This window comes from Phialemonium atrogriseum (genome assembly GCF_030411735.1).
Source record: "Phialemonium atrogriseum strain 8032-3 unplaced genomic scaffold QBC33scaffold_55, whole genome shotgun sequence".
Taxonomy (NCBI): domain Eukaryota; kingdom Fungi; phylum Ascomycota; class Sordariomycetes; order Cephalothecales; family Cephalothecaceae; genus Phialemonium; species Phialemonium atrogriseum.
The window spans coordinates 1-66,766 of record NW_026848192.1 but is presented as its reverse complement, the minus strand read 5'-3'; the positions used below and the strand labels follow the sequence as shown (position 1 = coordinate 66,766).

Sequence of the window (66,766 nt, the reverse complement as noted above, 5' to 3'; positions counted from 1 at the left end):
GAACACGGATCGATCTAACGGCAAAGAGGTTGACGCTGTCGTACATCGTGATTGCAGCTTAAAAAAAAACCCTTCAATGCCAGCCGTCATAGGTCCTTCCTCCTCAAACGTGGCCTGGCCGAGACAGACTGAGACAGAAGCAAGAATGACGATGAGATTAAACGACCGACCTTAATTGTGGCTTGTACTTTTCGTCACTGTCGTTGCTGTCATCGGTTGTCAGAAGACAGGCCATGACTTATGCCTGCACGACCGGATTCCGGCACCTCCGCCTTCCTGCCCATCCCCGAAACGCACGGAAAGGAAATGCAAAAGTCCCAAGGCAGAATAACAGAACAAAGTTTACAACTCTCTTTTCACGTCATGTCTTAAGCTACATGCAATTTTGCCTTTGAAGAAGGACATGAGTTTGGTAAGTTAACACATGGAAGAGGTGCTGGCACTCATAGGCCTAAAAAGAGCCAACGTAGATAGTTAATTATATGCTTCTAGCCTGTTTCCCAGTTCTCTCTTAAGCTAGCCGATACTAATCTGTGTACCCTGCCAATGTTAAGCTAAGTCCCAGCTAGAGCATGTGGGTTCCGTGGGTGGGAAGGAATACCCGATCAGAAGGAGTCGTCTAAGGGTTCCGATAAATAATTGGGTTGCACTGGAATATGGTTGCCTCAACCAAGGCACCCAAGAAGTAGGTGAAGAAGATGACAGCCGTTGCCACTGCATGTATAATTGAGCGCTAGCTGTTTAACCAGCCCCTTTTGTGTCAGCACAAGCTGCTGGAACCCAGGTTCGCCGCAAACGGTGCTCTAAATACTTGGCCAGGTTGGGTAACTTCGGCTTCCCCGCTGCCGCCATCCTTAAGCATCACCCATCACCCCTGTGTCCCGATTGCCTGCACTCCCATCCTAATCATGTGCCATAAGTCTGTTCATCACAGAGACCCGTCTCCGGACTCTGCACTGTCGCGTCTAGGCCCAAGGCTAGTTCAAAAGCTTGAACACCAGCACCTCGTGTCGCATGAATTGTCTAGTCCTGCCCACGACACCCCCACAGCAGTCCCAAACCACGACCACAACTACGGGACACATTGGTGGTAGATCGCCTGACAGGCTAGGAGCCTAAATTGCAATCTTCCCCTTGTGCAGAAGGCATGAGACAGCTAACAGTGACACACCACCAAGGATCCGTCGTCTCTGTTCCAGGTCTCGCCTTTGAACACAATAACCAAGCATAGCCTTAAAGACCCTCAAGGATTTTGACACGCTGACAAGCAAACGCCACGCCTTTCTTTGTCTAGAGCGCCATCAGTGGCAGACTAGGGCAACACGACGTTGCTCCCCGGTTTCCCATCTACTCTCGCCAAACTTTTGTCCTGTCAGACTGTTGCCTATCTGCCTCTTCCGCAGTTAGTCATTCAAGCCCAAAGTAAACAGTTTGACGTATCCACAGCTAGACGTCGTTCCCGCGAGGTGTCTGGGGTCGGGACCGTTTCGGGGAGATTATAGGGGATGGTTACGCCGTCGAGAACTGAACTCGGAACACGACCGGGAACGCTGGAGGCCCATGGACTTGCCAACTAAGAGAGTAGTTGACTCCCCCGTTTGATACCTAGTCGTCCTTTGTTACAGACAAGGGTCGCAATATCCTTGAGTGGCCATCCGCCTAGCACAACCATACAATTATCAACTCCAGCCCCTAGGTAGTCGTCTGCAACCATCCATGTCTCCGGACCTTCAGCTGCTCGTACCTCCTCTAGGAGGGTAACGAATCCGAATCGACGAGGGCACCCATCCCTGCAGACGTTGTTCGACAAGGCCGACTTGACCGTCCTGGTCGCCCTCCATCTCACCGGCAACAACTGGGCCTGTCTGCAGGTCCAAGTTGACAAAAAGGAGGCCCATTTGTTTGCCTCGATAGCATCAGACACCCACTCCGCCACAGTCCGACAACCTACCAAGAAGTTTGCCAAGACGTACGTGAAGCCTGGGTCTCAGCAGTGGTTTGACTAGACATTCCACATTCACAACTACCCGCAGCATCCCAACTCCTTTAACTTCGGCATCAACACTCTCGTCTTTGCGCTGTTCTTAACCTGTGACTAGCCAATCCCCAACGCCCTCAGCGCCAACGACATGGCCATGTGGCGCCGCATCTCCTCCTACTTAGTCCAGAGCACCAAGAGTGCCACCATCCATGCCCATGCCAGCTTCCTCCCTCTCCAGCCCCTTCACCACCCCCTCCAGCCTCCACAGCCTCAAGAACCTAGTTGCCCACGCCTGGGCAGCGGCGGATCACTCGGTCGAGACATACAAATTGACGCTGCAGCAGCATCCAGTAACGCGGTTCTCTCCTCTCCGGCCTGGCCTCCCTCCTCTCGAGTCTGATCTCAGATGGCGCTGAGCTGCGGCTTTGACTCATCGAGCAGACGGCCTTCTTCTGCAAGCAGGAGAAGTAGCTTCGGGGAATCACGGCGCGATTTGCCAAGCATCGGTCCCGGTCCCGGTTTTGAAGCATCTCGACGGCGCTATGAGGGCACTGACTTGCAGAGACAGAGTCTTGAGCTCTAAGGGGCGTTTGTTCCGGACTTGTATACCTGGTTTGCTGCGAGCACGCAGACGGCGCTAGACCAGTATGGGGTCATGATCGAGGATGTTTTGGGTAGAATTTCGAACGTATCCAGATCTAAGGGAGTCATAGCGGTGTTTGAAACTGAGTGCTGTTACCTTAACCTCCTGGAACTTTGCTTGGTGACTCTTATAACTATAATTAAGAAGCTGAAATAATAAATCCCCTGGGAGGTTTGATCATCTCCTATTTATAGTAAGTGGCAGCCTCAAAGATCTTAGTCTGTGCATAGAGACGTGGTAGCTCGGCCGTCGGGGTTGGTCCTCGGTGGACCATGTTCTAAAACGCTGCAGACTGAAGACTATCAGCCTGAGTCTAAGCTATTACCTACCGCCCCCTCGCTAGTGCTGCCCTTTTTCTTCCATTCTCTCTCAATCCTGCATTATGTACGCGATGTAAGTACAAGTATATCAAAACCCATGCCATATAGGGTTGAGGAACGCCTGACCAGTATTCACTCTTTCTAAGATCACTACGTGATTGGCAAGAACTCATAGCTCAAGCTCTGACAGAATGCTTCTCCATACGTGTTTCAAGACTGACTTGGACTTGGAGAGACCATTCCCCACCTCCCGCACCTTCACGGGTGTCCCTCTTCATCATCTCCAACAGATGGCTTCCGTAGAGCGGAGCCGCCTCCGTCATCCTCCACCCCAGGTCCCCATTGCCTGGGATCTTATCCTTCCCCGGGTTCTCAGTTCCCACTGCTAAGATACCGCGTCCCTGCGCATACCACAGGCGCGCCCCAGAGTCGCCACTTGGACCGGCGAGCTTGTCGGGTTGCCCGAATGGTGAGACGAGATCCCTCTCCTCCACAAGCCACACCCCACCGGTGGACAGAAACCCCAGCACTAGCTTCTCTGGCAGGTAGGACAGGGCACCGTGGGTATGGAAATGACATCGTGGCCTGTTCTTTCGTATTGATTCCTCTCAAAGGCTCCTCTACCATCTCGGCATCAAGCTTAAAGCGTCATGCAGGTGGTGCTTCAGGTGGCAGGTCCTCGGGGATCCAACAGAAGAAAATTACGTGTCTCGATTTCTCTTCTTTACTGCCACACTCTGCGTGCCTACCCCATGTATCTAACTTACCCTTGTCGAGCCACGAAGACCCTCACGGGCATTCGCCGAGCAGGACCAACAGCCGATGCCTGGTAACACGGATATTTCGAAATATTCGAGAAAATGGCCGTCCAGTCTCTAGTTACGTGAAAAGAAATGTCAGAGAAGGGTTATAAACGAGAGATCTTACTCAAATTCCATCCTTGAACACTTTTCAGGTCGGTATATACTCAGGCATTTTGCATAAATACCTGCACCGAGGGTGTTCAACTCTCTTACCCATTACCAGGGGTTATGCTTTTAAACACTTTCTGGCAAATAAGGCTTCATCCTCTTCCCAAAGCGTTGACCCTGCTATTGACTAGGTTGTTGGTAACCCAATGTCTACAGCCAAGGACAAGAATAAAGGGACAGGCGCTAACATCAAGGAATTCAAGCTGGTACATATTCAACCAATGCCTAAGCCGTCGACATCTCAAGTAAAATTCTAGATATCTGGTAAGATAGTTTGCAGATAGTTATTGCCTGCAACCTAGCAGGACAGCCAACCTCACCAACAGCCTCTTCCGTCTTCTCCTATAAGCTCCTCCTCTAGGGCATAATTAGCATCTTAGGCATCTAGTGGGTTGACCTGCAGCTTGGCGAGGTCAAGCGTAGCCACACTGCTCAAAGCTATCACATGGATTAACTTGATATTAGGTCATGCCCTGCAACCTCGAAGCTAACGCCCTGGTCTCGGTCGTCGTCGGCACTCTCACTGCGTTATCAGGTGCCGGGTTTGGCTTGCTCGTCATCCGCATCGTCCTCAATGTCATCCCGTAAATAGTCCCTGTCCTGGCTTTTCGGTGCCTCCTTCCCGTACGGAGACTACGCTGCAGCTGCGCCCCAGTCACACCAACACCCATCCCAAGCAGCCCCGACGGCCGCAGCGCCGCAAGCCCGGCCCGCGGGCTAATCTCTGCCATCCGCGCTGCCGACGCATTTCGCCGATGCTCATCTACACGATTATCAAGCAAGAGAAGCAGACATTGGCGCGGAGACTGGATCCGTAGAGCCGGTTATTACGGTTGTGTGACGTGCACATGCGCTTTTGCACCTCTCTCGCCCACGATAACCGGCATGCCAAGGACACAATCGCGCGCAACGACTTTGCTTGTCTGCGCCGCTGTGCGGTCCAAGCAGTGGCTTGCTATTGAGCGCAGGCTAGGCAAGGCCGCCGCCTTCTAGAAGGAGACGGTTTCCACGTGTTGCTCGTGCGGGGGGAGTGGGTTGGCCTTGCGGATCTGGTGGTTGTGTTAGCTCCGAAGTTGCAGATGGTTTGTCATTCCCATCTGTATCCCCTCTTCCTTGTCAACCTAGTAGTTACCCTATCTATTACACGCCTATGATAGCCTTAGAATCAGGCTGGGAAACTGAATGACATAAGTGTTGTATAATTGTTTCATGTCCCACCTCATTCATCGTTCTGTTTCGCAGCTCCACAACGTAGTTCCCATGAACAATGGCAAGTACTAACAACATGCACCATGGAGTGAAAATGATCATGCGTAGGCAGTAAACTAATAGTGATACAATCTTATTCCTAAAACCAAAGGTTGCCTGTCTATTGTGGTTAAACCTTGTGTTGAATCTTGAAGTATCTGGATTGGAAAACATGCAAGTTTGGTAGCGAATAGTAGGTTTAAGAAGCATGTGCCACCTTTCTTAACTATCTCTCCGATGTTATAACTTGGATGAGAGTCATTGCGACTCTACCACCCTCAACACGCTCATCACGTTCATGGAGAACACGTCTGAGTTCCTGGCTCGCGGATGGGGGTGTGTCTTCGTGGTGAATCTGGGGACGGCGGATTGTCCTGCTGATCCGGCGGATCTGGAGGCGTGAGGTGGGATGTGAGATATTCTGCTTGAGTGGATATGTGGGGATGGACAGATTGATATGTGGAGGTTTATACAAGCCGGGACATCTATTCGATAACCTATTACAACAACTAGGACGCTCTTGAGTCCAACTAGCACCTCAAACAAAAATGCATTTGTCGCGGACGACGCAGTCACCGACCCACGCAAGGTTGCGGAAGAGGCCCGAGTTCACGACCCTGTCGAGGAGGCCCGCTCGACAGAGCGGAGGCCATTGAGAATGGCGAGTTCCTCCGACGAGGTATTTGCTGGGGTCATCTTTTCGGCCACGGTAGGTGAATACTCCGCGACGTATCTCTCCTCCGTGGCTACGGTGGCGACGTGTGGTTTCCGCAGCTTGCTCCCGAGCACGTTCTCCTGTAAAAATACGGTCCTTGTGAGCTTTAACAACCAGCCGCGCCATTACGCTGTTTCCAAAGCCACGAATACAAAATGTGGCTCCAGAGATAGCCTAGTTTGGGGTTGTGCGGCCCGTCTCGTTCCCCATCTCGGGACAAAAACAGAGGCCCCTTGGACGGCATATTCCTTTCTCGAAATTGCCCTAGATGGGGCCAATAGCGGCAACCTGCTCGCTTGGCCGGGCGACAAGTCTTCCCGGCTGCTCTGGGAGTTATTTGGGTAATTGGAGGTGTGGGACTTCCAAGACTTCAGAACCACTCGGTGGCAACAATGATGACATCGTGTAGGCTCTCTCCCAGGTACCCTTACGTCAATAGGAGACATGAAGCCGCGATTTGAAGCCACACCTCCGCCTGGGACTTCTTCCCTGCCGAGTCGACGTTACCTGCACTACAAGTAGATCTGCAACTGCGGTATAGAGAGTCTGACAATGTCCATCCAACCGTCAGAATCTTGGGGGTTACTTTATCTCTACCGCGGAGCTCGCGAATGGTCGGCACAAGGTCAATGATTAGCAGATGGTCGCGGAGCTTGGGAAGGTCCTGTTGGAAGCGGATCTCCCAAGTTAGCAAGCCAACCAAGAACCTAGCTCTAGGGCCAGTCGGCTCCGTGTCGAGCAACTGCAACTTCGCCGTGTTTAACCGCGACTATGTCGACAGGTTTGAGGAGGATCGCATAACGCAAGACGAATGTGTCCGGCACCCAAGGCGTATATAAGAAGGAGAGGCATCTACCCCACGCAAATCCGGGGTTTCTAAACCTCTCTCTCCTTAAACCTAAGGCAGGGTCTCCTGTGAGAGTCTCATCCAGGACCACCGTTCCGGTAGCAGCCGAGCTCCGGGACCTCCTGGGCTCGACGCTTCGGAGTTAGCATAGGCTTTTATATATAGCCAGCCTATGCAGCTGACTAGATAGCTGCCATTTATGTATGCAGGTTCTTGACGCATGGAAATGAGTCTGTGAATAGTTTGATAGCAAGTATTTTGTCACCAAACAATTAAATAGCAAATCTTTTCGTACCAAATTGTTATTTTCTTGCGTCTCTCTTGGCAACATTTCTTCTAATCAGCTCTAGCTCATGGAGATGACGACCTGGTCATCGCCAAGGGGTTGGGCCAGAAGCGGTGTGACTACTTCGAGCCAGGTACCACACGCTCAACTCATCAACGGCAAGGCATCGCATTTCAAGGTAGAGATCAATATCCTCCGCAATCGAGGTCGCCGGCGAGCGTCGAGTTGGCAATCTCCAAGGCGACGACACGGCCGTTGTCGTTCTTCGGCACCGGCTGTGTCACACTGTGGCGCTTCTCGGGGCCATTTGACGCTCCCCATCGCACGACGAGGCTCGTTGAAGCTCCTCGCCACGTCACCCTGGTCCTGTCACAGGATTTGTAGTTCCCACCAACGATGAGGCGATCTTTGGAACAGGCCCTCCCTCGGCTGCATTCATTTCGTTTGGCTCGCTGCGGGCCTTCGTAGCCCTTGCACGTAATAGTCTCCTCCAACGGGGCTTGACCACCGCGCCGGTCCTCGTCCAGATCATCCGGCACATCTAGCTCTGGTCTCCGAGTTGGGCAATTCTCCCGTCGAGGTTTCTCCTGAGACTCTCATACCAACGCGGATATTGGATATCCTCCCTGTCCGAGAGACAGGTCTCCACCATTTTCCTAGTCTTGGATTTAACGTCCTACATCCTCTTACCTGACCCTTCGGCGAAAATAAGGTCACCAAGACATTGCATTAGTCAGGTTCCCTCAGCCTTCCAGAGGAAGTGTCCGACATAAGAGGGTATATCACGCCGCCGCACTGGTCTCTGCGACGGGATGATACACCTCGACCTCCCCATGGATTTTGAGGACTTTCAGTGTCTTCCACAACTCGCTGCCATCATTTGCCCCTCCCCTCTCGAACTTGACTGGATCAGGACCTGGCGCGCTTCGAGGTCCAGGAATCACGCTGATGCTTAAATCAACGAAACCCCTAGATTGCTGTAGGGTATGTCATGCGAGAACAGAGAAGCACTTTGCATTAGTTACCCAGAGCGTTGACTCTCTCTATGAAACCTCCCGTGTCATCCTTGTTATCTAATTCCAATCCATGTCTGAGGCATATATTCTGGGGGAATTTACTTGCCAAAGGACACTATTTAGCGCCGAGCTTTTGTGACGTTGAGCTCGATGAGTTTGCCAGGGGTTGCATTGGAGAACGTTGATAATATCACAGTCATTTGGTGCCGATTGGCGCAGCAAGGGAGAGCTGATGCCGCTAGAATTGGCGCTCTGCCGCGTCGGCGCATAAAAAGTAAGGATTTCGGCTTAAAAAGTTTTGTGTGAGTATTTCGCCTAAATGTGGCGCACATGCCTTTTTTTAGCTTTTTTAGGGGCTTGTGCGCCACGCCTGGTTTCGCCTCAGGGTGGCGCACACGGAACAGAGATACGCCGGCTGCGGTTTCGGGCCAAGCTCCGGGCACTGCATCTTTGGGGATAGCCCTGTTCGATTATGGAGATTGAGTGACCTGTCACGTTTGTCGGCCCGCTCTTTACCATGGACTCTCTTCGCAGTAGCCCACAGGGTTGCCGTCTAGGTATTCCAACGAAGTATCCATTAGGATCTTTGAGATGCACCTTCTTTCTCATCAATTGGCTGGATTACCGAGGTAGAACCTGCTGCACTATAACTGCCGAAACCGCCCCACCCTTTAACAAAGTGCGGGGTAAACAGCTCGCCATTGTGGAGAGTCTGTTTGGGGATTTAGCGACAAGAATGCGGGGAATGCAGATTCCTCGAGAGCTCCAAACGAGGAAATTAATTCGCGTGGATAATTACTCCCTCCCAAGATTCACCTCCCATCCCTTGTTATCATCTGCTCTCTTTGGATTCCTTTGCTGAATAGCCTGTATTAACAAGTTCACAAAACCAAATCAAAATATCGAAGTTCTTAACATGACCGACGGCAGCTCAAAGGTGAGCAAAAAGCCTCGCTCCAACCGGACTGCGATGAGCTGCGACCGCTGCAAGAGCAGGAAGACAAAGGTGCGTGTGCAGTCAAACGAGAACCAATGAGACCCCATCGCTAATGAAACCCCGCAGTGCAACAAGCCAAGTATACTCTTCCATGTTCCCCGACTGTCGTTTTGAGCTTGAATGGCTGACTCTTTTCCTGGAAGCCGATGGCCCTTGCGACTACTGCCGCAGAATCGATGAGCAGTGCTCGTTTGACATAACCAAACGTCGCCAGAAGCCATACTACTTCGTATCGGAGGAGGAATACCGTCTCCTATACCAAATCTGCAAGCAATTTCTGCCCGGCCAAGACTTGTCAGTTCCCAGTCTGCGGCGGTTGGCCTCTCAATCCGGTGAAGCAACTTCGCAAACCATAACCCCTACGCCCGCAGCAGCTCCTGATGCTGCGGCAGACGACTACTCTGAGGGTGTCCGGGATTCCGGGAGCGTCTCAGCAGAACGAGAGGATGTTCCACTGCCCGAGATTGTCAATCTCCATCAAGACCTAGGCTGCTTGCTGCGTGATGCACGTGGCGAACATAGTAAGCTTGTCTCTCGTCAAGTACCCCCATTGTTTGGCGCATAATTACTAATTAGCCGTCATTCCGTAGGGTATATGGGGGCCGAGTCTGGAATAACTTTCAACACTGCCGTGAGGTCTTGGCTTCTGAACTCGGCATCACGCGCAAACAAAGACATAATACCGCCAATGGTCAAGGTTGTCCACCCCGTGGCGAAATTCCAGCCGAAACCTGGGACGCAGACTTGGGAGCCGTCTGAGCTACCAGAAAAGGACGTCGTCTTGGCCTGTTCATCTCGCTTCTTCGAGGAAGTACATTCTCTGTACTGGCTCTACTCTTTAGAGGATTTTCACGCACGCCTGGAGGCCACTTACTCGGACGCCCATACGCAGCAGACAAGCTCCTGGCTCTGCTCACTGCACAGCATCGTCGCGCTTGGTGTGCTGTGTATACCCTTGGTCGACGGCTCGCCCAACGAACAGTTAGCACACTGCTCATTGGAGACAGCAAAGCTGCTTACTCTAAAAGCAATAGATGAGGCTGACCTTGACAGTGTGCGAGCTTTGATCCTGCTGGTAAGTACATGCATACATCGCATCGGCCCCTCACCCCGTCGCGGTCTCTGGTTTTGGCTTGGGGTCCTCTGCTAACGCTTTCACCCAGGCTCTAGCCCTCCAAGCAAATGGGTATACGAATTCCGCGTATCTGCACACCGGCATTGCAATCCGCATTGCATTTTCGCTCGGCCTGCATCTAGACAAGTACCCGACCAAGCACGGCCTCGTATCCAGGGAAAACGCACGTCGCCTCTGGTGGACGTTATTCCTCTTCGATCAAGACGTGTCTCTTCAAGTAGGCAAGCCTTGCATGGCTGGGTTGTCAACCGTTTGCCAATGGCAGCCATCTCTCCCATCAGAACAGGTAAGACCCCTGCATAAACTTGAACCATGTCCCAGCTTAGATCCTCACAAGCCTCCTCCTCCAGGTCGTGAGCCCCGGCTCGTACACACCCCAAGCTTATCTAGGACAATGCGTCAGCCTAGCTCGACTTACGAAAGACAATCGACACAAGCTCTACACCGGACCGATCCAAGCCGGCCAGAGATTAAGCCTATCCGATTTCGAAGACGCCATGCAGTCGCTGCAGAAGTGGCTGGACAACGTCCCGCCCCATCTCAGCACCACCGCGCCGGTGCCGCCTCTACACCGGAGACCAGTCGCCATGCTCCACCTCCGATACTGGAGCGCCGTGATTCTCGTCACGCGGCCGTTCCTCCTGTGCAGTCTCCTGCGTGCAAAGGAGTTGGACGGCACCCCGAAGCAGCGGCACTTTGACAGATTCGCCCGGATCTGCGTCTCGGCGGCCGAGGCGTCGCTGGGCATTTTCGAGGGCATGGCTCACGGGGTGCTTTCCAGCTTGGTTCTGGTTGACTTCTTCTTTGCGCTGCAGGTCCTGCAGGTGCTCATGGTGGCTTCTTCGTTGTCTTCGCCGTCGGTGAACTACCAGAACCTCGTCAGGAGGTGCGTCAACAGTTTGAAAACCATTGGGGCGTTCGGGTATCCGAAACACATGCTGCCCGAGCCGCTGTTCCAAGCGCAGAAGTTTGCTCTGTTGGATGGCGGTCGGGAAGGTGATCTGCCTTCTTCTCCGGGGCCGTTTTGTAGCCCTGCTACGACTGCGGTTGAGGGCGGGATGGAGACGGATTCGACGAGGTATTCGCTCTTATTCCTAGACCAGGCTTGGGGTCCCAGCTTTGCTTACTTATATGTGCAGGACGACTGAACTATACGATGAATACGCAAATCGGCACCCATTCTTGAGTGACTTCTATCTTTTCGATGGAGGTGATGAGTTTATGGAGCAGCTCATGGATATTTCTGTGACGTTCCCGACGGAGGCTTGACCGATCACATATGCATGTCCTGGAGTTGCATTAGCCTGATAGACCTGGGATAAGAAATCTCACATCGACTATGATAGGCCACTCGTTGCATAAGGTTTCATGCACCTATCTTACTAACCTTACAATCGAAGTCCTTAGAGTTGATTCAACGACAATCTGCTTTTCCTTTTAAGCATTTGCTGTGCCAAACCACAAGCACCTACTGATCGAATAAAAGAAGACGGATGGCATTCAAAGTGCACACATGACCCAGGATGGAAAAATGCGCAGCCAAGGTTGCATATTTGGATGGCACAACTCGACCGAGAGTAAGTCCCGATGCGAATCTATCCTGTGCTCATTGGGAGGAATGCGCACGTTAGGACCTGGGGTATTGCGGTCAGGAATGAATACAAGTACTACATCGGGAGACTATGCTGTAATTATCATACCATGTTTTCTGTGAAGCTTGGCGTTTGTCCAGGGAAACGTCCCGTAGTTCGCTTTCCTGAAGAGCCACAGCTTGGTGTACCGTGCCAAAAGGGCCGGGGATGCGTCGAAACAGAGTTCAATAGGAGATAGGGACAAAAGGTCACATATGAGCCCATTGCAAGCCCCAGATACGGTGAGTGAATCTCCGTGGTCATGTTTACTAGGACATCGGAGGAGGATGATGGTGTTGCTTGTCTTTTCGCCGATATCAGAAAGACAAGTCTCGTCCGTAACACCACGCTTAAAGGTAGGGAGGGCGCTTGCTTTACGCATCAATGGTGCCTAGACCCACAGGGATAAATGTGCCGATGCTTCGGTTTAATGACTCCGACCCTTCCTTCGCTGTGGTTTGGGACCCCAGATTTCACTATTGGTTCCCCGCATCGTTTACCGATCGATTGGGGTCGGCTCGGAGAGACGGCATTGCTGTAAGAACAAGACTAGCTAGACTACAATTTACCAACATACAAATAGTAGCTATTCAGAGCAACGAGCTTATTGTCAAGGGGGCCATTGAACAAATATCAACGAGGGCCCGGGCACTAGAAAGCGACGGAGGGGCCGCACTAATGCGAGGTCTTGCGGGGTTTGTAACCAGGGGCAGATTACTTCAACCTCACTGTTGGAGATGCGAAGAGAAGAGAGGGGTGGGGGGAGGGTACAGAAACAGCATCCCCGCCTGGAGATAGGCGAGACGGAGTTTGGGAGTAGTCGACACAGGGACAGGACAACAATACTATCATCTTATTCAAGGTTGACGTTTAACAAGGTCGAGTATCACTTGAGGATTACTTGCAAGCTGGGAATTACTTCAATTGCAATATTGTCGGCATAGTAGAAGAATACTACATGAGAATCTATCAAACGGACCAGTCAGTAATGGTCCTTGCCGGCAGTGCAGTGCTCGCCGGCTGGCGCCACTTCGGTGCCTGCATGTCCTCCTCCGCCACATGCTCCCCAGTAACAGGATGCGGGTAGTGGAAAGGCACCACCCTCGTGTCCGGCCACAGCATCTCCCCCTCGCATAGCTCATCGGGCCCCCCCTGATTCGCCGGGTAGACCTCTTCGAACAGAGGCACAAACTCCTGTGCGTGCTTCCAACCCTCCTCGAAATTGCCGTGCCAGAACGGATAATACCGAAGCCGGAAGATCTTCCAGACGCCGTCCTCCTTGATGAACTCGTTCTCGTAGACGCCTCCTTCCCACCATTGACGATGGCCACCGGGGTACTCGGCGGGCAGGCTCTTGTGGGTGCCGGCACTCATCAGGGTTCGACCGCGATATTTGACAATGTTTGTGCCGGGCTGGAAATCTACAACGTCCTGCGCGATGAGATGGTCGAGAAGCCAGCCCTCGATTGGGCCGTTTCGTCCGCCGACGAAATAATTCGACCAACGCCCAATGTAGAGTCGACGGATCGATTCCTTGCCTCGGAAGCGCCCGTTCAAGAACTGCACGTAGGCATCGGGATGGTTTGAGAAGAGATCTGTCACCTAATCAACACCGTATCTGGGTTAGCAAATTCCATTACTAGTCACGCCAAGACCGACGGAGAAGTTGATTCGTACCTCTTTATACAAGCATTTGTCCAGGTAATATCCGTATATGTTCTGTAATTTTCGCACCTCCGATTCCGCTGAGGAGAAGAACCATTATTAGTCAAGCGGCATGCTGCTGCGACACAAATCTGCTTACCTGAGAGCTTTTCAAGCGCAGCTTCCAAGGTCTCAACCCTCTTGGCAAGAATCTCAGTGGCCATGGTGCAGCTAATAAGGCGGGGAAAGACTGGATGGATGGAGGGTGATTAACTCAAATGCTTGACAGTGGCATATCGCTTTTAACGAGCCAGAAGTTTGACATGTTTTATACCTCAGAGCATCGCTGAGATCGGCCTTCGGCCTTGACCCCATGCCAAGCCGAGCATTCCGATGCATGCACCACAGAGGGGTCTCGTCGGATCCATAGCTCCGACGAACAAGCCCAAAGCAACACCTCCCCCACCCAATCTAACCCAAAACCAGAGTAGCGTTCCCCGCCAGTGGTCGGCTAGCAATGCGGCAGTTCCATCTTTGCCCCTTATTAGTGCGGGTCAAAACCTGGGGTAGTGAGGCTGAACGACGTTGGAGTCATGTCCAAGCAAACCAGCCACCACTTCCCCAACGCCCCCGAGGAAGTATAACTATTCCGTCTTCACTGCCCATCCCTTGAGGGGTCAATAATCCTCCTCGCACCTTTCCCTCTTCCCCTCCCGTCTTTCCAACGCGCCGCCTAATTACCCACCAGACGGCAACGATGGCATCGCAAGTTTCCATCAAAGCCCAACTCCGCTCCATCTGGAGCGAGAAGCGAGTCGTTGGAATCTGCTTGTTCATTGCTCTGGCTCAATTCCAATATGGATATGACTCCGCCGCGGTGTCGGGGTTCCAATCCATGCCGGGATTTCTGGCCGTCTTTGGTTATGCCGATGTAAGCAACTGCCGTCATTGCGACCGATTGTTACCCAGATTGACTAGTCCTCGAATCACTTGATGCATTGATCGATGCTGAGTTACTGACCTTTGCCACACGTCTAGCCTCTCAACCCCATCGGATACAACATCAGCACAAAAGTGCAGACCCTGATCCAGAGTTTGATCAACCTCGGCGCCCTGACAGCGTGCTTCGTAATCTTCAAGTTCGGCAGCTTTATCAGCCCACGCACCGGCCTGTGGCTGGCCTCGGCCGTGTCCGTCGTCTCCGTCGCCGTGCAGATGGGCAGCGTGCACGTCGGCGCCCTCTACGTCGGTCGCCTACTACTCGGATTCTCAAATGGCTTCTACAGCACCTACGCGGCGATCTACATGGGCGAGTCGGCGCCGGCATATCTCCGAGGCCCCGTCATCGGCATGGTCGTGTTGCAAATCTCCCTCGGGGCACTGATAGGCATCCTCGTCGACAATTACACCAAAGTCCATCTCGGCCGGATAGCATACCAGATCCCCCTCGCAGTCATGCTCGCCATCCCGGTGATGATGTCCACCGGTCTGCTCTTCCTCCCCGAGACGCCTCGCTACTACATCTCCAAAGGCCAAGACGACAAAGCCGCAGCCGCCATCCGCAAGCTACGCGGCGTAACCGACGCCGCCCAACTCAGCGAAGACGTCGCAATCATGAAGGCAGCCTGGCTGGCCGAGACGGAGACGCACGCCTCCGTCCTCCTACTCGACGCCTTCCGCGGCACCGACCTCCGACGAACCCTCCTCAGCGTCGCGGCCGGCGTCGGCCAGACCGCCACGGGCATGATCTTCATCTCGGCCTTCTCCGTGTACTTCTTCGTGCAGGCGCGCATCGGCAACCCGTTCGTGTGGGTCATGGTGTCGCTGGGCATCGCGCTGACGGGCAACATGCTTTCGTTCCCGGCGCTGCGCTTCTTCGACCGCCGACACCTGCTCGTCGGCGCGTCGGTCGTCAACTCGGCCGTCATGTTCGGTATGGCCATTGTCTACACCGTGTCCACCGTGGGGTCGCCGGGCGCGAGCAAGGCCCTGGTGGGTTTGAGCATGGTCTTTCCCTGGGTGTATGGCCTTGGCCAGGGCCCGGTGTTGTGGGCTCTTCAGACGGAGATGCCGTCGCAGAGACTGCGGTCGCATACGGTTGGTCTGTCCCAGGGGGCAAATTTCGTGTTTGCATGGCTGAGCTCGTACTGCACGCCTTATTTTATCAACCCTGAGTCTCTTAACTGGGGACCGAAGTACTGTTACATCTGGGGCGCGGGCAATTTCATCCTGGCCGTGTTTGTCTTCTTCTTTGTTCCCGAGACGAGAGGAAGAGGCTTGGAGCAGCTTGACGAGTTGTTCGAGAAGAAGGTGCCCGCTTGGAAGTTTGCTGGGTACGTTACCGACCTTCAGCAAGCCGATGCGGACGGTTATGTTGGGGGGAAGGACATGAAGGAGGACACGGAGGCATCTCACCGCGAGTAGTGTGGTAGACAGCTTAGCTGTCGTTGTTTTATTGGAAGCGCGAAGGGGCAGAGGGCTTGTCCATGGGGTCTACCTGCGGCATCTCCGGCCGTGGCGCAACCGCGTCTTCTCCTGGGAACTGAAGCGCGTATCAAACTAGCCGTCTGAGAGAAACTACACAGCTTTCTTTATCAGTTGTACGACTTATCACATGTGAATATGCATAAACGTGCATGATGCTTGTCAAAATCCCCGACGAATTTACTCATGCTTGCGGATTATTGGAGGATAAAGTCGGAGGGAATAGGGGGGTTTCAAGTAAACCATTTGAGAGGAATCGATCAGTGGTATTTTTATTTTGATACGACGCGTTGCCATGAAGTTGAACCAACTTTCTCCATGGAAAAGAGCCCAGTCGCGATAAAGGTGGCACCAATCAATTAATTGCACGCAATTGATCTAGTCAGTGGAAAGAGTATTACCAAGCTGTCAATATAGGTATCATGCTAATCCTTCCAACCTCTCTCTTCCTTTGCACCTGTCTCCAAATAACAGTCCTCCACCATGCCTGCACTACTCAAATCAGATCGTGGGGCGTCTGCACAAGATTTCCCGACATTACTGAATGAATGTCTTGATGCAACCTTGAGTAGAGAGAGGTATTTCTTCGGGTGCATATCTCCGACGCTGACACTAGGCTAGGTGCTGGCAAGTTCCCGTGCTGGGGTTGCTGTACTAGCGCGCGGAGGTCAGAGCCTAGTACAGGCGCTAGCAGGGCGGATATAGCCTACAACCCCGCATGCTACCACTATGCATGCCCAGCCACCATTTTCGGACGGGGAAAGCGACCGGAGAGCCTTTTGTCGGCGAAATGCTTCCGAAACACCGCTTTCCCCTATTCCCCTCCGTTAGCTCGGCACTTGCTCAAACAACATGGCCAGATCATTGCCAGGTATCCTAGCTTGCTTTAATTACTGAGGACTTTCATTTTCTGAGCTTTAGCTAATTAACCCCTTGCTGAATGTCAGAGGCCATAAAAAGTCAAGTTGGAGCTCGCTTCGGTGCCAACTGTCTCACCATTCGTTGCTACACTCGCTTGTGCCTGCTCCTTCATTCGCTTTGATCCCAGGATCGATCCCACCTTTGAGACGATCAACGTGGCTCACATATTTGACATCGCCCCTCTCGTTGATGGTCCCCCCCCTCGTTGATGGTCCCCCCCTCGTTGATGGTCCCCCCCCTCGTTGATGCCCCGTACGTCAATAGACTCAAAGGCTGGCGACCAGGTAAAATATCCCGACACGGGCGCTTTCCAAGTCTTCAACACGCCATGTCGCTTGGAGGGGGACATCTTTGATCTCGAAATAGATGGCAAAACCCCCCCACCCCCCCCCGAGATCAACGGAACTTTCTACCGAGTACAGCCAGACCACCACCTCCCACCAGCTTTCGAGGACGACATCCATTTCAATGGAGACGGCAACATCACTGCCATCGCATCTAAGGTAGGCACGTCAATTATAAGCAGCGTTATGTCAGGTCTTACAGGTTCCTTGCAGAGATAGCGGTGAGGAAGAGCTTGTTCGGAAGATACAGAAACCCTTTTAAAGACCCCGAAGCGGTCAAAGGGGTGATCTGAGCAGCAGCAAACATCAGCATCACCTTTTGGAGACGGGTGCTCCTGGCCTCCAAGGAAGACGGCCCCCCATACGCCATGGATCCCGTGACGCTGGAGACAATTGTCAGGTATGATTTTGAGGGCCAAGTCCGGTCCCCTACCTTTACTGCTCACCCGAAATTCGACCCCGAGACTGGCGAAATTCTTTGCTTCGGCTACGAGGCCGGTGGTGACGGGCAAGACGGGTCTTGCGGTATTGTTGTGTACACATGGTACAAAGCACTATTCTGCGGCATGGTTCATGACTGTGGCATCTCCAAGAATTATGCTGTTCTCCCCATGACTCTCCTAAAGTGCTTGCTTGACTGGCTGAAAAATGGAGGCGAGGCATGGGATCCGGATGCGCACAAGCCTCTTTTTAGAGGCTTGTGCGCCACACTCACTTGGTTGATACGTTTACGCATTGTTTACGAGTACGTTGAGCTTTCTGCTTGTAATCTTGGCGATCTCTAATATCTTTGACCTCTAGAGAACGCGTATACTTCTAATTGACGACGGCTTTGCGCACGAGGAACTTAATGGTAAAAGGGGGCTAGAGTTTCCCACGAGAGCTAGGGGGGGCCTTGCAAGTCCTGTGGATACACAAGTCAAGCCTAGCATTGTGTAGGACGCAAACGGAGAATTTTCGCGCATTAACGACCGCTGCGTCACCAAGAAAAACAAGCACTTTTGGCAAGCCACGGTCGACGGCGCCCAAGAGTACAACGCGGCAGGATGTGGCTCGCCGGCTGGGGGGCTCTTCAACTGCATCGGAAATTACACGTGGGACAAGTGAAAGGAGGACATATTCTAGGCCAGGCTGCAAGGGACATTCTAAGAGCCGACGTTCATACCCAAGGGGGATGGTGCTGCTGAGGGGGGCCTGGCTGACCGCGCTGCTGAACCACCTTGACGTCTTGCGCAACAACGTCGTAATCCTCGACGCCTTCAAGGTTGCCGCTGGGCTCGCCGCCACGATCTATCTTCCGGTGAAGCTGTGTCTCGGGCTGCATGGGAACTTTGTCTACTACGTGAAATTGACGCCTGGCAATCGCGAAGATCTCTTGGGAGGGACCTGGGTCTTATTGAGCATGCGCAGAAACCTCTGGGGTGGCAAGTGGAGGCATTGAAGGCGCAGGAAACCTCAAGGTGATGCTCTTGAGTCGTAAAAAGTAGCAGCTATCCTACTACGACTCCTGTAGTCTCAGTACTAAAAGTTGTAGCCTGCGTACACGCTCTAGTCCCCTGAAGGTCATATCCTTACTGTTTTCAGTGACTGTAAGCAAGAACCACCCAAGTATTGTCACGAAATAAACGAGTTAAGCAAGCAGGGGTTAGAAGATGTAATTTTATTGCCTCAGTATGAATTGTAATCTTCTTTCCTCCTCGCTAGGTCCTTCTATTCTTTCCACCCTCTCCACCTCCGCTTTTCCCTCTATCTTCTTGATGTTTATTTATATACGGCAAGCAAACGAACAATGGCGGCCTTTAACGAGGTATTGTCTCAAAGTAGGTCGCGTTGTTGGTTTCTGCGGTTCAATTTAATTCAAGGGACGTTGTAAGCAAGAGAGCGGCTGCTCTGTAATTACCCTCTCCTAACCTGCCATTGGTAACGCAGCCTCCTTCCATGAGTATTGCTTGTGATGAGGTTCACGTTGTGCCGGACGGCGCTTGGGGTTGTTGCTGATGTTTCTGGAATAAGTCGCATTGGAAGTTGCCCTTCTCGCATATTCCGGTCGTTGGTCGTGCTCCACCACAAGGGTATTGAGACCAATCTTGGTCCAGACGACAAGCCATCCCCTTTCACTGCGTGAGAAGATAGACAACGCCGGGCAGTTGGCTCCCCTCTGCAACATTACCACAGGCAAGATTGACTAGGCAGAGTATGTGAACACCAAGGGCGTGCACGACAGCAAGATCTGCGCGCTGCTAGAAGACATTGTTGCTGAAGTGGATGGCTCTTCCCTGTCCCGGCAGCCGTTAGCCAAGAGGACTGGCAGTCTGAAGCTGCATCTCAACAGTCTTCTTCCATGCAGGCTCTCCCTTCCCTAGTGCTGTTGCACCCTCTTGACCTGGGAGCTCCACGCGCCTCTTGCCCTCAAATACGTTCTGCGGTGTCTTCATCACCATCGGCGACTCCTCATCCGCCGCGCCCTCCATACCAACCACCACCCTCTCCACACGGTGTTTGTCGTGTTGAACCGTGCCGGTAGTCTCGTACCATCAGGCATCTGGATTTGTCCGACTTCCTAGTTGCCCTAGACTAGATGTTCAAGCTTAGACAATCCTCACTCTGCAGAGCGTTGGCGGCCGATGCGAAATAGGATATAATCCGCTGTGCCTGGGGCGTCATGTTAGGATATCCACCGGCTTCGCCATTATAGACTGTCATCTGCAGCAGACTCGGGCCCCTAGCCCTTGTAAGCAGCGTCCACGCTGTACCTGTGCTGTCGGAGGCGCAGACGACCGTCTACTTGGAGCCGACGGCCACGCCATCCGTCGTGTCGCAAGCAAATCTCACCTCACATGGGCTGTACAAGGGACCGTCGCCGACAACAGCTGGCGGTCTCTCGGACACCGCCTTCACTTCCTCCATCCCGGTCCGGATGCTGCACTGTGACTAGCGGGCACCGTATACGCCGAGCCGTGGTATTGGAACCAACGGATCGGCCTCCATTTACCGCGTCCAGAACGACTTTATCTGGCAGTTGCTGGCCCTGGCCCTCTCAGAGCAGTGGGTCGAGTTGGACTTAGGGAAGTAGCGAGCTCTACGACTAATATGTTGACAGACTGGATATAATTACATTCACTAGAGGAATTGGAAGTTCACGGCTTTTTCTATAAGCACCTTATGGCTAAAGGAGTTTAAGAGCAAACAATCCCTCGATCCGCTGGCGCTTGCAAAGGACAGCCAGATCATGCAGCAGATGATTGGGGTGACAGATACGTAAATAGAACGTGTGTCTTGCTTGAGAACTGTGAATGCAGAGTTTCTGGGTGCTTATACTAATTTGGATGCCGCACTAGCCCTTATTCCATTCGTACATATCCATTCGGTTCAACAATTTTTCCACTTACAGTGTACGGATCTGTACTGGTCTATCGGACAGGGGGGTGGGGCGAAAGCCACAGCGTAAGCTCGGCGTATGGATTGAGCCGAGTCCCTTCGAAGCACTGACCTGCACGACAATCCGCAGAAAGCGATCCCGTAGATTCATCCCTCTACATCCCTCACAGCGACAACCCCAACCAAGAGTCGCCTACCTCAATTAGATCCCCACATCTTCCCACAAAGCGAACCCCAACAAGCCACATCCCACACCATGTCCACTCCAGCAACACTCCCAGGCGGCAAAGTCCACTCACTGCCCTCCGACCTCGCCGCGGCACTCACCGCCGACGAGACGGCCAAGGCGGCCTGGCTCGACATCACGGTGCTGGCACGCAACGAGTTCATCTGCTGGGTCGACGCGGCCAAGCAGCAGCAGACCCGCGAGCGCAGGATCCGCCGCGCCGTCGAGGAGCTCAACGACGGCTTGCGCCGGCCGTGCTGCTGGCCTGGGTGTCCGCACCGCGAGCGGGATGGGAAATAGGCACATCGTGATATCGGCATTGCGGTAACTGCGCTCTGGCATGGCGGCACCGCGCCTTAACCAACCCCGTTTCGGAAACCAGAAGAGCTTGTCGACGGCCGAGATGGTTTGCAGGGTCCAGATTAACCGACATGCCCCGGGGCTCGTCAGTCAGCAGATGGATGGGCTAGACGTGGTGGTTGTGTTAGCATGGCATCTCGGAGCCCTTGAGGAATGATACAATCTGTCTAGTACAGCATAACACCAGCAAGTATTCCTTCGCATACACGTTTATCCCTAGCACTAGCGACATAAATCATCAACGTCATGATTACCTATGCTGCAAAATTGCACTATAATGAGACCAACATAGGCTACATATGCCTTCCTTCCCAGCAAGTATCCCATGTCCTTTCTTATTGTTACCTCTGTCTGCCGCTTTCTTCCATCTGTCATCTTGTTGTTGTCTACCACAAACAGTCTACCAATTTCCACTAGCCATCGCAGAGTCAGTCGTATGCAATGTGTTCCTCGTAGAGAGGCCCTAATGTGTGAAGCTCCTTGCATGTTTGGAACAGCGCGAAGAAATCAGCTGCGCCCAAGTAAATGCAGCTTTTTCTTCCTCCTTGATATCAATCAAGCAAATAGGCATACATCTATATGCTCTAAATATCACATAAACCAGCAGACTTTCTCACTGCTTACAACCCTCCCTCCCTTTTATACGCCAGGCCCTAGGGTTATGTCTTAAAAGCTTGGTCATCACCCCAAACTTATGACTTGAGAACTTAGTCATCAACCTCAACTTGCACCCTCGACTTATATCTTGAGAGCTTATGTCACAACCCCTAACTAGAGATGCCGCTGATAATTAGGTTTTCAAGCTATAGCTCACACCATTTTATTCCTCAGTGCTGCCGTATTGTGGCAATCCAACGTTGTAGTCTTAGTGTCCTAGAGAGATAATTCATTAACCATGGGACATTAGTGAATTGCTACGAATGGAATGGCTTACAAGCTTTGGGCTAACTTCCAGGTCTTGCAGGTCCTCCTCATTGGCAACACCGTCAAGGGACTACTAGAGTTCAACCGGAAGTAGGAACAGGCAAGGATACTGCTCGGTTCCATTAAAAGGTAAGCAACAAGAAGTTTCTCTTTCTTTAGCTTCAAACAGAGGTAGGCAGGTTGACAGGAAATACTACCCCAATCTGCTAATTTTCAATTTCTTATCTCTTTCCACTTCGTCCACCAAACAATATCGTCCATCATCATGCAGTCAAACTGCGCAAGACTAGCGCTGCACCTCGGAAGCGATGGACCTAACAAGGCCAGGTTGAAATGGTAGCAGCCAGCTGCAGCATTGGTCTTACTTACACCTGCTCTTGAGCAATTTCTCTGTCGCGTCAGTCCTACGCAGAAGTACAGTAACGGGCTGTCGCCTCTGCTATTAACAAATCCAACTTGAGTCCTCCGAGTGGTTGATTTGATATGCCGGCTAGTTCTTACCAGTATAGTCTTAGACAATGGTCCTCCTAGCCAGCATTGAGATCTCCAACACAATGATGCGCTCCTGTCACACCTTTAACGCCTGTGCCCAAAGCAGTCGTGAACATGGGGGTGATCCTCGACGAGGACTCGTCTGTGTCGTAGGCGTTGATCAAGTGTCTGCTGCTGCTGCTGCTCCTGCCTCTATTTAACAAGAGGATGTTTCGCATGAGATTTGCTCAGGCGAAGATTTTTCAACCAGTCTTCCCCGCCAGTTGCTCATAACAATAGGCCGTTCCGCAAGTAGGCGTCTGCGCTGGTTTATATTAGCGGGACAGGTGATTGTACCAAAGATTATGATGCACAAAGCACTTGTAATTACATCCCAGAGTAGTATTTCCCCGCTGCCAGCGTATGCCCCTTCTTTATCGTGAGCTTCGTCCACTCTTCCTTCTTAGGCGTGTCCTGGTAGATGTCTAGGTACCTCTACTAGACTGTGATTAAAGCCCCTAACTCAGTGTCCGCTATTCTAGGCGGATATTCCAGGCCATAATGTGGTTAAATTCTAGGCCTGGTGCGCGGCTGTCGGCGTCTTACCCGGCCGTGACCGTTTTCCAACAGCGCTCGCTCTGGTTTTTTGTTATTTCATTCAGGCTGATGACTACGCCTAGTTGTGCTTGTATTCGTCGGATAGCTCGACGAATTCCTGTCATTCAGGTCTACTGGCACATACTGTAACATCCTACTACTTAATTAGTTGGCCTGCCTGTTAAGCCCGAAGGCTCTGGGCTTGCGATGCCGCGCGTTAAGGATATCGGCGTGTGAACCGCTTTCGTAGTAGGCATTCGCCACGTTCCACCTCCGCAATCAAACCACGTCGTCTCACATGGCTGGCCATGGTTTCTTTGGGTTGAAGAAGGGGTCTAGCGATGGAGAAACTCCACCCAACTGCCCTCTCGTCCCCTAATTAGAACAACCTGCCTTGATAATATCATTCCCATCGCTGTCCTGCGTCGCATCATGTTCGCAGAGACAGCTAGTGACCGTCAGCATGGAGAACTAAAAGACCTACCACCGCCTACCTTGTCGGGCCTGAGACTTCGCACGGAATGGGCATCATCACACACTATAAACCAGACTCGGCTTTGGTTTTCATGTCACTGAGAGTTGATGGTTTATATTTTATCTGTCTTCAAACCACGACAAGATACTTCAAGTCCTATATATATATATATGGACCCAGTCTAAGACGAGGACCAGACGTACTCCAAAGAAGTAAACCTCTAATCAATTGACTGCTAATCTCCCCTTAAACTCCTTTTGACCTTGGACTATCGACCAGCCGTCCTTTCTGCACAAGGCCATCACCCCCTCTTCTCTAGTTCTTCCTCAAGCTCCAGGAGTCTGGCTTAGATCGTTGCAAGTCGGGCAGGTCGACCCATAGCGGTGGAATTTGACACGCTCGAGACAGGTGTAGCAGCGCCACCATGTGGCCCCGTTGCGATCCTTGGGCCCCTCAGGCGATGCCGATTTGGTGCCCTTCTTGGGAAGCTCCTCCTTGTGGAAGTCGCGAAGGTGATCCCGCAGGTGGTCGAACCTGTTGAGAGGCTCCTCATGGCGAAGGCACTTCTTGTAGTCGCAGAAGAAAGTCTCCTTCTCCTCGTCACGGTTGTGCACTGACTTGTAGTGCCGGTCGAGGTCTGCCACACGCGAGAAGGGCTTGGAGGGGCAGTCTGGCGCCAGGCACACATACTTTCGGCTGTCGCTAGAACCGCTGCCGGACTTGGAGGTGGACATGTCCCGGCAGAGAACGCTTTAGTCAGAGTTGTTAGCCTAGTGTTGGGTATGTTTGGTAAACGGGAAGGGGTTGGACAACACCAAAGAGAAACTTGCTTGGTAACGTCTTGGAGTTGGTAAAGTCGCTGCTAGTCTCGCTGGTTACCTTAAGGCAAGTTGGAATTGTCGAGTTCTTCTCAGTGAAGGAGAAAAGGGGTTAAGTATTGGGGAAAGCATGTCCCCTATATTAGAAGGGTAGGAGATTTTATAAGACTGAAATGCAAAGAGCCGCCTTTTTGTGAAGGCTTTTTACCATCAACATCTTAGACAACATGCATGTTCATAAGGCTCTGCAAAGTTGTAGTACAGCTAACTTAAATTTGCTGTATTTTGCTAATTTTAGTTGGTAGTTCTTACACGTGAAAAGGGCGGCAAGGCGGTAAGGATGCACATTGGCGACATGTACTCAAACTTAACGCTGCGCGGGGTATAAACAGTGCGAATCTGATGGCTGATCTATCACATCTCTCTTCTGTCACCATGCTTGAAGAGAACTCTCTAGTGATCCATCCGGCTCTCTCCCCGACGCCCCTGCACAAGGAACACATCCCTGCACGAGGGACTCACACAGGAATGCTCACACATTTGGACAAACCTCGGACTGATTAGCGTGTAGCTAAATCTAGCTTCCGCGACAGCTGCTTTGGAAAGCCCCTGGTTCAAGCAGGGGATCTACACCTCCACTAGGGTAATAAACGTCAGCTCGAAACCTGAACGTCACAAGACCCGCTCGCGAACAAGCAGGATCTATTGGCTGGATCCGAAGAACAAGCTTTGGTAATTTAGTCGTGACTTCATTGACTGTGAGGATCTCTCTGTATTGAAAGTCCTAGCGCTAGTTTCCAATTTAGTTAGGGGTGGCGTCACAGGTCTCGAGCTAACGTTTATCACCCTGGTACATATAAGGCTAGTTCCATCTCTGGAACCCACCCCCTCTGCCTTATATACCGGGGCGTAAAGTGGACACCTTCGCCAAATCTCGTACATTAGCGTAAACCATCTTGCCCACATCAACCAAAACTAGCCAGAGGCTCCTGCGTGCGTGCATCACGCTGGTCGACATTTCGCTACGTGGGGCAATCTCCGCGGACCATCGTGAACCCTCGACCACACCGCTTCAACGGCATCAGCCATTAAATCCCATGCAGCCTTGGGCATAGTTGTGTCGTCTCCAAGTCGATAGCTGTAGCCCACGCCACCTGACCCAGCCCTAGCCTAGCCTAGTCCCAGACCAGAACTTCGGCCATTAGGGAGCTGTGGACACGTCTGCAGCCATATGCAATCTGTTCTAGCCAAGGCACAGTCCTTATTGCGTCTCTAGCTGCACACAAGACGCTGCCGTGATACACCTTCTCATCGCAGTTATTCATTCACAGTCTCTTGGTAGGATCAGAATAGACTATGCAGTTACCTCCCCCAGCTTCTTCTAAAACTAGTTCGACACTTGGGTAAGAGTGATTGTGTTTTTATGGTTAACAACAATGCACAGTTTCTTGTAATTCGATATGGTGAACAAGTTAGTGCTGTTTTTCGGCGAGATCCATCGCATAACTGTAACAAATACAGCATGAAGAAACCTGGTCAAGCTCTCCTTCATCGCTAGCAAGCAAGGCATATGTGAGGGAACCGCGATTGGCCAATAGGCAGGGTAGTTGGCCAATCGGAAGGCTAGTTATGCTTACCTTACTTCCAAAATCACTTCAAATTACTTCAAATCACTTCAAATTACTTCAAATCACTTCAAATTACTTCAGATCACTTCAAATTACTTCAAATCACTTAAAATTACTTCAGATCACTTCAAATTACTTTGGATCACTGCAGACTACTTCAGATCACTTCCAATTACTTCAAGTCACTTTGACTTGCTTATTAGCATCCTTAAATATAACAGCCCTGACATCTAAGACTTCTCCTCTTACCAATAAGGCTCCAGTCGCTTTACTTGAGAACAAGCTTTAGCAATTCTCTGACGACTATTTCCAGCTCTATGCCAAGCACGTAGCTGATCTACTACTGATATCGCCCCTGTTCTTCATTCACACCGATTTGCCCATGTCCATACTGATGGCTAGCGTCTCTCGATCAGAAAATACGGACATCTGTTCTGTGCTCAATGGACAGACAGTCTCCAGGACAATGTGACTTTCTGCTTTCCTCCAATTAGCCTAGGGTGCTGACTTGTCGTTCTCTAGCCCAAAGTTCATACGCAGACGAGAAAGGAGTTCAATCCTTTAAGAGAGGACTAAAAATGGATAGAAATTGCAAGATGAGGTTGAAGGGCCTAAATTCAGCGGAGAAGAGAGATGATGGAGGATAAATGACAACTCTAGAGGCTTGAATTTACCGGCCGCATTCTAGAGCCTCTCATCTAGGAGCGTTTTTGCAAACATCGACTAAAAGTAGGTTAGACCATCTTCTTCCAAGACAAACTTTATCTTAATGTCAAAGTGGCCAGTCTCTGAAAGAGGTGGGAACTATGCCAGATGTTCATCGAGATGCAAGAAGAGATAGCAAGAAGTCTAGTTCTCGTTGTGGATTTTCACTGCAGTATCATGGATTCTATTCGTCTAGCGTCTACTCAGGTCTGTGGAACTTGCCGTTGAAGTGGCTCTGGCTCTGGAGGACTGATCGGCAACTTTGAAACCAGTCTTTGAGTCTAATGATCAGATCAATCCCCGGGACATAAGTCTTTTGTAGGATGCAAAACCCCAACCTTAGGTCGCTAACGCTACCTCGCGAAGGTGACACTGCTGTCGACGAAAATCCTGTTCAACGACCAGACGGCCGAGCACTAGAAGGATTCGTCAGCCTCGGAAGGCACCGAGTCTACTTTGCGACGATGTCCTCACACCGACCTGCTCAGCACACTTTCGCCATCTCTGCCAACTTGCCGTACCTGCAGAGGTGGCAAGGAGGACAATGGCGAAATCGAAATTGTCAAATGCCTACTTCACATTTCCAATCTCGTCATCCCTATAGTTGACTTAGACGCCGCCCATATAAGAAAGACATCTAGTGGATTTTGGGTCCCGTGATTACTAAGGACACTCCGTGAGTTAAGTCCAGCCTTATGCCTGTCGCAGTTCTGGACTCCTTTTCCTGTCATCTCTGGCAGCTAGCTTAACTCTGTGGAAGTGACTTTCCCTTTCCCTGCTATCGAAGGACCTCTAATTTCTAATCCGGAGGTTGAGAAAAACCTCCACCGGCGTGCTTGGCAGTAAGACACATCAAAATCATTGGCCCAAGTGTGGAAAGAGCCTGTTACTGTGCAGCCAGTTCTTCCAACCGGTCCTTCCAACTGGCCTAGGACACGCGGCGCATCCCCGTGGTCTGCACTTCGGAAGCGCATACCCGGACCGTTGCTGTGGACGACACACACTAACCCACACACAAAATGACAACTGGGTCTAACCCAGACATTGCAGCCCTTCTCGACGCCGCCGAAGACACTCTAGGATAGTGTGTCTGCAGCCTCAACCTGCCCGCAACGGTGATGTTCGAGGACGGCATGGCAGCCATCGGGCCTCCGTAATTACCAGCAGCTCTGCAACAACACCATTGACGAGATCTCCAAACATGAACACTTTCCTCAAGATAAATGCATGATATTAATGCTGTTGGTTCCCCCACGCCCATGCAGCCGAGATACCACGCTTGCATCATCAGGTCGCTCGCTAAACAAGGAAGTTACGGAAAAGGAAGGGATGCGCCCGGCATCTGCCCCGCTGCCGCGTTGTTGCCGCACCGCCCTGCCTTTTCCCAGTGGGACGGTCCGTCCGCCACAACGTCCTTGGGAAGCCAGGCACACGCCACGCCTCTGCCCCACGGCTAGCACGGCGCCTACTCAAGTGCTGATCTGTCCTTATATGCCTGCTTGTCTCAGCAGTTCCGCCCTCGTTCGGCTAACGCTAACAAGCAAGTAATCAAGAATCTTATTGTAGCCAGCCCAACAGAGCCACTAAGCGCGAGATGGTTGAGTCGAACAACAACAAGATGCTGCGAGTCGCCTAGCTTACTAAAGAGTTGGTGTGGTCTTCCTCGCAGTTGGCAATGGGCGGTGGGTATGTTTGACCAAGTGAGCAGTTGAGGGAGTCCATGGCCGGCGATCTGGTGAGGTTGAGGATGGAATGCAGAGACAGTCGAGAAGTGCATGCGAAGGTCTCGGCAGAATGAATTGACGGAGGGAACAGCGGGTTGGAGCCATTACGCGGCAGTGGCTGCCATGCTCCTGGTGGCAGCCTGCTGGGCGACATCGGCGTGGTATTCCCTGTCCTGCATAGGCTGTGCCTGGAGGAAAGTAAGGCGGTCACCAAAGATATGCAGATCAGCGCTCGGTTCAGCAATCAGACACTCGATGCAGTAGTCGAAGGGTTACCCCTTACATTACCAGGAGGTGTAGCAACTGCCTAACCCCGCGTGCTTTTCCAAGATCCGGGTCTGTATGCCGCCTAGCGGCGCATACTTCCGTCAACCTAGAGATGTAATTAAAGCCAGGTGCATAATATAATGTACGGGGGAATCTGAGATGCGGACTAAGTATAGCGGACACAGATTTGACTTCTTACCTATCAACTGGCCTTAGAGACAGGCACTACGGTGTCGGTGGCGATGTCATCTTAGCGGAACCTCGTGGTGGAGGATGTCTTTCAAGTTTTGGGTAGGGATCTCGTCACAGGAGACAAAAGATTGCCGAAATGCCTAATCGTCATAATCCCATTGGAAAATCGGCCGAGGGATTTGTCCCAGGCCAAGGCAAGGCAGTCTACAAAGGCGTGGCGTTTTCTAACCTATAGGAGATGGAAGGAGAAATCGACTGCCAATGACAAGCATTTGCAAGCGAAAAACCAAAGGACCTGGCAAGAAGAAACCTGAGGCATTTTTGCATGCAAATATTTGTGAGGCTGGGGGGATTGGGCATCAAAAGCGGGGAAGCAGTCTTGAGTTCTTTCTTTGTAACAACTCCTACGCTATATTGGCATTGCTTTGTAATTTCGGCATCGCATGCGACGACATTCAATATGCCGCAGCCCAAAGAGGATAAGGCGCTATCCAGGCGTTTTTTCCGAAGGTCCAAACGCTCCGACGCTGATTCTCAAATCGACGCCTCCAAATCTGGTTCGAGCGATGGCCGTGACAGCAGAGTAGGGAGTCAAGTCGCGGTGGTGGATGCGATAACAGTCGTGGCGGTGCGATCAATTCCCCTTGCCTTGAGCGATGTTCTTTTTTGGCTGACATGAGCAATTTATCAACAGGCTCCACAGTCCTTGCCCAACACGAAGCCAAATGCGTCGACGAGCACGGAGACTGTTTACCCGTTTAAATTCTGGGAAGCTGCATACCAGGAAATCCTCAACGATAAGGACGACAAAACACAGAAAGATTGTCGGGGCCTATGATATCCTACTCGATCGCATGGCTCGGCAAGGGGCTGGAGAGGCGGAAGACAATTGGGAATTGCAGATGACGGATATCGCCGACGATGAGGACGGCCGTTTGGATTTCGAGTCTCCTGGTGGCGGTGGTGACACCACTGTGAAGCGCCGAGTAGGATGCGAAGAAGAAATGAGGGCCATCGCCGTTGCGAAACTCGGAGAGATGCAGCGGAAAGAATGGGTCATGCAGTGGAACGGCCACGTTTTCAAGATTCGGGAACAAGTCACCCGAATCGTCAGGATCATGCAGCATGTGTCCAGTCTTGCCAGTCAAGCAGCTTCTACCAACCCTCAGGCCGGGCTTGCCTTGGCGGGAGTCTGCGTCCTTCTACCGGTAAGAGAATAATTATGCCCATGCTCTCGCACAAACGCGATCGAATTGGCATTGCTGACCTTTGGCTGTAATTACTTAGCTCATCGTCAACGATACAGACGAACGACAGGCCGCCATCGACGGGGTCGAACACGTTACCCGAATTGTGGCAAGATTCCGGACCGTGGAGGACGACTATGTCTCAGGTCGGTACGGGAAGAATGAACATTTCGAGAGAGCGCTGGTGGCTCTGTACCGCAGAGTCGCCTTCTTTTACATGAAGGCCGCCTGCTATTTTGCCAGATCAACGCCATTTCGGTCAATTCGAGGTCTCGTGGCTGCAGATGAGTGGAAACCCACTCTCGACTCGGTCAAGGTGACCGAGACCGAATGCCACAGCTTCGTAGCCACGCTGGGATGGTCCAAGTCACTCGAGAAAGTCGACAAAGTGCTAGAGGACTTGTCAAGAGTGGAGTTCAAAGACCTCATCAAGGACATAGAGAACTGGCTGATACCCAATATCAACGTCGAAGGACAGCACCATGCAAAGCAGCCGAAGCTGGCTTCCGGATACGATAAGGCTGGCAGTTGGCTGCTAGATATGCCCGAGTTCAAATCGTGGGAGGGAGAAGAAGATGCCGGACAGTTCTGGATTAGTGGAGCCGTCGGCACTGGAAAGTCCTCCCTGGTCGCCATCATAGTGGACCGCATCCGAAGGATGCAGCAAGAGAACGTCGCCTTCTTCTACTGCATCGTGGACACCCCCGGCACGACGGAACATGACGTGGTAGTCACGCGAATTCTCCGCGGGCTCTTGGGACAACTAGCCATGTCACAGGATAGGAAGAGAATTGCGGAGGAGATCGAAGTCGCCTTCGACCAGTCAGCAAAGCCAGGAGCGCTGGGGCGAGTGCCTCTTAGCTTGGATGCTGCGAAAGTCTTGCTAGTCAAGATTATCAATACTCGACGTAGCACCACCATCATCATCGACGGCTTAGACGAGGTCCCAGACTCCCGTCATCTTCTCCTGGTCTTGAAGGACATCGACAAGAAGGTGGACGCAAAAAGACTACGGCTACTTCTCGCGAGCCAGAGCGTGGTTCCGATAAGCGACTACTTTCCGTTGGCGAAGGTGGTAGTTGCAGGAGGGCAAAGCAGCATGACCGACATGAAATCCTTCATTGGCAGACGAGTTCAGCAGTTCAACAAAGACCGCCCAAACATTCTGAGCTCAGGGCTTTCCGAGGATATTGTGGAAACTCTATCCACGAAGGCTGAGGGAATGTTAGTCTACAAACTTGATCACATTCAAAGGATAATATCACCGCTCTAACAATCTAATTACTTTATAGGTTCAAGTGGGCAGAGCTGTCCCTCAAGCAAGTTCTCGACCATGACAATACATCCACCGAGATTGCTGAACATTGGAAGTCGGTGAAGGAACAGGAGTTCCGTGGACTGCTTGTTGACCTCGTCCGAACCTACGATGTTATCTACAAGAAAAGCTTGCCTTTCGGGGATCAGCGACATATGGTCCAGCGTGCCGCCCAACGAGCTCTTTTATGGGTTCTCGGCGCAGAGCGAGGCTTGAGACGAAAGGAATACCTCGCACTGCAAAAAGGCGAAACGAACGAAGCATCGGCAGCGAAGACTGACAAAATCTGCCAGAACTTTATTCATCTCTCTGAAGACGGAGAAATTGCCGCCTCGCATTCGTCTGTCTGGGACTACATCAGTCTCAAAGTCACGGACCAGGTCGACAAGTTCGTCAATTTCGCCGAGAGCGAGAACAATCCCGACGCGATCCGAGAAATCATCCTCGTAGAGGCAAAGCTGACCGCGGCGTATAAGGCAGAGGAGCAATCGCGAAGGATTGTCTGAAGATCATCATCGATAGCGATGGCTCGTCATCAGGCGACGAACCCGAGGATCAGCTCTCGGAGAAATCCCCGAACCCGCTGCTGCATTACGCTTGCCATCATTGGCCCAACCATTTGGGGCCCTGTATCAGGAGCGGGAGGGACTCGAGCAATCTACTGAAGCAGGCAGTGGCCCTTTTCGATCCAACCAACGTCAACGCCCTCCGGCGATGGATTGAGGTCTACGACCCGGACTGGGACTCCCAGAACATGAGCAAACTCAAGCCTCCCGATCCCTTATATTACGCTGTGTGGACTGAGGGTGACGATATTGTTCGGTTCGTTCTCGACAACTCGGAAAGCTCATCTTGGACAGGCGGTCCTCTTGGGAAGGCCCTCCAGCTAGCATGCTACCTGGGAAAGACATCGACGGTGCGCGAAATCCTGAGGAAAGTCAGCGTCAACGAAGCAGACGATGTACTTGGAACACCACTGCACGCGGCAACTGCTGGGCAGCAGAGAGAGGTCGTAGACCTTTTGATAAACGAATACGAGGCCAACGTCAACGCCTCTAGCGCCGCCTTTGGGAACGCCGTGCAGATAGCGCTAGCACTGAGGGACCAGGGTCTTCTGGAATCGCTCGTTAATCATGGGGCTCAATACAACCCTACCGATTGCCGAGGGATGATTTGGGCCAATGTCTGGCGTCAGATTCGAGAGTCAGGATGGTCGGAACCAAATAAATTGCTCCGTAAGTGGGTGAAGGATATAACCACTATTCCACAACTGCCAACAGCCTTAGACTCGCGTTTGCAGATCCTTCACACCTGCATCGTCTATCAACACAGAGCCGCCAAGCAAATCGGTCGTGAAGAACCAGCATCACCGCCCAACCCGGAAGCCGCTACATTAATGGATCGGTTATCGGTTGTCACCAAGCATATCTGTACAGCCGATCTAAGTACCAGTGGCTACATTCCCATAGTGCTCACATGGGTGCTTCTCTTCCGATTAATGGAGTTTAGTCAACTCAACAACTCCATCGAGGTTTACGAGATAGTCCACCGACACGAAATCTTCATCCAGGAATTCGGAGAGTCCCTTCAGGATAATCCAACCCTACACGCAGTTTTGACCCAATTATTCGCCCTTGCGGTTCGGGTTTTGACTACCACTGCGATCCGTATCATGTACTATCCTGATGCACCTGTGCACATCAGTCTCAGTGGGCTTAAGGGACTCAGTATAGAAGCGGAAGCGCTCGAAGAGAGCGCAAAAGAAACTGCGGCGAAGCGACTACTCTCTCTCCACAATGAGCGCACATTGTCCGCAATGAACAAAATGGCAAACGACATTTCAGAGATGAAACAACAAATCAGCCAACTTGTCGGTGCCGTGCAAATGCTTGTGGCTCTTCAGCGGAAATCCGACGATACAGGTATATTTGTTCCTCATCCCCCCCCTCCATTCCCAGTCTCTCAGCGTTATTAACCAAGTCGCAAGCAGGCTCCAAACCCGATGAGTAGCGGTAATTACTTAAACCTAGCTACAACTTCCTCTCTACTAACAACACCCCGCAGCTTCTCCCAAAGAACAACTCCTGACATCGCAGACGCACAAGCATACTGGCAACATGATTCGTCGTAGAAGGAATCCCAAAGCGGGACCATGGTCAGCGATGTTGCGTTGTTTCTGCCCCCCGCATAACGTACTCGCAGGATAATTACAGCGCGGATAGGAGAAAGATAGGAAGCTTACAGATAGGAATTTGGCAGGTAGCGTGGAATTTCTGTAACCCGACATTCCTTAGCAACAGCGGCGAAAAGCTTAGCCTGCGCTGTCGAAAGTTGAAACATCTTCTTCCTCATCTGTCTTCCCTCTTACAAGTTAGGTGCAAGTTTGTCTAGTAAGCCCCTCACTGCAAACCTTCACGCAAAATCTCTGTAGATGCGTCTGCCTCTATGCATATCGTTAGGAACGGCTTGGCTATAGAGTATGCAGTTTTTTCGGCATGGTGCTCTGTGATGGGCCTGTTGTTGCGCTTCGAGCTGACCGAGAAGGTGGGTGGCTTGAGATTAGGTAGTCGGGGATGAGTGTCTAGTCAAAAGGGGCTGGTTTTGGATAGACATCTGCCACTACAAATCCCGAGACCACTGAAAGCTCTAGGTGATCTACGTCATTCCTCTCGATGTGATGTAATGGACTAGCGGAGTACTGCCGGGTCGGATAGGCATGCCATTAAAGATAAACCGCGAGAAGATCCTGCTAGAATGGAAGCGGTTCCTCGATTATCTCCAGACGTTCCAGCGGCTATGGGGATTTGACCATTGCGGTTGGATTCTACACTTCTACACTGGCGGTGCGTGGAGATGCTAGATAGGGAGAAACGGTTGCGGAGGTCTCGATATGTCCTAGGTGAAGTGGTCTCAGAAATGGCATGACGGGATGTGGATTGAGGTAACATGGCACCAAGGGCAGCAAGGGCTGCGCATGGGTTTCGACTTTGCCTTGGGGCTGATCCAATGCAATGTTATCTCGATTTAACGCTTCAGCAACTCACAATGGCAAACTGGCCCGCCGGCCGGAGCCCGAGCTTTATTCGACCAAATATCGATCTTCCTCCGAGGAGCTCCTTAAGGGATGGCCTGATTAACTAATCAACGATCCATTCGGCTGTCGTAATCAATCGTAGCCAAAAGAGGGACCTGCTGCTAGTCAAGGTGCTGCTTCCTTGTCTATCAGGTCTAGCAGCCGAGCGTATAGCCGTCGGCAGGCTCGAGGGCAAAGGGTCCCTGCCAGGCCAAGCAATGTGAATTCCATGGCCGGGTTTATCTACCTCTATCATAGCACCCTTCGGCCTTTTTGTCAGCCGTTCGTCACCGCCTCTCCCTTACCAGGTGGCAAGCGGCTACTTCCCACGGATACCCTCTAGTTCAACAACGAGCCTATGTGACATGGCAATGCTGGTGAGACAGCGGAGAGCTTGGAGCCGCAAGTCTCAGACAGCGAGTTCGAAATCAAGGCTATCTGGGGAACTATAACATACACACTGGCAGCGGCAGCTCCACCGACTTCAGCCCCTGCCGCCTAGCAGCAGCATCCCAACGATATAACCAAAGACAGGGAAATTGCTATATAAGATAGCCAAGGCTACCGTGCATGGAAGCCTGTTTTGCCTGTTGGTGCTGTTTGGAGCTACCGTGCTTGTCGTCACAGTTCTCTTTTGACGACGACGACAACGGCCAGACAGGAGTCAGGCATCTCACGAAAAGTCTCAAATTCTATCACGTCTCTTTATTCCCTATATCCTGGGCCGAAGCTTGAAATGTCGGGCCATGAAACTGCGCTGGTACGTCTCTCTTTGTTTCCAAGTTCCTTGAGTGTAAGTTATTACTTGAGGGATGGACGAGTATATTCCGCATAGCCTAATGCACCCCTCTAAACCTGCTCTCGTGGAGTCTTATTGTAGCTTGTTACACTTTGCTTGCAGAAGGAAAACTGGAGTCAACAGGTTGGTATTGGTGAGGAGGTCGCGTGGCTTAGACAGGAGCGCCCCAAGCTTGGATGGGGACGACGCCGCCGCCTCAAGTTAAGCTCACATAGTACGAAATGTACCATCAGATTGGACATAGCCAATTATAAGTAGACGTATGGAGAGGGCTATGACATTTGACGGGACCAGTTACCTCTCTGGGGGTTTCGCGCCAAGGCATGCTTAACCTCCACACCCAGCTACACATCAGCAATTCCCTGCTCCGAGACAAAGCATCAGAGGCTATACGGAGCCATAGCTGAGCTAGATCTGCGTATCTCACAGTTGTTTGCTAGTGCAGGTGAACATCCTTATGGCATGTCTAGAGAAAAATGAGACAACAGTATGCAATCTGCGAGTAAGGATAGGTAGGGGTTGTATCATTTGCCCGCGTAGGTACTAATTCTAGAATTTTCTAGAATTTAGACGAAAAATTCTAGTTTTTAGCAATATCTAGAATTTAGACGAGACAGCAACACCCCCGAGCTAGCTGGTGCTACCTTGTCACACGCAGACGACAAACTCTCTTCCTCGGCTTACATTCTATTTTATCGGCTGGAATTGCACGATACCTACTATAGGAGTTGTCGTACGATTCCAACAGGAGGATGAATCGAGCGATTCCAACGATGCCAACAGCTAGAATTGTACGATGCCAGCGGTTAAAATCGTACAATTCTAACAGCAAGAGTTAATCAATTCAACCCCTTGTTAATCACCGCGGATATGGACTGGGACTGTGTCGGGACTCTGCAAGGAGGGTCCCGGAGCAGGGCCAATTCAACGGACCTGGCCCGGGACCGGCTACTCCGGGGGTCTGTGCTTTTTCCCGGTCGTTTGCTTGAGTAGCCCCGGCATGCCCCGGCATCTGGGAATCCCCCGAGGATCCCCGAGATGTTGCATAAAGACCCATGGCTTGCCGGAGGGATTATAAGGGCAGGCTTCATTCCGATTTTTGGCTCGAGTATTTAATAAGACTAGACTAATTTGTACTCAATTCGCAATGTTTTCGTCAAGTCCAGCATTCCCACCACCCGCCAGCTTGGATCCGCCGCCTTCCACAACCCACCTCTCACTTACCCTCTCCCCCCCCCTCCCCACCCCCCTCCCGTCCCGCATACAACCCCACAAACCCCTCCACAAACCCACCACAAACATCCAACCACGGCGGCGCCAGCGTAGCATACGAGTAGTACCCAGCAGTATACCACCTCGTAACCTCATTAACAAAGAACCTCCCCCCACCACCCATCTCGGAGATCCCAACATCAAGCCGACACCCCACCCGCAGACTCTCCCACCGGCCATCCCGCACCAGCCCATCATCACGTAGACCGCAAAGCGGCACAGCTCATCGTACTTGGCGGCTCGCTCGTCGGGCGTGGCCAGCCAGTGGAAGTCGGACGGCCGCAGCTGCTGGAAGGTGATCTCCGGTCCGGGGCTGCGGCCGGATATGTCGTTGTCGTTGGGCTTGACGCGCACGATGATGATTATCCTGCTGGTGGCGGGGCCAGGCCCGCGGACGAAGACGCACAGCTCGCCGAAGTCGCGGAGGGCGGGGACGAATTTCTTGGTGGTGCCAGTGCCACTGGGGTCGGGGTTGTTTGACACTTCCGGAGGGCCGGGGTTGGTGGGATGGTGGCGCGCCTAGCTTTTTGGATCGCCGCGTCGACGACTGGGTTTCGTTTGAGGCCTGGTGCTGTGGTGCAGGGAGCTTGCAGTTTAGCATTGGACGCTGGGAAATAGGCAGCAGCTCCATGTTGCTTGTGCGGTTGCTGTAACTTTGCTTGACGATGTGGAAGCTGTGGGGGAACTGGATGGCGGCTGCAAAGGTGCCCTTGCCGCTGTTGTCGTCTAGACTGCTGCCGTCGTCGGGTGGATCTCCCTGAGTAGAAGGGGAGAGAGTACACGGTCCAAACCAAAGCATGTTCGAGGATGGTACCTAAACGTTGGGTCTGAAGCTGCCTGGGTGAGTATGTCAAGGCGACGCATGTCACTGACCTTGTCCTCCTTGAAGAGGAATTCCTCCTCTGGCGGACATACCTCCAAATTTCCATGCACTGCTGAGATGAGGCGCATCCTGCTGTAAAAAGCCTGCAGCGAGAGAGCCTTTTCCGAAGGGTATCCGGTCCGAGACAGGAAGACAAGTGTCTTTGGTTGGTGCTGGCTGCTGGATGGTTGGTTGCTCTGGCTGCCGAGCAGAAGATCTTCGAATTTAGATAGATCAAGCCCTTGCCATGATAAAGCCCGTTCCAACCGAAAAGGGCAGTTTGGGGAGTTCAGCATGAACATCAGCGTAACAATGCTTTGGTGAAGCCATCTCCCTTCGTCGAGATCAGTTTTGCCGGGGCAGGACTGCTCCGGCCCAATAAAAGCCAGCCCAAGGCTCTTTTCGAGCTGGTCGACAAGTTCGGGTTGGAGGAGTACCTTCATGTCCATGTCGTTGAGGGCACTGGCCACCCGGGGGGAGACTGGAATGCCGGTGGTCGACTGGTGTAGGATCTCGGTCTCATCTGGGATGCCAATCCAGAAGAGAGAAATGGTTGGACTGGCAGAGTGCTGAACGACAGCTTGCGGGAGGGCACCTTGCGGTGCAGTTGCTGGGGAGGTCACCACCGAGAGAGGCTTCGCCCGAGCAAGGGCAATACCTGCCAATTATCCACGCCATCGGTCAGTTTCAGGTTTGAGGACGACGGCGTGACGATAAAATAAAGCAACACCATACCTTGATGGAACAGGGTCAGCCTCTTTTCCAAGGGAGTTCCAGCCTCATCCTTCAACAACTTGGTAGCCATCTTTTCAATGCTGTTGCCGAGGAGAATGCTTCGGAGCTGCTGGTCTTGGTCGAGAATCGCGGATAGAGCAGAGACCATGGCCTTTGGAGACGACACACTCAATTCGAGGAGGCTTGTGATTTGGTCGTATTGAACGCACGACGCAAGCAAGATGATGACATCAACTGGTTCCGATTCGGCCAAAGCCAGGAGCTGCGACTCTCCTGATGGTGTCGATGATGAGTCTTTGGCTTTAGCCTCGCTATTTAAACCGAGCGACATGGTACGCTCAAGATTCGGCCGCAGGCGGTTGTAAACACTGTTCTTGTCGACCTGCCCCTTCTCGCGCCACTTGCTCGACCAGGAAGCAATCGCGTTGGCAAATTCGGCATAGTTGATGACTGCGGACTTGGTGTTTGGCGGGGCTGCAATGGCGAGCTGCTGGAAAATGGCAGCGAAGCGATTTGGACGTGTGTCACCCATGGCGTCGTTGTGCGACGAAGGCGTGGGTTGACTCGAATGTCGGTGGCTTTTCCGGATATTGCTGCAGAGGACACGAGGGAGCTGAACAGGTAAAGCCCGTGATTAATGGGTGTGAAATTTCTTTAGGGTACAAAGGTTGTGTGGTGCCTCATGCACGTAGTCGTCGCCCACGCACTAAACACCAAAATGAAAAATGAAATTTTTTGTCCTCGTTCACTTCTTCCTTTCTGCATCGTTCTGCAACCATCCCCGCATTTCACCATCAGAATCCAACGTCCAAACCTGCAGCCAAATGTCGAAAGGAAAAGGAAAGACAGGAGGGAAAGGTGGACAGGGGTCTTCCAGCAACACGGCCATGGCTCCCAAAGAAGGCGGCGTCAACCATGTCAAGGCTGAAAAAGCCACCGAAAGTATCCAGGTGGCGGAGCCGACCGAGGTAAATAAACTTACCCTTTCAGCCAAGCCCCAGCGACAGTAGACTCTGCTCCTTCTTGAAATCACATGAGTCTTATCTAACGTCATCCATACTTAGGACGAACCCCACGATTATACAGTCACCCGTCGCGCGACCGTTGTCGAAATCCAAAACCGCATTTTCCGCAACACCAAATACTGGTACGCCGTCGCCGTCTTCCGCACAGAGGAGCGCCTCCACGAAGACGGCGAGCGCGTAATGTCCCGCGACCCCCACCCCCAGGTGGCCGCGCGAAAAGAGGACGCCAAATCCCTAGCCGCCACGCTGAAGGCGGCCGCCAAACAGCGCCCCGACGGAGTCGCCGGCCCCATCATCACCGGCTACACGTACCTGATGCACGGCATCTTCACGCTGTGGGTCAAGTACCCGCACAAGCGGTTCATCCAGGGGAAGAGCGAGCACCACATGGTGCAGAAGTACCCCGGCGAATTCGAACGCTTCTGGAAGGAGCAGCACGAGGGCGGTCGCCGGGCTATCCTGGAGCTGCGGGCCGGGGAGGTGGGCGGGACGTCGTGGTCGGAGCTGGAGCCTCTCGGGGTTAGGGTCGAGGAGACACTGCACACACGTGGTGGTGTCAACGTCCTCTGCTTTGGCGGCGAGTCGTTCAGGACTGTCCACTTTAGCTTGACTAGGCTTAGAGCCGAGTGGCTGGGGCTGTACGAGGGCCTTGGCTAGAACCGCTACGCGCAGAAGTTTGAGTATGTTGTCGCGGATGACAGTGAGGCTATGCTAGATGATGCCGACAGCGATTTGTCTGGGGCGGAGTTTTCTGAGGTTGAGATTGAGGATGAGGATGATAGGTTAGGGTTGTCTTTGCCACATGAGTGATTATTCCGCTGACTATTCATTTAAGCTTTGCATTTAAATGACAGGTGGCATCCGGGCAGGATTTCTTCAACTATGTCTGAAGATGGGAGCTGCGGGAGGATGTTGGTGGCGATGATATGATGATGATGGCTGTCACATCTGGCTTACAAAAAGGAAGATTGGATAATTAGTTACGTTGGGAAGCATCAGAGCAGAGATCAGCAGGATTTGTCTTGACGTGTGTCTAAGCGTAGGTCTTTGCGAAGTGATCTGATATGTTCAAACTAGCGAAGATGGCAGCATTATGGAGCACATGTGTCCAACGAGCAGACACCGCTGCACGTCGAAGTCAGGTGCATCAACGAGGAGCTCTTCGATGGTTGTCTGAACGACATGGATAACTGATGGCTGTCCTTGATCCGAGCCCTTAATCAATTATCAGACTATTATCTTGGAAATCCATGACGAACTGAATGAAATCGAACCGAAGAGAGCCGCTAATGGTGGAGCTTCCCCCACACCATTTCTTTGGGAGACGACCAGCACCGTATTCCGGACTGGCCGTGGGTTTCCGTTGACCGTGATGAATTTACTGGAAAACCAGTCCTGCGATGCTGCCCTCGCGGGTTGTGGAGCTGAAAAGATAAGAAAGCGAAGAAAGAAGAAAAGCAGTGCAAAGGGCTATTCTTTTCGTTGTCGCAGGGGGCTCGTTCTTCCGAGAGGGAATCGTCCCGAAGCTCTGGGGAAGGCCTGACGCTGCCCATGCCGCGGTCTAGATCTGGCCCGGACCCTGACTCTGGAGTGAGTCTAGGCACCTCAACATGTATTTGGACAAGTGGCTTGTCCATGCCTTCGAATCCCTTTCAAGAGAGCCGCGTCTGTGTGTCTTGAGGTGGACCGGGAATAATTACCTGGAGCCAGAGGAGAACGTGGGCCTCTAAGCTGAGGATAACTCCCAGACCCAGCCGAGGAGAGCCTGACTGCCGTCAAGTTTAAGCAACACCACAGCCGCCGTGGACATCTCTCTCAATTATAAACCTTATCCACATTTGGTTTCCTTTAGATGTCGATGTTCGGCCTAGAGTAGCGGCGTCTTCTTCTCAGCTTCTCGTGCTCTTACACCTGAGATCATGCAGGATGCTTGATAAAATGCTGCATATCCCTAGCGGCATGCTTCGACGCAGTTATCGTTGCGGCGGGACTGCCTGCCAAGGTGTGTCGCTGCGCCACATCCCCCGACTATGCTGAACGCTGTCACGTTGTGGGAATGGCTGGAAACCAAGAACCCGTATTATGTCGGTCAACTAGAAGCGGGATCTGACCCGCACAACCGTACCCTAATTATATATCTTCCAGCAGAGACGTAAACCCGCAAATGTGGGCATGCCTTGGCTAGGGACAATTCCCAGGATAACGATGCAAATTACGATACTACAACTATTGATGCGGGTACGGTACCGCGATTACTGTACTGGTATTACAATACTGCGATTACGATTATTAGGACTCCCGATATGCTAGTACCGCCCAGTACTGCTGAAACCGCCGATACTGCCGAGACAAATGAGAATCACTAGCTATGCCGCCTATACTAAAACTCCTGCCGGTACTGCTGGTACTGGCAATTAAGCGATACCATAATGGCAGTATCGTAAGCAGTATCGTAAGTAGTATCGCAATAGTGAAGACAACACTATCGTGACTCTTCCCAGGGCTAAAGGTAGCACTTAGTACCAGTGCACAACGACTCGCGCATCAAGTTCGCCGTCTGATCGAAGCGGCGGCTTGCTGTTGAGGTTGAGCCCGGGTCCTGGTTCTTGGGCGTCTTGAGATGCGCATAGTAGCACGACATTGTCTAGGACTACTCTTCTTCAACATACTAGCTGTGACAGACAGAACAGGGCGTTAGTGGCCTTATCTGGCAGCAAGATGGCGACTAATTACCTCAAAGGCTTCTCCTAAGATGAGACAATAACAGAGAGATGATGACGATATGTTAAGGAGTGTAATCCTGCCGAAGTAGCTTAGGTCGAGCTTTGCCAGCGATCAAACCTCATCCATCTTGTCCACATGGCCAGTGAGAGTCTAGGTCAAGCCCCTACCCCCGACTGATCTAACAATACTACGGATACAGCTGACACTCTTCCTGCTAGTATTTGCGGCAGCGCCGATACTGTCGGTACTGGCGGTACCGATATATTGTCGGTACTGTCGACACTGCCGGTACCGTCAGTACTGTCAATACTGAGATTATTGTCGGTACTGACGATACTGACGGTACAAAGATATTGTTGGTGCTGACGGTACTGTCGACACTGCCGATACCGTCGGTACTGCCGATACCGTCGGTACTGCCGATACCGTCGGTACTGCCGGTACTGCCGGTACTGCCGGTACTGATTGATATATTGTCGGTACTGTCGGTACTACCGTAGTGAGATTATTGTTGATACTGCCGGTACTGCCGGTGCTGCTGGTACCGACAAATTTGATGGTATTTTCGGTACTGTCGGTACTGTCCGTATTGTTGATACTGAGAATGGCTGCCGATACTGTCGATACTGAGATTATGTCACCACTGCCGATACTGACGGTACCCCTGATGTTAAGGATGATGCTGAAGATCGCGTGCGTTGCCAGTACCGGCAGTACTCCCGTCAGACCCGTCAGTCCCAAGCAGAAGCTGGCATACTAGCATGGGGTTATTGCTGACCAGCGTGACGCGTGTTCGACTAGCAAGATGCCTGGCTTGGGCTTCTCAGACCGCGAACTCCAGTGGTTTTGGCCAATGGTTCGACGGCACGCAGGTTTGGACAGGAGGACAACTTTGTGCCAACGCAGACGCGGCTATTTAGCCGCTTGAGGCAGATCTGCGTGTGGAGGGCAATGACGCTACTTGTTGATGTTGACGATCCTATTGAGGACCTTGACAAGGAGGTTGATGTCTAGTTTGTTGCTGAGTTGGTGTAACTCTCTGGGGAAGCGCTGGGACTGTTGGCACTGCTGCAACACCTTGTCGGGCATACACTGCTGCACCGGATATTCTTGTGATGGCGCTGCTCAGGGTTAGGAGCTAAGTCCCACCAATCAAGGACGATGGTGTCTACTACCTTACTGTAGCAGAGACTGAAGGTGGTGGTGGCACTAGGATTGCCAGGACCGTGGACTAGCTCTGGGTTCGGTTAAGGCGCATCGCTTCCTACTACTTTGACCAGAGCAGCGGCGGCTAGCAACAACAACAATGATAATACTGTAACCAAGTGACCTAGCACGCTAGACATCACTCTCGACAAGGTTCTCGCGCAGGTCTGGTTCACTGCCGGGGGGTGGGTGGGTATGCAGGAGCAGTCAAGTTAAGCGCCACAGAATCGGTGCTGGCGGCGATGACAGCGGAGCTAAAGAAGGCGACGTGATAGTTGTAACGTTAACTGAACTTGGTGCCATACCCAACGATTGTGGTTGCTTAGTTTGAGGAGAAAAGCAAGCCCTTTACAAAGTAGGATCTGGACGTCTTGACCTAGCGGTAGGAGGTTACAGGAGAGGTCTTTAAGAAGCTGTTAAGGCATGGGGAGATGGAGGGGAATGGAGACGGCAAGAGAAACAGCAGCTAAAACGCCAACAGATATAGAGGCAAATACCGGCTTACGAAGAGAGATTGGCGCAAATATCATCTAGATGATTAGCTAGTGGTTGCGTCTGTAGCCTGACCGTATAAAATTGGTAGCTCTCCTCAGCTATGCAACGGAAGCCCTCGAAAACCGACAATCCTTCAATGGCTTGGCAAAGTCCCCCTTCCGTAACAGGCCAGCACTCGCGGAGTTCCTTTTCCGGCCGCAGGTCATGGGCAAGGAGACGAGTTGTCAACTCCTTTAGGTCCTTCCCTTGAGCCGATGCGGCTGCTCCCTGAGATGCCGAGTAATACTGCGCTCCCCAGGGACGATACATGACCCGCAGGCCCTGCAGACGACGACCTGGTAAACCTCGTTGTAGATGAAGTTATCTAGTTCGTCCGAGGGAGGCTTAGGCTATTCAGAACCGGTAGGGCCGCTCTGCAAAAGACTGCAAGGAAGAGTCTTGATGTCCAGGGGATGCAGAAAACTACCTTGCAATGGCCCAGGGTCTGCATGCCAAGGACCCTACAAATATTCGCTTCTCAGGCAGGAAACAAGGACTATACCAAGCATAAGGTCTTCTGGTTGGGATACCGATGACGGGAAGATCTACATACACCAAGGACCAGCAGGCGGCTGGTCCGGAACAATGACACAACCTAGCCCCGGGATAATAATCAGTATGTGCTTCTCGTAGGCATCACTAGCACAGCGGTATATTACGCACCTGTGGGTATTGAAGGCACCCAGTGGTCCAAAAACGCCTTCATGCAGGCCGCCGCCGTTGCCACCGCATACCGTTGCCACCGCATACCGTTGCCACCGCATACCGTTGCCGCCGAATACCGTTGCCACGCCTTGGTGGTCTCGACGGAATATCCGACGAGGAGACCAGAGGGAATAAAAAGAAATCAGGTAAACCAATTGAGAGGAATCGATTGGTGGTATTTTTATTACTCTCCAACGCATCGCCGTGAAGTTGAAGTAACTCTCTCGATGGAAAAGAGCCCAATCGTGATGAAAGTTGCGCCAATCGATTCCGCGCAATTGATTTAGTTAGTTGGAAGAGTATTACCGTGTCGGGATTCATTTTGGGATGGCAATTGCGTGTTCTCTATGAGATGGCGGGCTAATTATTCGGGCTGGGTGGGTGATGGCTTGTGCTCTGCGTGACACCAAGCAAAACCGCCCTTCGCGATAACTTCAAGCCGAGTTTCCACCACAACGCCACAACATCGCAATGCATATTCCAGTTTCAGTCTCGCCGCAACAACGTGGTCAATTGAAGGTTCGACATTTTTCAGTGTCGCATTGTGCATGCGGCTCTATTTAATTTCTCCTTGCCACATTCTCCTCGTTGCTGGGTTTGGGGGTGGCGGGCAATCCCTTGCTTGGAACCGGTGTGCGATTTGCTTGGGACTGGTGTGCGATTTGCTTGGGACTGGTGTGCGATTTGCTTGTGTGGTAGGCGGGGGTTTTTGTGTGGGCATGCTCCAAGCGGGACAAGTGGGACATTCCATTTGGCAATTGAGCGTGCAGTGCTGCAGTGCAGGGTGCGGAGATCCAGGGCCGATCGCCCATCGATGTACGGATTACTGCCCCTGCAGATTGATGTACTGTGCTCCAGCAGTACGCGATGTATGCGGTACCGGCTGAGGACACCCTGTAGCGCCAAGTGCCCCTGTAGTACCTGCATATGCACAGTACAGTACATCGGTAGCGTGCTCCGTTCCTGCCAATGATTCACCTTGTACTTTTTGGAGTCGAGGGGTAGCGCAGCAATTCCCCACCAAGGCTGAGAGGGGTGGGTCCCACACCAAAATATCGTCTCTCATCGCATCTGATATCACATCTCATCATCAGGCCTCTCTCCAAAATGCATCCAATTCCTGACAGCTGAGGGTCTCCCGATGGACTGGCTCTTTTACACAGGTACCCGCCCGGTTTCCTGGCAATCCGCTTGTTTTTCTCCATTTTACGCGTTGTTCATTGAACCTTAGGCACCAACGCGGGCCGACCCCACTTATGGCTCGTGCACCGCGACGCAAGGCTGCCAACAGTCTTCTTCCCTTTCTTCCGTCACTTTCCTTCGTCACTTTCTTTCTTCCTTTTCCACACCAAAACCACACCCTCTGCACCCTCTCAATCAATCATCTCCGCCATCGCGCGCCTTTTTCCACATCTCCCACCCTCTCTCGAGCGCCTTTCCTCTCGCGCGCGTTCAATCCTCCTCACGCAACCACCCCGCACCTCCTCCGTCAATCGACACGGCAGCATCAATGAACGCCGGCGCGGAGGCCAGCGCGACTCCCTCGGCCCCCGGCGGCGGCGACATCTCCCAGCTCACGTCGACCGAGAAGCGCATCCTAGTCTACAAGGAACAAACCCTCAAAGCCTGGCCCGACAGCGCCGCCGAGTTCGAATCCTTCTTCGAAGGCGCCACTGCGCGCGACTTCTTCCGCGAGCTCAGCCATCTGAGCAAGATTTGCCCTTCATGGCAACGGGCCAAGGGTCTCCTGCTCCAGGCCCGTGACGAGCGACGAGGCGGCCGCCTGCCCTCCCTTGGCCCCGGCGGTAAGGACAAGCCGTGGGTCCAGAGCGATACGAGGCGCGCGATTGAGAAGGTTGCTGCGGAGGATCTCGAGGGCACGATGCCGCCGCCGCCACACACACCCGCCCAAGGCGCTCCAAGAGCAGCCTCCTCGGCCCAGCTCTCACCGCGCACGCGAGTCATTGCCCGTGTGCAGCGAGAGGGGAGAGGCACCGCAGCTACAGTCGCCAATCCAGGCACCCCGGGTAAGCAAGATTCCCTCTCCGCTCGGTGAGAGCAGACTAACGTTGGATAAACAGAAGCTGCCGCCACGCCTGCCACTACAACTACGCCCGCTGCCACCTCCGCCTCTATCCAGACCACTCCAGCCATGTCGCCTGGCAAAGTAAGTCCTCACATTCGCACCTCTTCTCCCAATCCCCGTCATTTCCTAGGCTGACGTCGCCGACGATCCAGCTGCAATCTTCGACGCCGGCCCCCGCGCCGCCCAAACCTCCAGTGCCCTCCACGAAGCCCCACGCTCCCCAGACCAGCGACAATACGAACGGCGTGGCAGGGCCATCGAACTCCCAGGGCCAGGCCCGGAACGCGACCACAACACCCAGCAGGAAAGGGAAGATAGCCGTGGTTATTCCGCAGAAGCGGCGTCACGAGGCCACCGGCGAGACCCGCGAGCATGAGCACGAGGACACAGCCGACGGCGATCAGGATCCGCCTGCCAAGAAACATCGTGCCACCGAGAATCCGGAGAATGGCCTCGTGGAGGATCAAGATGAACACATGGAGGATGTGGTCGAGGTGGTCGAGTTGGACAAGGGTCCTGAGATTGAGGAGATGGACGAGGACCACGAGTCCGAGGCGGAGGAGGGACACAAGCCTCACGAGGACAAGAGCGCGTCGGTCAATACACACAATACCGGCGAGCAAGGCTTTTCCGCCCACGGCAACTCCGCCGCTAGTGATGCGAGCAAGAATGACGCCGGCGAGGAAACTGCTTCCTCTACCGATGGCTCTGCACCCAATACTCCCTCGCCAGCCCCGCGGAATCCCGCCCCTGTCGCCGGCAACGAGAAGAAGAAGGATGCCGAGGGCGCGACAACTGCTTCCCACGGGGCCAAGCCCAAGCCGGCCGAGACCGACTCCGAGACTGCTGGTGACCGCCTCGAGCCCGGCGGGTGGCTCGACGACAACATCATCCACAAGTGCCTCCAGACTGTGGCGGCGTCTCAGCCTCTCTTCTACAACGCCGTCGACCCGCTGCTGGTGCGGAATGGGCGGGCCCCGGACTGGCATCGGCTGCACCAGCTTGCAGACCCAAGCATCACCCTGCTGGTCCCCCTCCACATCAACAAGTCGCACTGGTCCCTCGCGACCGTCGCAGTCAAGGCCGAAACGCCGGGCATAGCCGTCGACCTGTACGAGCCGCTCGCCTCCGCCGCGTCCAACAAGGACGCCGAGCAGGCCGCGCGCAAGTTCGTCGACGACCTGGTCGGGTCCGCGCCCTACAACACCATGTGGGCCAAAGCCAGACGCGGCACCTACGGTCTTCGCTCGACGTTTGGCGACGGCACCGGCGAGGACGACGACGACGGCGCCCCGATCCTCGCCTACGACCAGGACGACAACCAGGTCTGCAGCTTCACCTTCCAGCGCTGCCCCAAGCAGACCAACGCCTCTGACTGCGGCGTCGCCATCCTCGCATACGCCTTCTACATCGCCGCCGCCATCCCCATGCCAGCCACGCTAGACTTCGACCTCTGGCGCGACCTCGTCGGGCTACTCTACCACCTCCGCCGCCCCTCCCCCACCAGCAACCACCCCGCCGTCCCCAGCCCCATGCGCGAGCTCCGCTTCGTCCGAGCTCTAACCACCAACTCCTCCCCCCGGACCAGCCAGACCCTCCTCCCCACCCCCGGCACCGCCTCCGACGAAACCTGGCTCCACACCCTAGGCTCCCTGCTCCGCCACCACGCCCACACGCGCGCCCACCTCGCCGCGCAAGCCGCGCCGCTGACGCGCGCCGCCGCGTCGCTGGCGCAGGCGGCGACGGTCTTCGCGGCCGTGGACGAGGCGCGGCGGCGGACCTACGCGGTCCCTGCCACGCCCGGCGGAGAAGAGGTGTTTCGCGAGACGCAGGCCGAGCAGCTCGAGGGGAAGTTGCGGGCCATACAGGACCTGGCGCAGTCGGCTAGGGAGCAGGGGGCGTATGGGAATGTCACGGCTGGGCTGGCGCAGGGGAGCAGGGATCTGGCTGCGCGGGTTGGGGCTGCTAAGCAGGCGAGGGTGGATGTTAGGGCGGTGCTTGATGTGCTGGATGTGAATATTGCTGTGGTGGAGGATTTGAAGGTTAGGATTAGGGCGAGGATTGAGGCTTTGGACAAGCCTGTTGTTGAGGCCGGGTATGCGCCTCGGCATATTGTGTTGTGATCTGCCTTGTCTTTTTTTTTTGTACTCTTCCCCTTCTTCTTTCGCCGTTGTTGTTTTCCCCCTGGTTTTTGTTGTGGTCCTGGAGCTGGTGTTGTTTGCTTCCGGCACTTTAAAGCCCAGGGCTCGACATGTGTTTCCCTCGCTTCCCCTTGTGCTACTTTCCCATTCATCCTCCGGGACGATCCCTTGTCGGTCTCCTACATTTGTAGATGCATTAATCTTGCCCTTCGCGGGGCGCTGAGCTCGATACCCTCGATACCCCCAATGTACTGTACCATCATGTAACAACTAAAGGAAAATAAAAGAGTACCTCGTTTTGTTGACAATACCAAGACTACGCGGAGTGTTCCGCTTGGCAATGTGGGTGCCGGCACTGAGAATGGCCAGGAATCGGCACCGGTACCGACATTGGCCACGGCATTCCCGGACTCAGCAACTTGACGCAATCGAGAAGCAAATCCAATATCTCTTGACGTTCGGAAGGCTCGCCCATCTCCCTAGAACGGCTATTTGCACTCTATAAAGTTGGTAGGTTTGCGCAAACTGGGTCTAAGCAGGAACAGGAGAGTCGGTAGTACCGCCAGTATCGACGGTATTGCTAGTAATCTCAGTATCGGCAGTATCGGCAGTACCGACAGTATCGGCGGCATTGGCAGTGCCGCCAGTATCGGCAATACTGCTAGTATCGCTAGAATCGGCAGTGTCGGCGGGAGTCTTAGCCGGTACCGTCAGCGTTACCGCCTGTGCGTACTGTCCGTTTTGTCGGTACCGGCAGTACCGCCAAGTTTACCAGTAGGCAGTACCGTCATTTCTGTCAGTACCGGTAGTACCGCCAATTTTACTAGTACTATAAGTACCGTCAATTTTTGCCGGTGCCGCCAATACTGCCAGTATCGACAGTATCGTGAATTTTTGTAGGTATCGGCAGTACCGACAATAATCCCAGTATCGCCAGTACCGCCAGTATCCTCGATATTGGGAATCCTGCTAGTATCGCCAGTACCAGTGACATTGGCAATCTTGCCAGTACCGCTAGTACAGGAATACTGCTAGTATCGCCACAATCGGCAGTGTCGGCAGTACGGGCGGTACCGTCAGTACCGTCAATTATTGCCGGCACCGTCAGTATCGACAGGATTGACACTTTTTGCCGGTACCGTCAGTACCGTCAGTGCCGTCAATTTTACCAGTATCGGCAACTTTGCCAGTATCGGCAACTTTGCCAGTATCGGCAGGTATTAGCATCACTCTCAATTTTGTCGTTACCGTCAGTACCAGCAGTACCGTCAGCTATCATGATGGGTACTGTAATCACAGCATCAAAATAATATCAGAGAGAATCCCACAGATACTGCTTTAATTGCCCTATCACTGTGAATTGGCCTCCTCCCTGTTCAACCGTTTGAGTAGCGCCCCTTCCAGTTTCGCTCCAGTTCGTGCTGGGCTGTGAGCCAGGCGGCATAGCAAACACAGATTGGCACGCCGTCTGACGAGGCGCTGGGATTTCCGGCCTCGGCGTCGTCGGCGCTAGTATCTCACAAAGTGTACGTGGTGCAGGTTTGGGCAGAATGACCGCAGTTGCAGGAACAGAGGATGGTATATGAGACATGGTGTTTGTGTTTGTTGTGTTGGTGACGACGGTGACGGTGAGGTTCTGCCTCCTCTGGGGTTAAGCTGCCTCCTATTAGCAGGAAGGGGCATGGGTTGGCATTGTTGTCCTCCTTATAGCTCTACCAGGTATCTGAGTTGTGACTTAGCTTGGCAACCTTAGCACTTAACGCCTCTGCCTGTGCCTTCCACCCCATAACCAATGAGATTAACCGCACAAACATCTTGTCATCGTTGGTGCCGGTCCCAAGTCTTGCGGCAAGGTCGTCAACCAATCGAAGGCGGTGCAACTGTACTGGAAGCCCTTCCTGTTGGCGGCGCACCACACCCGCATGCTCTGACTCCACTTCTCGCAGCTCAAGTCCGCACCGTCGCCAGAGAAATCGGTCCCAACCCCGAACCCAACCCGCCAGCAGACTACAAGTCAGGGGCTTGATACCCCATGGCCATAGCAGCATCGTGGAGCTCGGCAAAGAGATTGGCAGCGACGTCCTCGGCGCAGCGCTCGAGGGCATCCGCGGTGGCGAAGATGTCGCCCCCTACGTTGTCCGCTATGATGAACGATGCTGTGTTAATCACATAGTAAGGGTTTGTCGTGCCTCTCGGAGGACCACGGGAAGCCAGGCGGACTGTCCTTGAACAATGTGTCCTTGGTCTCTTGACGTTGGCGTTACCATCGGTGTCATCATCATCGGAATCTGGCCTGTGGTCTTGCATCGAGAAGCACATGTTGCCCGCGCAGATACTCCTCCTATCTCTGGGTCGGATGTCGATGGCGAAGACGACACCCCATTTCCGGCGCTGCTGGATGGCGATGGAGCGAGCTACGGGCTATGTCTATAGATACTGCGGCGGAACTTACAAGAGAGACTGTTGGACATGTCCTAGAGAATGTCGAGAGATGTGTTGTTGGATGGCGATTGGAAATACAAATAATTGGATATGGCCTTTGCCCTGTCCATCTCTATCTTAAGCCTGGCCATGACGTGTGTATGAAAGGGCTGGATACAGGCGACAGCGTGCCGAAGTGTCCCGGAGGCAAGTAATGGTGAGAGGTGTGCGGTGAAGAAACTCGCATCCGGCAGGAGGAACACCAGGTTCAGCAAGATGTGAGTGCAGAGCCAGCCTAAGATGCGCCGCGGAAGGTAGCCAATACGGACCGGTTGCCGGCGGACGGTAGCCTCTAGACCACCAGCATCGCCACCAGGGTTAGCATAGCCATCCGTCCCCAAGGTATAGGGTGTTAGGTAGACTTTGTCGCGAATATGGTGAAGGAGCCTGCGGCATGTTCATCAGGATTAACGGCAAGGCTGGTCAAGTAATCATCCTGACCATCCCTAACCATCTCCTGGCCGGGGGAAAGATGTAGAGTGATGGGGGAGCCAATGGCAGTGGCTGGAAGGAAGGATGAATCATGATTTCGAATCGCTGGAGATAGTATGACTCGGAATTGGGGCCCCAGTCAGGAATCTCCGATTCAGCTTCGTCTCCTTGTTTTGGCGAATATGCATGGCTGCTACCTCTGCTGCTGTTGTTGCCGGCACGTCGTTCCATGAAAGAACAAGAGTCATTTTCTTGCTTCATTTACCATTACAGTTTCTGTCTCTCACACATGCTCTCAATCCATCTTCGAGTGAATATGCATCTTGTCTATTTTTGCTAGGTCTTATGGAACTACAGAGCATCCACTGCCCTCTAATTCCTCAGCAGAAATAGCCCGAGGTGCCAGGATCGCCAAGAGTAACCGAGGACGGAAGCAGCAAGTTTACCTCAAACCCGTCGTGGATGGAAATACCAAAAGCCATACTACCAAAGGCGCCACGCTTAAATTTCACACCTCGTCGCCCAGGTCAAGTAGTTGCAGCATCAACGACAATACCAAGTACACAATATGACAGTGACGATGCTGCCGATACTGCCGATACTGCCAGTACCTACAAATTTGACGATACTGCTGAGAATGCCGCCGATTCTGCCGATTTTGCCGGTACCGACAAAATTGACGGTACTGTCGGTACTGCCGATACCGTCGGTGCTGACGGTACTGCCGGTACTGCCGGTACTGCCGGTACTGCCGGTACTGCCGGTACTGCCGGTACTGCCGGTACTGCCGGTATTGCCGGTACTGCCGGTACTGCCGGTACTGCCGGTACTGCCGGTACTGCCGGTACTGCCGGTATTGCCGGTATTGCTGATACTGACGGTACTGACTGAGAATGCTGCCGGTACTGCCGGTACTGTCGATTCTGCCGGTACTGTCGATACTGTCGATACTGCCGATACTGCCGGTACTGGCAAGATTGCGATACTGCCGGTACTAAAATCCAACAAGGTGCTATTCGCCGCCGCCCATCCCTATGCTAAGATTAGACTGAACGTCTCAGGGTAACAACCCTCCATGACAGCCTTGTCAAGACAACTCTGCCTTCGCGACATACTTAGGAGCTGATACGTGGAGATCTACACTTTGCAAAACCTGCCCTATTTTACCGCAGCCATCTATCATAGGGCTAGAGAGAGCTTGCCAGCCATGCCTTAAGACCAACCGAGTAGCTGACCGACAATGGAGACCCAGATATTAGCCCGCCGGCTGATAGTAGCGGTGGTTCTTCCCGCTGGGAGGTGGAGGACAGCGGAAGTCGACAACGTCACTCTAACTTGGCAGTGCAATACCTGGGCGTGGCTATGGGGAGCGGCAGCCTTCATGGTTGACAGCGGGGTGATTGCAAGGACTGCCCGGGGGGGGGGAGGGGGAGGGCAGCAAAAGGAGCGGGAGTGAAAGACGGGGGGAAAGGGGGGCCAGCTGCTCGACTCCACGATAACTAACTCGGGCTCTCACCTGCGGTCGTCCTAACCGGCTGGTCACGAGCACTGCTTGCCAGACCATCAATGTCAATTTCTTTCTTCTTGAATGCAGCAGTGTCGATGCCATTCCTAATCTTTCTCTCTAGCAGCTCATTTAACCTTTTGGTAGGCTAGTGGGCTATTCCATGGTGGGGAGGGTGACGGTTACCCACTCGACGGGCGAGGCGGTGGTCTATGGGATGGAAGATAGGAGAGTCTGGCAGAAGGTGAAGAAGTCAGGGCCTAGGCTGCTGTATCTGTCTCTGCGAGGGGAGGAGTGATGTGGTAGAAATGAACCTCTCTCTGCTTCTGGGTCTGAACCTTGACTTCCTCTCTCCTGTTTTCAACCTTGTCGTTGACATAGATGGTTTCGGCGTCGAGTGGAATTTCGTGGTTATCGTTGGCTCCTGTCTCCTGTGCGTCCTTGACGCCTATATGGTCCACATTTGACCCGTCTTGCTCCTTACAGGATGGTTCCTCCTGTTCATATTGTTGCTTGTATCGGATTAACTGTCTTTGTCATTGTAATCATCGGGGTGAAACGACTTCTCCTCCTCCTCGTTGTGAATGTTTTCGCAGGGGCGCTTCCAAGGAACGACGAGAGGTAGAATATGCTTCGAGAGGTTGCTATTCTTCTTGGCGGAACCGGTTGTGCAGGCAACAGACGCAACAATGCTACTTTGTAACCTGTCACCGTCGTAAACCCAAGGCCCGTGGCGGATTGGTAACGCCTAGGTCTAGCCCCGGGCCCCCGAGGGAACTCGGACGAGTCTCCCAGGACGGAGTTCTGTTTGCTGCTGGTTGAGAGGGAAAATGTTAGCATGTTTAATCGCTGGGGCTAGGACTGGAGAGGAAGGCTCGTAGTGCACCAGCTTGCCAGCACTCACGCTACGGATCAGCTTCGCGTGTACGTTGGCAAAGCCATGCCCTGTGATTATGACTACAGCGTTGTCGGCTATTATGTAGTAGTCAAAGACGGCGGTCGCTGGCACCGGGAGGTGCCAGCTCTGAGGGCCACGCAGCACCACCTCTAAACGAAGAGTTGCGAGCAACGGTCTGGATATTGAATATGGAAGACAGGTAGGTAAAGGTAAGGCGGACCGATGGGAGGGCCTTTGAAGCAGGCGGTTGAAGTTTCGGACAGGAGGGTGGTCTAGACACTCCCTAATAATGAGGTAATTACCCCTTGAAAATCGTCCCATGGGAAAGTAGAGATGAAGCCAGGTCTCCGGAATTCCCCCGGCAAGAGCCTATATGAGGAGCAAAGACGCAGCTGTCACTCAACGACCAAGTTACAAAGCATGACTAGATCGCGGTGCAATTCACGCCAACCCCTATGCATGCTCTGGCGTAGACTCACGTCACTGTCGTGTCCTCTCCACTCCGCGCAGCCCTTTGTGGTCAAGGTGGCGGGATGGGTCTCTAGGAACACTATTACTTTGTCAGCTAAGAGCCAATACTGCCTGCGAAAGAGAGAGGGAATCAACTGCAACACTCTCGGTAGTCACTAATATTGATACTGCTCAAGACGTGTTCTTAGGAGGCACCAAGAAAGCCAAGATAAGCAGTTCCTCCTTTCGCGGACCTGCACGCATCCCCCCCGCAAGGCCCTAGAGAGCATCCGCAGCTTCCATCCTCTCCTCCGTCACCCCATCTAGGAGCCTCCCAAACCTATTTGCCGCATCCCGACTTAGCTGGATTCCCGCTGCCGCTCCCTGGCAGGATAATGGTCTGATGGGATAGCATTACCTTAGGTGTTGTATCTGCATTCTTCTCAGCGGCTAGCCGGCCGACGCCAGACAAGATGGACGCCATGCCCTAGAGAATACTTTTCCAAACTACGAGTGCCATCGGAGCCACCCTCGCGTGCCGCCGGTACCGCCAGTCTCGACGAATTTCAGGAGGCACCGTCACTGTTTGAAGACTGGCCTGGCCTTTCGAGGTCGCGTATCGTCCGTCTCTTCCTCGCTGGACTGTGCTGTTCACGAGCTTGACGCGACGGTCAGAACCTGCCAGGAACAGGCTGCAACGGCAAAAGGTGCAAGACAACGTATAATTAACCATGAATTTTACTCGTGTAATGACCTTAATGGGAGCTCTATTAGACCATTTGGCCCAAACCATCCAGCATTGACTCTTAAAGCCCAGACTGACGAACAAACTTCCTCACAAGCGCGAGGCTTGTAGGGGCGGTAGTCGGCTTTGATGGAGAGGGGCGGGAAGGTGCTTGACATGCAGTGGGATGAGCCCCAAGGATACTAGATGCCTGGATCGTCTTGATGGAGGCGTGGCGGTATGGTGAAGTAGTTGGAGTCCATTGCAGGAATTCTTCTCCTCGAATTAGCCGATGACTTTTGGCATGGAAGCCACTGGTCCTACTAATCAACCGGTAGTTGCTGCGCATATCCTACTCTGCAGGTTCGGCGTTTACTTCCATGACGACAACCAAATGTCTTGTTTGGCTTCGCCATGTCCCTTACAAACTAGCTTGCAGTCTAGCCTGGCCGCCTTTTTCGCCAAGGACCATGAGAGTTTCTCTCCTCAACCCCGATTTCCGGCATGTCGTCCTCGGTATGTACGTGGACCGGCTATCAGAACCGTCTACCAGGCTTCAAGGAGACCAGTAACAGCCCAAACATCTTTGCCAATACGAAAAGTTGAAAGATCGCCTGCGAATTTTTTCCACTAAAGATGCACCGCTCGGATCGGCCGCCTCCTGAGACTTCTCGTCGACAGCCTCCTTACCAATCGCAGCGTCTTTGACTCCGTGCATCTTGGTCACCTCTCGGGAACAGGAGGCATTACTCCCAAGCTGACAGTCGTAATACCCAGGCCATCTTGCTCATCCTGTTAACCATGCTTGCTTGTGAATCCGCAAGCCACAATATGTTCCTCCCCTCCAGCCATGCCACACAAAACAACGCCAATCTGCCATGATTGGCAGGAATATAAGCTCTTCTGGGAAACAGAGACGGGAACTAGATTGCCTGTCTCTTGTGACAAATCCTACTCGAAAGTCTTGGCCAAAGCGATGGGACTCACCAAGCTGTCTTCACCAGACCTGCAGCTGCAGCTCTAACGAGCCTCCTAGTCATGGCGCGTGGTGACATGTCACTCCCATGGTCTACCCAAGAGGACGTTTATCTCGTTGTAACACAAGCAGCCGCTACCATCTTCAACGTTGAGGAATGCAACGATGGTGACGACTGCCCCGTACCTTGCATATAGGCACATCTACCAGAGTTCCGGCGCCGGAGCAGCCTAGGCGGGCTTAACGAAGATCAAGGCCCTAGCCGTAGAGCCAGCTGTAGAGGTTGTAGTGGCTGGGATAATGTTAGCCTTAGTAGGCAAAGCCGCTTGCGCTTACCATGAACCTTCCTTTCTGTGCTGACGACGTTGAGTATGGGGCACTGGACGAGGAGCATTGCGGAGGGGTCCTACATGAGTTCTCACAGAACCCTCCACGTGCATCACCATCCAAACGTACCGCGGCTCCAATTCAAGCAATATTACAAGGCGGTCAAATTCTTTGGGAGGAGGTGACTTACTATGCAAGAGGTGTACGACAACGTACTAGCACCAGACCTGAACGATATCCGGTCCACCGTATATGGCCCAAGCTGCGTAAGCTACTCCGTCGACAACCCGTCCGTCACTGGTAAAGGTGTTCCGGTCAATCCCACGACCTCCTGAACTTGGAGTGACATAGATGACCTCAGGGATATGCTCTACGTGAAGTCAACGAAGCAAGCTGCTTGAAACTCCAGCTTAGCCAGGCGCTGCGGACAGTACTCTCTAGGCCGGAACTACAACCCGTGATCCTGCAGCTGAAAACGTCGTCAAAAGACCACCGGGGATGCCGAAGTCTCCAGAGGCAGACAGGTAACAAGCAAGACGGATGGAATGTTCTCCGGCGGCAGCTTCGCCACAGCCGACTCTCTCGAAACACATGAGCACACGACTGCCGCTTCTTGCTTCTCGACTCCTCGACACCTTCAAACTACAATGGCCCTTCAATAACGACGGCAATTTTGAACTCTATCCCAAGCAGCAGGTGTAAATCAAGCTTGAGGCAGAAGGAGATTGCAACGGGTACTTTGACAGCTGCTCAACTCCTAGTTACTTGGAAACCTATGGATTTTTATTTTCCGCCTACAAATCCAGACCCTAATTTGAGCAGACTCTCGACATCAAGGTAGAAGATGACGCAGATTCCAGGGAAACAGTCAACGACAGCGTACAGTTCTGTTCCGGTTCGCCTCGCGACGGCGCCCAAGTGCAGGCTTCCTGTAACTTGACGGAGAAAAAGGCCTGCCTGATTCTATCGCCGAGGGTATCGAAAATCCCAACCAGTCAATTATGATCGACGGGGTGCCCACTACGGAGGAGTCGTGATGATGGCAATCAATCCAGTCCTTCGATAAAGCTTCGCAGGACCCATCCAAGTCGTCTCGGGCTGATGACTTCACTCTTCTTTGCCGAAGCTTAAAATGAGTACGATTTAGATGCGTTGTTCTTGTCGGAGAACAACCACATCTCCTCGTGGCCTATTCGCACCTCTAGAATGGCAGGGTATTCATGGCGTCTAATTCGTCTTTCCTCGTGTGTCCTCGCCCGGGATGATTGCGGGGCTGCCGAGATGTCCGGCGCTGCACCGTGCACGGGCACCCGAGTTGTCCCAGGGGCGTTCCCCGGTTAACTGGCACGTGACTAGGAGGTCGAAAAAAATTGAAAACAAAAACAAGAGACCCACCCACCCCCGCACCTAGACACGAAATAATTCAAACGCGCTCAACAAGGTCCACAGAACACCAAGTCTTACGCAACTATTGAGATTGCACCATGCGGCCAAACATTATAAACGCGTGGATCAACGACACCGATATTGCATTATCTGCACATTCGCCGCGTCTGTCGCTATCGAGGAAGCGGAAGGCGATCACGACCCCTCCAATTTCTCCGAAGCGACGTGCTGTTCTCGGCGAGTTGCCCGGCGCAAACCCCAACCGGCAAGCCACGATGCAGGACAATGACCATCCCAAGGTCAAATCTTCTTCAACGCCGACGCTGCGCGAAGCACCGAGGAAAACACTGCGAACACCATCCCCCACGAAGCGCCAGAAGCTGCACCATGCCAGAGAAGCTACAACATTCGACGAATCCTGGGAGAACCAAGTCCCGAGCGACTTTCAAGATGCCACCCCGAAGGCTTCCAATATCCTCCGCAACCAACGAGAACAAGGCGTGCTCCCGCTCCGCAGCAACCCCCCCAGCCAGCTCCTCCAGCATACGTATTTCCAGGCGCTCTCCGACAGCTCCGAGCCCGTCACGTCCCCATCCCGAGAGCCATCGTCCGCCAGCGGCACGTCGAAGAGATCAACAAGTCCCGTTAAGCGCGTGCTTGCACTACAAGATGTCGGTGGCGGGATCCGATTCATGGACCTCGGGGATGACTTCCGAGAGCTGGGGGACCACTGCAGGGGCCTGTTCCTAAACCTCCGCGACGACGCGAGCGGGCAACAAGTCGTCCCGGCTGCGGTTGCCAAGCGTGTGCAGGGAGACGCGCTTATTCGGCCGTATCACATCGACAACGAGGAAGAGGGCCAGCATTCCGAAGCAGCGCTCCTCGCGGAGCTTGCGGCGGTCCGGAAGATCAATCTGTCGTCCCGACGTTGCTCCCGGGATGGCGAGAGCGAGGGCGAGTGGAATACCGCCGTGCACGCCGTTCTACTCCGCCTGGCGATACTTGACGACACGGAAAAGTTCGGATCGTTCCCGGTTGGTTTCAGAAACGTGTAAGTTGTTGCCCCTCTTTCCATGCCCGCCGTGCCTGGTTGTAGAACTGCTGTCCCCCACGCCCGTACAGTAAAAGTAACTGATGTCGAGAAATCTCTCCAGAACGAGCGCAAGGATAGATCCCCGCTGGATGCCGCGGCATGCCTCGGGGCTAGCCACTCCGGGTAAGATGGTTGACTTCGCCATCTGTCTCGGCCCCGACGATGACGAAGAGGGCACCGGCGACCCTCCGAGGCCATACACCTGTCCCACATTGCGACGTGTCTCGAGCATCATAACAGACACCCTTTCATTCATCAACCACACAACCCACCCGAGCCTTCGCCATCGCCCCATCGCCGTCAGCGTCGAGACCAAGACCATTAGCCGCACCAAGGAAGAGGCGCAGGTCCAGCTAGCCGTCTGGGTCGCCGCCCAAGTCTATCGAATACGCCATCTCTGCGAGCAGACGGGTTGCGACTCCGACTCGGCCCTGACGCTGCTGGAGGCCATGGCATTTCCTCTTCTGTACGTTCAATCGGCGACGTGGACTGTCCTTTTCGCCCGGGCGTCTAGATCGAGCGGACGAGAGCTCTCCTTGGTATGTCTCCCCGATCTTGGATAGGGAATTGTCACTAACCCCCCGGTTTTCACCGCCCTTAGACGATATATTCCGGTGTACCCTTGGGCGACACGTCCTCGTTGATCGGTACTTATTGCCTCATCAAAGCCCTCCGGAGGTTGCGAGAGTGGACCGATGGTCCCTTCCGGATTTGGTGGGATCAAGTGCTTGACTGTGCTGGTGCTTCTGGCTGTTCGGGTTCATAGGCCTCGCAATTAACGGGAGGATTTGGCAACGCTCAGTCTACATCTTCGCGTATCTAAACCATGGTCCCCTATCTAGCAACCGCGTGACAATGTTCGAATCCCCCCCTGCCGTCCACGACATCACAAAACACCGTAGTGAATTATCATCTGTCTCTTGCCCTTGCCTTAATCCCTGCCATCCACCTATTGGCACAGCCCAGCCCTGCAGCAGCCTGCACATGTCGTGGACTCTCCCTGAGTCGGCAACACTAAGGGGGCAATGTCAAAGGCGCTCGTCGTCGTCGACGCGTTGGCAGTCATCATCGTCATTGTTGTAGGCGTAGGCCCGCGATGCTCCACGACAAGCACCTTCCGAACTAGCAGCGACAAGGTGGCGGTGAGATAGTTTGCAAGCAGCAGCAGCAGCAGATTGAGAAGATAGAAGAGATGCCAGCGGAATAGCAGACGAGGACAAGCACGTTGAGGATCTTGCCAAGAGCGGCGTGGAGATTGCGGATACGGGGGAGGTGCCGGCTTAGGCTGACTTCTCGGCGGAGCGGCGGAGGGATGAATACAGCTGGGTATTCATCAAGGGCGACGGAATATGGCCACGGGCGTGGCTGAAGGTGGGAGCGGGGGAAGGGAACCGGAGTCGGAACCGAGGTTCTGGTAAGGGTCCTCCAAAGTCCGAAGCTGAACCATTTGTAAATGCTTTCGAGTGAGAAACCCAATTGGAATCAGGGACTTGGTGTTAACATGTGGACTGCCGATTTATCGAAGGAAAGAGAACCGAAATAACTTTGAGAATGGCACCCAAGCTGCGCGACGGCAGCTCTAGCGACAGACATAGGTGTCGCACCAGGCCATCTGGATCGATATCGTCTAGATCAATCCCATTCGAGTCGTAATTAATTGCTGCTGTTATCTATTTCACGCATAATGAGTTGCAAATCGGAGTTTGAGCTCGGATCGAAGAGCCGCATCGCTACCATAAGCTGCCCCATAGAGGTCGTCGGGGAAGGAGCAGTTCCAGGCCAATCCCACCCCACAGTTCCAGCAAGTCCCCGTCCATATACAATGCCTCAGGCATCCAGGTGAATCCAGCGGTGGCGGCAAAGGTGTTGTGTAAGTCGGAATGCAATGCCCATGCATGCATATACAACAACCGCACGGTAGCCGAAGTAAGGCACGAGGTCAAGAGGTGCAGAAGGGATGGAAGAAGGGGAAGATCCAACTACGTCGCGGACGGCTACAGTGTGCTTGGGTTCGACAAGGCCGGAGAGGGAGAGCCCGTTCTTGGGGAGGGCAGGAATCGGTGCGCCACGCAGGTGTGGGGAAGAATACTCGCTTGCTCTTGGGATCAAAGGAGATCTGGCTTTGCATGTCTAGGATATTGTTTAATCTAATTCCTCCTTTCCCCCTTTTGACAGTGAAAGTTTAGGATATTCAGGGAGAATAGCTTGATGACGTGAAAGCTGCATCAGAAATCCTTGCTGAAGTTGCATAAATACCAAGCCGGCTGTCTATAATTATTTATCGTTGGCAGTTTCAGCCTTTCTTTCTACTTCTTAGCAGACTCTCGATTAGACAGTGCCTTCCTTCATACTGTCTTCTTGTAGTTGCTAAATAGGGAAGCAGAAGAAGCAACCGCATCGCGAGTTTTGAGCCTGCTTTGCTTCCATCCTCATAGACTAGCATGTAATCTTCGGTTACACCGGTAGACTATAGAAGAAACTGTTTAAAAAAAGCCAAGAGAACGTCGAGGTTTTCGTTAGATCTCTCGCATCGCTTGTTGCCACTGTACGCGCACGCATCCCCGTCTTCGATCAATCCCATGAGCTCAAAGTGGTTGACTTCTGGAATGCCTATCTCCTTCCATGGCAGTATGTCTAAATACCACAGGGGCAGACTTATAAGAGAGGGAGGAAGTGTGCCAGAAATGTTGGATGTTGGAGTTACTTCTCATTCGACACAGTAAGCAGGGACATCATGAACGATGTTCTTGTCGTAGAATGCGCGCCTAATAAACGCACCGACAACGATAGGAACCGGAAATCCTCTTCAAGGCAGTCACCTCTGTGGATAGTTGCTGAAATGAAGAAGCCGCTCTCGTAGTCGCCTATCTTCAGGGGATGTCCACTAGCTGCTCGTGTCGACAATCCAGCGCCTCCAGGTCTCACCAATGCTATCTAGAAGCTATGTGGACAAGGCGTAGAGGCCAAGTACCGCAAACTTGCCGTTCTCATAGCGCTGCAAAAATGCTTCCTGTCCAGTTGCTGCTCGTGTGGCAGACGCCACCATATTCTAAGCGCTGCTTAATGTTACGCTTCCTTCTCTTAGACCGGGAACAGGACAACGGTACGAGGCAGCCACATTGTCTGTCCGAGGTGACGGAGACCCAAACGAGCGCATGAAGGTGGGAGGTCCCCTATCCCGAGCCACTCTCGGTATGATTGGGCTGGTGGGAAACGACGCCTAGAAGGAGGCACATTTTGGGAAGAGCAACTTAAGCGAGACCCAAGGTGTGTTAAAGCGTTCCCCGTTTATTTGGGTAACTGGTAATTATATCAGAAGCCAACTTCGGTCTTGGGGCGCAGCGGCTCGTCCTTATCGCTAAGGAGGTAGAGGGTGTTCCTCACAACTGAGAGGGTTATGGGAAAGCCGAACCCCGGGTGCGGCGCCGCCCGCCTTCCAGAGTTACGTCGAACGCCTTAGGATTCTCTACTAACTCCTCACTACCAGGACAGTTCTTGATAGAACTGCCTCCAATTAGGAACGAGACAGAGATGGATTGGGAACTGCCACACGGCTATTCAACTGACTTGAGCTAGAACAGGTCCTCTAGTATTCAGCCCCCAGCGTGCAGATTTTTTACTTCGATAGAGGAGCGATATCTTGATCCCTGAGTTAGCCCTTGTGCTAGTCCTAGCTAGCCGTGTTGCGCCTGAGCAAGAAACGTTTCACAAGGCAGTGAATTAAGAATGTTTTAAGCATAAGGAAAGTCAAATTTAAGGGGTTTTAGGCAGGGTTATCGCAAGAGTCTTAGATGCAAAGATCTCAAACTCACTGTGGCTCCATCCGTCTGCTAGAGCCGAGGGAACGAGGGCACTGCTCCCTGGTGGTTAAAACGGTCGCCTCCTAGTTGCAACCCATTGTGATACGATAGTGCCAAGTTTGCAACGACCCTTAGGGGATTCTTGTCTGTTACTCCTTTCTCGCGGCGAGCATGGGGCTGTCGTTATAATTTTGAGCCTTCAAGCGGAGGGGCACTGTGCAGGCCACTGTGGAGAAGAGCGGCGCTAGCTAGATCTTGTCGTCAAACTGTCACTAGGGGTGTTGCAAAATGGAGGAGTTTGTCAGAAACAGCAGAAAAGCCTCTTTAGCTAGACTTGACATGTCAAAGATTCTTGGTCAGACTTGACATGTCAACCTTTTTGGTTAGACTTGACACATCGCCGGTGTGGGCAAGGCTGGCGGGAAGCAGTTTTTCAACCGGTTGGTCCTAATGTGCAACCACCTCGATAACGTCATTGAGATAAGTAACGAACGTCTCAAACCATCTAACTGGCTCTATCCGGTGCTAAGTCACCGATTTCTCTACCAATAGAGCACACGAGCGGGTTTAGCAGAAGGGCACGACGACGATGCTGTTTAATCTACCCAGTGCACATACGTTTCTGCGTGGTCTTGGGCTAGCCCTAGCCACTCACTTGACAATCTGGCGTTCCATCGAGTTGTTGGAAAAGCGTTCCAAAGTCAGACTTGGCTAGGATTAGCCCTCGACTATGGCAGAGTCGGCAATGGCGTTGAATCCACCATCACCCCATCCTTTGTCATTGTTGTCGCCCTCCTCCTCCTCAAGCACAAGTGAATTTCATGATGTATGTTGAGCTATATGTGACGTTGCACGTCGCATTCCTCCATCACCCTCACCCCCTCCTACCCCCGCCTGCAGACCAAGGGCAGCGAGCATGATGTTCGCAGACTTCAAGTCTAGTTATTAGCCTGTCGGCTGTCTTCTGCTTCTTGGCCAATAATCTGGCTCATGTGGCGAGCCTACGAGGTGAGACTGACGACCCCGCCCACATGAGAGCCTTTAATAGTCTCAACTGAGGTCAAAATGCGGACAACAAGAAGACTCTGACCTACTAACCCCAAGTCTCTGCACCTGATTAGAGAGCCCTGGCTGCTCAACTCCATTCCGAATAGCGCAGGGTACAGTTATAGCTCTGGGATTCCAGCACCGAGTCAAACCAAAGTGTCGCCCTCGTGTAATCCAATGATAGCCACTCTATTCTACGCATCTCCACCGCGTGGGATTTTTTAGCAGACGCGCTTGCAAGGCCTTATCAAAACTAAGCTATTCTACCCCATCAACGCCGAAGCCCCTGCATTTATCAAGCGAAAACGCCGCAACAGTTAAATGCTTAGCGAAGGGTGCGATGGCAAATTTAAAGACTTAATGCTAAATTTCAAGGGTACCAAAAATGCTCATTGTTTGGAAATTCCAAAGTGCCTAAGACGCTTATGAAACGCCGCTTCGTTCTTAGCTATTGTACAAACTAATAGTTCTCGTGCAAGAGAGCCTATAGTAATACTTTCACAAATCTAAAAGAGAGTGTCTCTTTAACACCTAGGATAGTAAGGAGAGAATGACACATGTGGTTTAATTAAATTAGCAGCTAGCAGCTAGAATATGTAAGTTGTTATAAGACACTGCTTTCTCGTAGTGCTTGGCAAAAAGGTAGATTTTAGCTAGCTTTATTTGCGTTTTAAAACAAATTTTTTTAATCTCAAAAGGTTAGGTTGTGACTAAAGAGGTAGGTTGTGAAAGCAAGGTATTCAACTAGTGAAAATACTGCTATAAGCAGTAGAGAGGTAGGAAGTAAGGTAAGCGAGTAAGGTGTAAAAGACTAGTTGTATTGTGTAGTTGATAATTTCACCAAAGTTAGCTAACTATTCTACCTAAAAATATAGTAAAAATTCAGTCTTTTTGCTTTACTTAATCTACTAGATTAAACAACTTGATACCTCAGATTGTCAAAACGTTAGGTTGTAACCAAAGAGGTAGGTTGTAAAAGCAAAGTATTCAACTAGTGAAAATACTGCTGTAAGCAGTAGTAAGGCAGGAAGTAAGATAGGCAAGTAAGGTGCAGAAGACTAGTTGTATTGTGTGGTTAATGATGATGATTTCACTAAAGTCAAGCGGCTATTCTAGCTAACTAGATAGTAGAAATTCAATCTTCTTGCTTTACTTAAATCTACTAGATTAAACAACTTGATACCTCGGATCGGCTAATCAGACTAGGTTTGTAGGATCCGATTGTTTGAATCAGTAGTAATACATAGATCACACACTTACAAAGTGGTGATACGTATCAAGTGGTTTGGCAGGGTTTGAAGGTTTTAGGTGGTTTGATTTTCTACACCTACCCTGTACTTGCAAGGCTACCCTAGACTTGCCAGGCTACCCTAGACTTGCAGGGCTACCCTGTCCTTAAGGTTAGGGTTGCCTTTGGCAGGAAAGTCCTTTAGACTTCAAATGCTAATTATAAGGTAAGAAGCTATCACGTGACTTAGCTACTTTGTAGGCTTATAAATAAGTTGTATTTGATGCTTAATTAGCAAACCGCTTAGTTATTACTATTGTAGTTACCTTAATATATAGGTTTAAAGTTAGATTATCAAGTAATCTTTATACTCCTCTTTAAAGTATATAGTAGGTTTGTAGATATTTTTAATCTATTATATGCCTTATTAGCACGTTATCTTTATAGTTATGCCTTTTATATGCTTATATGCATGATTTATACCTTATAATTGCATATTTTAGTTAATTGACTTCTTTAAGTCTAATTACTTGTGTGAATTTTTCAAATTGTTCACGTAGAACGCCCTTTGTAAATGGGTCTGCATTATTGTCTTTTGACTTGCAATAAGTCAATATTAATCGTTTTTCATTAGTCAATTGACGTATATAGTGGAATATTAAGTCAATGTGCTTAGTCCTTCTGTGAAATTCAGGATTTTCAGCAAGTGCTTGGGCTGATTTAGAGTCTGTAATTAATATAGGTGTATTTAACGTAATACTTTGAATATGTAACCTAGTTATCATGCAATTTAGCAAGTTGTATAGGTATACAGCCTTTTTTCCAGAGTCTTTTAAAGCCATATATTTAGCTTTACAAGTACTTAACGCAATTGTTTTTTGTACTATACAGTACCAACTAATTGGATTATTTCGTCTAAGGTAATATATATACCTAGTACTGCTGTGTCTTTCAATTAAGTTGTTAGCCTAAGACGCGTTAGAATACCCTATTAATTTAGGTATGTCTTTATTTGTATAATGCAGTCTCAAGTTAGGTTTTAAATTCAAGTAACCCTATATCTTGTCTAAGGCTTTAAAGTGAATTTTATTAGGATTACTCATGAATTTTGAGCATTGATTTACTGCAAATGCTATATCTGGCCTGGTTTTCAAGGCTAGGTATAGTAAGGCACTAATTTGTTGTTGGAAAGCCTTGATTTCTTTTGCATTTGCCTGGTATTTTGATTTTTTTAGCTTTAAACTTGCTTTAAAGGGTGTAGTATATTTTGATATATACGATTTTTCAAACCTTTCAATTAGGTTATGTGTATATTTTGTTTGGTGTAACGTAATGGATTGGCTTTTGATAAATTCCATTTCAATGCTTAGAAATATTGAAGGTTTACCTATTTCTTGTAATTTTATATATTTAGACGCAATATTCATTACTTTGCATATTAAATTGTCAGTAGGACCTGCAGCAATTAGGTTATCTACATGATAGCAAAGTATGATTTGAAATTTTGGATAGATAATATAAAGATTACTTGATAATCTAACTTCAAGCCTATATATTAAGGTAACCACAATAGTGATGACTAAGCGGTTTGCTAATTAAGCATCACATATGACCTATTTATAAGCCTACAAAGTAGCTAAGTCACGTGATTAATCCTTACCTTATAATTCGCATTTGAGTCAAAAAGACTTTCCTGTCAAAGACAACCCTAACCCTAAGGACAGGGTAGCCTGGCAAGTCCAGGGTAG

At 52.2% G+C, this 66,766-nt stretch overlaps 15 protein-coding genes across 15 annotated transcripts in view; 10 read left to right on the top strand and 5 right to left on the bottom strand.

Moving 5' to 3' along the window:
* The window catches only part of QBC33DRAFT_564433 (uncharacterized protein), a gene marked incomplete at both ends in the record, with an annotated part of 2,396 nt that extends 390 nt beyond the window's left edge, over positions 1-2,006 (top strand). Inside the window, one exon of the mRNA XM_060430383.1 lies at positions 1,754-2,006. Within this exon, the coding sequence (XP_060277998.1) occupies positions 1,754-2,006 (253 nt within the window). The remainder of the gene's footprint in view (positions 1-1,753) is intronic.
* Positions 2,007-5,772: 3,766 nt separating this feature from the next.
* Positions 5,773-6,324, bottom strand: QBC33DRAFT_564432 (uncharacterized protein; the record flags this gene model as incomplete). The annotated part of the gene is made up of 2 exons (XM_060430382.1): positions 5,773-5,958; positions 6,310-6,324. The coding sequence occupies 2 exons, from the start codon at positions 6,322-6,324 to the stop codon at positions 5,773-5,775; spliced, it is 201 nt and encodes a 66-aa protein (XP_060277997.1).
* A 2,479-nt stretch (positions 6,325-8,803) lies between these two features.
* On the top strand, positions 8,804-11,495 carry QBC33DRAFT_614676 (fungal-specific transcription factor domain-containing protein). Its single transcript, XM_060432603.1, has 7 exons — positions 8,804-9,033; positions 9,091-9,103; positions 9,168-9,545; positions 9,615-10,099; positions 10,188-10,445; positions 10,510-11,237; positions 11,299-11,495. The coding sequence occupies exons 1-7, from the start codon at positions 8,944-8,946 to the stop codon at positions 11,426-11,428; spliced, it is 2,082 nt and encodes a 693-aa protein (XP_060277996.1). The 5' UTR covers positions 8,804-8,943; the 3' UTR covers positions 11,429-11,495.
* Positions 11,496-12,759: 1,264 nt separating this feature from the next.
* Positions 12,760-13,658, bottom strand: QBC33DRAFT_520140 (SnoaL-like domain-containing protein; the record flags this gene model as incomplete). The annotated part of the gene is made up of 3 exons (XM_060426346.1): positions 12,760-13,392; positions 13,468-13,535; positions 13,595-13,658. The coding sequence occupies 3 exons, from the start codon at positions 13,656-13,658 to the stop codon at positions 12,760-12,762; spliced, it is 765 nt and encodes a 254-aa protein (XP_060277995.1).
* Positions 13,659-14,191: 533 nt separating this feature from the next.
* Positions 14,192-15,858, top strand: QBC33DRAFT_520139 (general substrate transporter; the record flags this gene model as incomplete). The annotated part of the gene is made up of 2 exons (XM_060426345.1): positions 14,192-14,365; positions 14,473-15,858. The coding sequence occupies 2 exons, from the start codon at positions 14,192-14,194 to the stop codon at positions 15,856-15,858; spliced, it is 1,560 nt and encodes a 519-aa protein (XP_060277994.1).
* A 1,226-nt stretch (positions 15,859-17,084) lies between these two features.
* On the top strand, positions 17,085-18,624 carry QBC33DRAFT_603861 (retinal pigment epithelial membrane protein-domain-containing protein; the record flags this gene model as incomplete). Its single annotated transcript, XM_060432222.1, has 6 exons — positions 17,085-17,255; positions 17,366-17,467; positions 17,531-17,883; positions 17,987-18,089; positions 18,123-18,286; positions 18,354-18,624. 6 exons carry the CDS (start codon positions 17,085-17,087, stop codon positions 18,622-18,624), a joined length of 1,164 nt encoding a protein of 387 aa, XP_060277993.1.
* Positions 18,625-20,699: 2,075 nt separating this feature from the next.
* QBC33DRAFT_553320 (uncharacterized protein) lies at positions 20,700-21,396 on the top strand. Its single transcript, XM_060429391.1, has one exon. The coding sequence runs from the start codon at positions 20,818-20,820 to the stop codon at positions 21,085-21,087; it is 270 nt and encodes an 89-aa protein (XP_060277992.1). The 5' UTR covers positions 20,700-20,817; the 3' UTR covers positions 21,088-21,396.
* A 2,544-nt stretch (positions 21,397-23,940) lies between these two features.
* Positions 23,941-24,348, bottom strand: QBC33DRAFT_582148 (uncharacterized protein; the record flags this gene model as incomplete). The annotated part of the gene is made up of 1 exon (XM_060431321.1): positions 23,941-24,348. One exon carries the CDS (start codon positions 24,346-24,348, stop codon positions 23,941-23,943), a length of 408 nt encoding a protein of 135 aa, XP_060277991.1.
* A 5,001-nt stretch (positions 24,349-29,349) lies between these two features.
* On the top strand, positions 29,350-33,641 carry QBC33DRAFT_614675 (uncharacterized protein; the record flags this gene model as incomplete). The annotated part of the gene is made up of 8 exons (XM_060432602.1): positions 29,350-29,576; positions 29,643-30,156; positions 30,236-31,419; positions 31,488-31,956; positions 32,007-32,471; positions 32,511-33,184; positions 33,221-33,432; positions 33,607-33,641. The coding sequence occupies exons 2-8, from the start codon at positions 29,674-29,676 to the stop codon at positions 33,639-33,641; spliced, it is 3,522 nt and encodes a 1,173-aa protein (XP_060277990.1). The 5' UTR covers positions 29,350-29,576; positions 29,643-29,673.
* Positions 33,642-35,948: 2,307 nt separating this feature from the next.
* Positions 35,949-38,783, bottom strand: QBC33DRAFT_520135 (uncharacterized protein; the record flags this gene model as incomplete). The annotated part of the gene is made up of 8 exons (XM_060426344.1): positions 35,949-35,962; positions 36,103-36,204; positions 36,316-36,441; positions 36,676-36,737; positions 36,842-37,136; positions 37,309-37,411; positions 37,528-38,174; positions 38,252-38,783. The coding sequence occupies 8 exons, from the start codon at positions 38,781-38,783 to the stop codon at positions 35,949-35,951; spliced, it is 1,881 nt and encodes a 626-aa protein (XP_060277989.1).
* A 355-nt stretch (positions 38,784-39,138) lies between these two features.
* QBC33DRAFT_520134 (uncharacterized protein) lies at positions 39,139-40,470 on the top strand (the record flags this gene model as incomplete). The annotated part of the gene is made up of 5 exons (XM_060426343.1): positions 39,139-39,219; positions 39,316-39,870; positions 39,934-40,058; positions 40,276-40,315; positions 40,354-40,470. The coding sequence occupies 5 exons, from the start codon at positions 39,139-39,141 to the stop codon at positions 40,468-40,470; spliced, it is 918 nt and encodes a 305-aa protein (XP_060277988.1).
* A 1,174-nt stretch (positions 40,471-41,644) lies between these two features.
* QBC33DRAFT_520133 (uncharacterized protein) lies at positions 41,645-43,014 on the top strand (the record flags this gene model as incomplete). Its single annotated transcript, XM_060426342.1, has 5 exons — positions 41,645-41,728; positions 42,219-42,297; positions 42,351-42,458; positions 42,632-42,730; positions 42,842-43,014. 5 exons carry the CDS (start codon positions 41,645-41,647, stop codon positions 43,012-43,014), a joined length of 543 nt encoding a protein of 180 aa, XP_060277987.1.
* Positions 43,015-45,774: 2,760 nt separating this feature from the next.
* QBC33DRAFT_574684 (uncharacterized protein) lies at positions 45,775-48,961 on the top strand. The gene is made up of 3 exons (XM_060430773.1): positions 45,775-46,472; positions 46,527-46,612; positions 46,684-48,961. The coding sequence occupies exons 1-3, from the start codon at positions 45,956-45,958 to the stop codon at positions 48,652-48,654; spliced, it is 2,574 nt and encodes an 857-aa protein (XP_060277986.1). The 5' UTR covers positions 45,775-45,955; the 3' UTR covers positions 48,655-48,961.
* Positions 48,962-51,965: 3,004 nt separating this feature from the next.
* QBC33DRAFT_520130 (uncharacterized protein) lies at positions 51,966-52,968 on the bottom strand (the record flags this gene model as incomplete). The annotated part of the gene is made up of 3 exons (XM_060426341.1): positions 51,966-52,099; positions 52,201-52,579; positions 52,936-52,968. 3 exons carry the CDS (start codon positions 52,966-52,968, stop codon positions 51,966-51,968), a joined length of 546 nt encoding a protein of 181 aa, XP_060277985.1.
* A 4,926-nt stretch (positions 52,969-57,894) lies between these two features.
* Positions 57,895-59,738, top strand: QBC33DRAFT_317343 (uncharacterized protein). Its single transcript, XM_060423553.1, has 3 exons — positions 57,895-58,901; positions 59,005-59,482; positions 59,545-59,738. Exons 1-3 carry the CDS (start codon positions 57,949-57,951, stop codon positions 59,707-59,709), a joined length of 1,596 nt encoding a protein of 531 aa, XP_060277984.1. The 5' UTR covers positions 57,895-57,948; the 3' UTR covers positions 59,710-59,738.
* Positions 59,739-66,766: the final 7,028 nt, after the last annotated feature.

Coding starts and splice junctions, on each gene's coding strand:
- QBC33DRAFT_317343 (XM_060423553.1), top strand. CDS start 57,949: ATGCGGCCAAACATTATAAACGCGTGGATCAACGACACCGATATTGCA. Junction 58,902..59,004: donor CCGGTTGGTTTCAGAAACGT/GTAAGTTGTTGC, acceptor AAATCTCTCCAG/AACGAGCGCAAGGATAGATC. Junction 59,483..59,544: donor GCGGACGAGAGCTCTCCTTG/GTATGTCTCCCC, acceptor CACCGCCCTTAG/ACGATATATTCCGGTGTACC.
- QBC33DRAFT_614676 (XM_060432603.1), top strand. CDS start 8,944: ATGACCGACGGCAGCTCAAAGGTGAGCAAAAAGCCTCGCTCCAACCGG. Junction 10,100..10,187: donor TGCGAGCTTTGATCCTGCTG/GTAAGTACATGC, acceptor GCTTTCACCCAG/GCTCTAGCCCTCCAAGCAAA. Junction 11,238..11,298: donor ATGGAGACGGATTCGACGAG/GTATTCGCTCTT, acceptor TTATATGTGCAG/GACGACTGAACTATACGATG.
- QBC33DRAFT_574684 (XM_060430773.1), top strand. CDS start 45,956: ATGAACGCCGGCGCGGAGGCCAGCGCGACTCCCTCGGCCCCCGGCGGC. Junction 46,473..46,526: donor CGCCAATCCAGGCACCCCGG/GTAAGCAAGATT, acceptor TTGGATAAACAG/AAGCTGCCGCCACGCCTGCC. Junction 46,613..46,683: donor CAGCCATGTCGCCTGGCAAA/GTAAGTCCTCAC, acceptor CCGACGATCCAG/CTGCAATCTTCGACGCCGGC.
- QBC33DRAFT_553320 (XM_060429391.1), top strand. CDS start 20,818: ATGTCCACTCCAGCAACACTCCCAGGCGGCAAAGTCCACTCACTGCCC.